The sequence below is a fragment of the Heterodontus francisci genome, chromosome 47 (assembly GCF_036365525.1).
Source record: "Heterodontus francisci isolate sHetFra1 chromosome 47, sHetFra1.hap1, whole genome shotgun sequence".
Lineage (NCBI taxonomy): Eukaryota > Metazoa > Chordata > Chondrichthyes > Heterodontiformes > Heterodontidae > Heterodontus > Heterodontus francisci.
In genome coordinates, this window is record NC_090417.1 from 19,708,173 (window position 1) to 19,769,120 (window position 60,948).

Here is a 60,948-nt window from a genome sequence, read left to right on the forward strand (position 1 = left end):
TAAGAAGTGACTCTTGTGATAGGTGTTGTGTTAGTTTTAATTTTCCAAAATTCCCTGGATTCAGGAAGGCTTAATTAGATTGGAAAATAGCGAATGTAACTCCTTCATTCAAAAAGGGAGATAAAAAGCAGGAAACTACAGGCCAGTTAGCTTCATATCTGTCTGAGGGAAAATGTTTGCAGCTATTATTTTAGACGTTATCGCAGGGCACTTCGAAAAATTCAAGATAATCAGGCAGAGTCAACGCTTCTGTGGCCACAAGCAAGACTCCAGGATGGTATGTTGCCTCCCTGGTGTTAGGGTCAAGGATGTCTCGGAGCAGCTGCAGAACCTTCTGAAGGGGGAGGTTGAACAGCCAGTGGTCGTGGTACATGTCGGTACCAACGACATAGTTAGAAAAAGGGATGAGATCGTGCAAGATGAATTTAAGGCGTTAGGAGCTACATTAAAAAGCAGGACCTCAAATGTAGTAAGCTCAGGATTATTTCCTGTGCCACATGTTAGTGAGTAGATGAATGCGTGGCTGGAGAAATGGTTCAGGAGGGAGGGATATAGATTCCTGGGACATTGAGACCGGTTCTGGGGAAAGTGGGCCCTGTACAAGGGGGACGGGTTGCACCTAGGCAGGACTGGAAGCAATGCCCTCGCGGGTGCATTTGGTCGTGCTGTTGGAAAGGATTTAAACTAGAATGGCAGGGGGATGAAAACCTGAGTGGGGAGACTGAGGAGGAGGAAACAAGGATACAAACGAAAGACAGGAAACAAAAAGGCAAAAGTGGAAGGCACAGAAATCAAGGGCAACAAACAAATAGGGCCATAGTGCGAAATAATACTAAGATGATCAAAGGATATGGAGGGAAAGCAGGAACAGGTTACTGAGTTGGATGATCAGCCATGATCATAATGAATGGTGGAGCAGGCTCGAAGGGCGAATGGCCTACTCCTGCTCCTATTTTCTGTGTTTCTATGTTTCTATGATTAAGAATGTTAAAAAGGCAAGCCTAAAGGTATTGTGTCTCAATGCGCGGAGTATTCACAATAAGGTAGGCAAATTAACGGCGCAAATAGTTGTAAATGGATGTGATATAGTTGCGATTACGGAGACATGGCTGCAGGGTGACCAAGGATGGGAACTGAACATCCAAGAGTATTCAATATTTAGGAAGGACAGGCAAAAAGGGAAAGGAGGTGGAGTAGTGTTGTTAGTAAAAGAGGAAATCAATACAATAGTGAGGAAAGATATTAGCTCAGAGAATCCTGATGTGGAATCTGTATGGGTGGAGCTATGAAACAACAAGGGGCAGAAAACGTTGGTGGGGGTTGTATATAGATCCCCAAACAGCAGTGGTGGTGTTGAGGATGGCATTAAACAGGAACTTAGAGACGCATGCAATGAGGGTAGAACTGTAATTATTGGTGACTTTCGTCGACATATAGATTGGGCAAACCAAGTTAGTAATAATACTGCTGAGGAGGAACTCCTGGAGTGCGTAAGTGATGGCTTTTTGGAGCAATATGTTGAGAAACCAACTAGAAAACAGGCCATCCTAAACTGGGTATTGTGTAATGAGAAAGGATTTGTTAACAATCTTGTTGTGCAGGGTCCCTTGGGGAAGAGCGACCATAACATGATAGAATTCATTCAGATGGAGAGTGAGAGAGTTGATTCCGAGACTAGGGTCCTGAGTCTAAATAAAGGAAACTATGAAGGTCTGAGGCGCGAGTTGGCGATGATAGATTGGGGAACGTTACTTAAAGGGTTGACAGTGGATAGGCAATGGCTGGCATTTAAAGAGCACATGGATGAATCACAACAATTGTTCATTCCTGTCTGGCACAAAGGAAAACAGGAAGGGTGGCTCAGCCGTGAATTACAAAAGAAATTCGGGATCGTATTAGATCCAAGGAGGAGAAATATAAAATGCCCAGAACAAGCAGCAAACTTGAGGATTGGGAGCAGTTTAGAATTCAGCAAAGGAGGACAAAGGGATTGATTAAGAAGGGGAAAATGGAGTATGAGAGTAAGCTTGAAGCGAACATAAAAACTGAACTGTAAAAGCTTCCATAAATATGTGAAGAGAAAAAGATGAGTGAAGACAAATGTGGGTCCCTTACAGTCAGAAACAACGGAATTTATAATGGGGAACAAAGAAATGGCAGACCAATTAAATACATACTTTGGTTCTGTCTTCACAAAAGAGGAAACAAATTACCTCCCAGAATTGTGGGCAACGTAGGGTCTAGTGAGAAGGAGGAACTGTATGAAATCAGTATTAGGAGGGAAATGGTGTTAGGGAAATTAATGGGATTGAAGGCTGATAAATCCCCAGGGCCTGATAATCTACATCCCAGAGTACTTCAGGAAGTGGCCCGAGAAATAGTAGATGCATTGCTGGTCATTTTTCAAAATTCTATCGACTCTGGAACAGTTCCAACGGATTGGAGGGTCGCTTAAATAACCCCACTATTTCAAAAAGGAGATAGAGAGAAAACAGGGAATTATAGACCGGTTAGCTTGACGTCGGTAGTGGGGAAAATTCTACAGTCCATTATAAAAGATGTAATAGCAGAGCACTTGGAAAACAATGACAGGATCGGACAAAGTCAACATGGATTTACGAAAGGGATATCATGCTTGACAAATCTACTGGAATGTTTTGAGGATGTAACTAGTAGAAATGATAAGGGAGAACCAGTGGATGTGGTGTATTTGGACTTTCAGAAGGCTTTCAATAAGGTCCCACAAAAGAGATTAACGTGCAAAATTAAAGCATATGGGATCGGGGGCATGGATAGAGAACTGGTTGGCAGACAGGAAACAAAGAGTAGGGATAAATGGGTCTTTTTCCGAGTGGCAGGCAGTGACTCGTGGGGTACCACAGGGATCGGTGCTAGGACCCCAGCTATTCACAATATATATTAGTGATATAGATGAGGGAATTAAATGTAATATATCCAAGTTTGCAGACGACACAAAACTGGGTGGGAGTGTGAGCTGTGAGGAGGATGCAGAGAAGTTCCAGTGTGATTTGGACAGGTTGAGTGAGTGGGCAAATACATGGCAGATGCAATATAATGTGGATAAATGTGAGGTTATCCACTTTGGTGACAAAAACAGAAAGGCAGATTATTATCTGAACGGCAATAAATTGGGAAAGTGGGGGGTACAGCAAGAGCTGGGTGTCCTTGTTGCACCAGTCGCTGAAAGTAAGCATGCAGGTGCAGCAGGCAGTTAAGAAGGCAAATGGGATGTTGGCCTTCATAGCGAGAGGATTCAAGTACAGGAGCAGGGATGTCTTACCGCAATTATACAGGGCCTTGGTGAGACCACATCTGGAGTATTGTGTGCAGTTTTGGTCTCCTTATCTAAGGAAGGATGTTCTTGCTATGGAGGGGGTGCAGCGAAGGTTCACCAGACTGATTCCTGGGATGGCAGGACTGATGTATGAAGAGAGATTGAGTCGATTAGGCTTGTATTTGCTAGAGTTTAGAAGAATGAGAGGGGATCTCATAGAAACCTACAAAATTCTAACAGGACTGGACAGACTAGATGCAGGAAGGATATTCCCGATGGCGGGGGAGTCCAGAACCAGGGGTCACAGTCTAAAAATGGAGGGTAAGCCATTTAGGACTGAGATCAGGAGAGATTTATTCACCCAGAGAGTGGTGAACCTGTGGAATTCTCCACCACAGAAAGCAGTTGAGGACAAATCATTAAATATATTCAAGAAGGAGTTAGATATAGTTCTTAGGGCTAATGGGATCAAGGGATATGGGGAGAAAGCGGGAACAGGGTACTGAGTTTGGATGATCAGCCATGATCGTATTGAATGGCGGTGCAGCCTCGGAGGGCCGAATGGCCTACTCCTGCTCCTACTTTTCTATGTTCTATGTTTCTAACATGGTTTTGTGAAAGGGAAATCATGTTTAACCAATTTATTGGAGTTCTCTGAAGAAGTAATGTTCTCTGGATCAAGGGGAACCCTTTCATTCCCTTGCTTATCAAGAATCTATCTCCCTCTGCCTTAAAAATATTCAAAGAATCTGCTTCAACCGCCTTTTGAGGAAGAGAATTCCAAAGACTCACGACCCTCTGAGAGAAACAATTTCTCATCATCACTGTCTTAAATGGACGACCTGTTGTTTTTAACTAGTGACCACTAGTTCTAGATTCTCCCACAAGGAGAAATATCCTTTCCACATCCACCCTCAGGCTCTTATATGTTGACATCAAATTGCCTCTTACTCTTCTGAACTCCAGCGTATGCATGCCCAGCCTGTCCAACCTTTACTCATAAGACAGTCTGCCCATTCCAGGTATTAGTCTAGTAAACCTTCTCTGAACTGCTTCCTTAAATAAGGAGACCAATACTGTACACAGTACTCCAGATGTGGTCTCAGCAATGCCCTGAAAAAATGAAGCATAACCTCCCTACTTTTGTATTCAATTCCCCTCGCAACAAACAATAATATTCTATTAGCTTTCCTAATTACTTGCTGTACCTGCATATTAACCTTTTGCGATTCATGCACTGGGACACTCAGATCCCTCTGCATCTCAGAGCTGTGCAATCTCTTACCATTTAGATAATATGCTTCTTTTTTATTCTTCTTGCCAAAATGGACAATTTCACACTTTCCCACATTATACTCCATTTGTCAGGTCTTTGCCCACTCACATAAACTATCTATATCCCTTTGTAGCTTCCTTATGTCCTCAACACAACTTACTTTCCTATCTATCTTTGTGCCATCAGCAAATTTTGCAACCATACCTTCGGTCCCTTCATCCAAATCATTTATATAAATTGTAAAAAGTTGAGGCCCCAGCACTGTTCCCTGTGGCACACCACTTGTTTCAACTTGCCAACGAGAAAATGACCCATTTATGCCTCCTCTCTGTTCCCTGTTCGCTAGTCAATCTTCTATCCATGCCAATATGTGAACCACAACACCATGAGCTTCTATTTTCCACAATAACCTTTGATGTAGCACCCTACCGAATACCTTCTGGAAATCTAAGTGCAGTATATCCACCGGTTCCCCTTTATCCACAATAACCTTTGATGTAGCACCCTACCGAATACCTTCTGGAAATCTAAGTACAGTATATCCACCCTTGTTATTGGGGGTAGGTGGGAATGTGGAGTCGAGGTTACAATCAGGTCAGCCATGATCTTATTGAATGGCGGAGCAGGCTTGAGGGGCCGAGTGGCCTACTCCTGCTCCTAATTCGTATGTTCGTATGCCAGCAACGTGTAGCTGAGTTGAATTTTAGAATGTATGGCTTGTAGTCCCAGGTTCATGTTAAATGTGCATGGAACCTTGGTCAGACCACACTTGACCACTGTGAACAGTTCGACCAACCACATGATCAAAAAGATATCTCAAGACACTGACGAAGATGCACAAGACTGATATCAGAACTGAGAGGTTATTAACAAGCAGCAAAGACTAAAGAGCCAGGGAATGTTTTCAAGAAAAGAGAAGGCAGAGGAGTGATCTGTCCAGGGAGGAGAGGGATCGGGCCAGGGAGCAGTCAGGGAACGGGGAAAAGGGGAAGTGAGGAGGGCAGGGAAGGGTAGGAGAGAGGAGGAGGAGGGGAAAGGGAGGAATCAGGAGAGGGAAGGGAAGGAGTGAGGAGGAGGATGAAGGGAAGGAGGAGGGGGAAGGGAAGGAGTGAGGAGGAGGAGGATGAAGGGAAGGAGTGAGGAGGAGGGGGAAGGGAAGGAGTGAGGAGGAGGAGGATGAAGGGAAGGAGTGAGGAGGAGGGGGAAGGGAAGGAGTGAGGAGGAGGAGGATGAAGGGAAGGAGTGAGGAGGATGAGGAAGGGAAGGAGTGAGGAGGAGGGGGAAGGGGAGGAGTGAGGAGGAGGGGGAAGGGGAGGAGATACCATGTGTAGTTCTCTCTTGCTCCAGAGTGGGGTTGAGCAGTTTCTGAATCACTTGGAGCCTTTTGCAGTGTCTTTGTAGAATAAACATGTTTATTGATGAATTCTTTGAATCAAATGCAACAATATGACAGGACCCATGAAATATCCTTATTGCCTCTGCAAACTCCAGTGGAGTGCGCCCCTCCTCCAGCCCTTCTCCCCAATCCATTTACAGTTGCTGCTGTTTGGCCCTGTGTGTTGAAGACTTCCCTCCTGCCAATGATTTCCTCCTTCCTCAACAGCAGCAACACCACTTGCTCCCTCAGCTGCATTCCCCTGGATCAAGCAGCTGTTTCACTGGGGCTGCACCTCCCTTTCTGAGGCTCTTTGACATCCGCTGACAAAAAAAAGGCCATTCATCTCCATTCCCGCATCGGCAAGCTCCTCCTGCATCCGCTGGAGAATTCTCATCTCCCCGCTGTTCCCTACAGGTTATTCCCCTGTGAAATGACAGCTTGTCCCATCCAGCCTAATGTGTCAGCCCTGTCCAACATTCTGACCGAGCAGCATTAACAGAGATCTATGCTCACCTCTCAAAGCCTTTACGTCTCAGCCTGCGGCCTGCGGCCTGCTCCTCTCTGGACTCTGAGGCACAGAAGATAAAGGGCTGTTGGGGCTGACAGAGGAGCTTTCATGGGATGGCTGCTCATTTCTGACTAGTCTTAGGTTCTCGTGAGAACGGAGTCACACAAGATAAAAGATCCCAAGGCACCAGCTGAAGAAGAGCAGGGGAGTTCTCCTGGGTCCAACATTTATTGCTTAATCAATATCACTAAAACAGATGATGTGGTCACTTATCACATTGCTCTTGGTGGGAGCTTGCTGTGCACAAGTTGGCTGTCACAATTCCTCCATTACAAGCAGTGATCAATCTTCCCAAGTGTTTCATTGGCTGTCGAGTCTTTCCTTCTTCTGTATAAAAGTCAGGGAAATCTTTGGCGGGAAATCTTTGGCAGGAAATCTCCTTGACAGGAGGTGCCAGACATTACCAGCCTCATCACTGACTTGTAAGGATGCAGCAGGGGCTTCCAATGCAGCCAGTGAGTGTGGGGGTCACACACCGTGTGACTGTTAGAACTGTTAGAAAGGAGAGCAGAACAAAGGCCTCCGACCCCCATCCTCGTGAGTCACCGTGCACCAGTCTCCCCAACACAGGACAATGAGAAGATGCATCTTTCTCTTCATTCCCTTATCGCACAGCTAATTGTCATCAGCCTCCCACATTGTTATCCTGAAGCTTCATTTCTGTTCACTGTAAAAAAAAAAACCCAAAACCCTTTCTCCAAAGTTCTGGGTTCTTTTAGCAGCTCCCGAGCCCCCAGCCCCTGACCCCATTCCGGGATCTTTGGTTTCGACATCTCCTTTTCAGCATTTGAATTCCGTGGATCTGTGCTTGTTTTTTTGATGTTACTGCTGATTCTGATGAGTGGAGCCTTTAAACTTGGCCACAAAACTCCCTCCTCTCCTGTGCTTCCCCTTCAGGCGATGGAGCAGGTCCCTCATTCTGTCCCAGTGAGGCCAACTGTCCTGAAACAAGGAATTTGACATTTGGAAAAGGAAATGACTTGCACTCAACTCAACACAGCTGGTCGATCAAAGTTAGTGATTCAGAACGAAGGGGTGGGAGAAATTGGGTTTCGTTAGCAATGACTACAACGGGACGATGTACTTGTTGAATCCAAAAGGAAAATCGCATGGTTTAGATAAAGAGAGTCTGATGAGTTTTCTCCGTATATGTTCTCAGGAGGCATTTGATTTCGCGTACAAGAGATTTATTCTGAACGTTAAGGCACATGATACTAAAGACAATACTTTCTGGAGGGATAGCTGAGGTCCAGAAGACAAAGAGGAAGGGGGAATGTGTACAAACTCAAGAGCGAGCCAACAGCTAAGACTGGAGGTTGTGAACTGACAGAGTAGGGGGAAGTTGCAGGAGAGGTGAGATTTAGAAATCCAAAGAGAATGGCCAAGCCATTGCAACAGTCTAGCGTTGTGGGGAAGGACAGGCAGAATGAGACAGGAAGGGAATTTCACAGAAATCCTACATCAGCAAATAAGGTCATTGAAGGGAATAGAAGCAAAAAATGACATTGAAGGTTCTGTATCCGAATGCACAAAAGTATCTGCAATAAGAAAGATGAATTAGTGGCACAAGTAGAGGTACCTGATTGAGATCTAATCGCCATCACAGACACATGGTTACAAGGTGATCAAGATTGGGAAATAAATATTCCAAGGTACACAATATTTCGGAATTGCAAAGGAGGAGGGGTAGCACTGATGGTCAAGGATGACGTAAAGACATTACTGAGAAAAAATCTGGCCTGAGAAGATCATGAAGCAGAATCAGTTTGGGTGGAAATAAGGACTAGCAAGAATCAGAAAACACTGGTGGCAGTAGTTATACCGTTGGACAGAGCATTAAACAAGAAACATTATTGGAGTTTGTAACAAAGGAAATGTAATAACTGGGGGGAGGGGGGACTTGTATCTTCGTGCAGACTGGACAATGAAATTGACAGGCATGGTCTCGAAGATGAGTTTGTCGAATGTTTTCAGGACAGTTTCTCGGAGCAATACGTTGTGGAGCCAACGAGGGATAAAGCTGTCTTAGATCTAGTATTGTGTCATGAAGTAGGGTACATAAGCTTTGTTGTAGTAAAAGATCCATTGGGAAACAGTGATCATAATACCACTGAATTCCATGTTCAGTTCGAAAGTGACATGCTCCAATCACAAACAAGAATATTAAACTTAAATGAAGCCAATTACCTAGGCATGAGGGGAGAACTGGCTAAGGTCAATTGGGTAAATAGACTTCAAGGTAAATGAACAGTGGGAAATCTTTTACAAACAAATCAAAATGTTCGACAAAAATATATTCCTTTGAAAAACAAAAACTCAACCAGAAAGACTCATCTGTGGTTCAATCAGGAAGTTAAGGATAGTATTTGTTTAAATAAAGAGGCTTTCAAGGTTGCAAAAACAAGTAGCAAGTCTGAGGATTGGGAGTGTTTGCGAAACCTGCAAAGGGCCACCAAAAAGTCGATAACAAAGAAAAAAATAGAATGAGAGCAAACTACGAGAGGCCTGCTACGGGCCTCGGCACCGGGAAGGCCCAGCCCCATATTGCCGGTGGCAGCGAGGGCTCATGATGGCACCCCCGCAAATCTGCGGCGGCTTCAAAATTTAAATATGCTAATTTATTTAAAGGACTGAATTGAATACTTACCCGCTCCCGGTGTGATATTCATGCCGGTGGCCGGGACTTCTGCGCCTTCACATCTCCGTCCAGAGATGTGATGCGGGACACCAGTGAGGAGGGGGAGCAGGTAAGCAGGTCAGTGCGGGAGTTGGAGGGGTTGAGGGGAGGGAAGATGGATCAAAGCAATCTGATTGCTGTAGGGAATGATGGGAAGGGCTTGAAGTTAAAAGTTCATAAACTTTGTGGGGGGGGAGACGGTCAGGCACGGAAGTTAAGTATTTGTGGGAGAGGGGGAGCGGGGCAAGGAATGAACAGCGTGGTCATTGGTGGGGTGGTTGGAGAGGGGCAAGAAACATTACTTTAAATTTTTTCAATAACATTTCAAATGCCAATAACTTGAATTATGTAAATGAAATTTAAGGTCTCGAAGCCCTTCAAAAATGGTGTCAGAGCCTGCGCAATGCTGCCTGACGTCATTGCCAGGGATAAACCACCTTCCCCCTCCCCACGTCATCAGAGTGGGGGTGGGGGGCAGTCCACCCCGGCCGTGTAAATGAGCCACTGCGTTTCATATCGTGGCGGCTCTGCAGAGTAAAGCCATGCACGAGGTCCACCATCTGTGACGCTCACCACCAAGATCGGCAGCGAGTGTGTAAAATGCAGCCCAGACAGTAATGTACCCAAGTTTGTCGATGATACAAAGTTCGGTGGAAAGGTAAACTGTGGGGAGGACGCAGAGAGGCTGCAAAGAGATATAGACAGGTTCAATGAGTGGGCAACAAGATGGCAGATGGAGTAGAATGTAGGGAAATGTGAAGTTATGCACTTTAGTCATAAGAATAGAAAAGCAGAATATTTTTTAAAAGGTGTGAAACTGGTCAGTGTCGATGTTCATAGAGAGTTGAGTGCGCTTGTACAAGTAACACAGAAGTTAACATGCAGCTCCGGCAAGCAATTCGGAAGGCAAATGGCATGTTGGTCTTTATTGCAAGGGGATTTGAGTACAGGAATAAACAAGTATTGCTACAATTGTACAGGGTTTTGCTGAGACTACATCTGGAATACTGTGTGTAGTTTTGGTCTCCACATTTAAGAAAGGATATACTTGCACTGGAGGCAGTGCAGCAAAGGTTTACTTAGATTAGCCCCTGGGATGAGCGGGTTGTCCTGTGGTGAGAGGCTGAGTAAATTGGGTCTGTATTCTCTGGAGTTTCGAAGAATGAGAGGTGATCTCATTGAAACATAGCAGATTCTAAATGGGCTGGATGGGGGAGACACAGAGATTATTTCCACTGGTCGGAGAATCTAAAACACGGGGGCACAGTCTCTGGATAAGGGGCCGATCATTTAGGACTGCGATGAGGAGAAATTACTTCCAAGGGTTGTGAATCTTTGGAATTCTCTACCTCACAGGGTTGTGGATGCTCCATTGTTGATGAGATTTAAGTCTGGGATAAACTGATTTTTGGTCTCTCAGGGAATCAAGGGATATGACAAGTGGGTGGGAAAGTGGAGCTAAACCCAAGATCAGTCATGATGCTTTTGAATGGTGGAGCAGGCTCAATGGGCCAGATGGTCAACTCCTGCTCCTATTTCTTGCGTTCTCGTGGGAAAGCGATATATTTGGTATTGATACGATCTGGGTAAGGGGAAGTCCGAGGGATCTGTTAGAACCTTTATTATTTTCCCTTTGTATAAAACATTTGGATCTAAGCACAGCATTAATATGTAGGATTGAGATACCAAATTGAGGGGCATGGTGTGGGAAACAGGGTTACTGGAGACTGGTGGACTGGGCAGAAAGGCAGCAGATGGAGTTCAATGCAGAGGGATGTGAAATAGTGCATCTGGGGAAAAAAACAGTGGAAGGGATTTTCTCCAGAAGGTGAGATTCTAACTGGGCAGAGGATGAGACAGAGAGAGAGTCAGAGAAAGAGATAGATAGATAGAGATAGAGTTAGCTGGATAGATAGAGAGAGAGAGAGCGAGCGAGTGAGCGCGTAAGGGATAGAAACATGGAATCTTTAAAAGGTGGGGGAGGAAGGGACAGTGTAGATAAGGAATTCTAGGTTTTAATACACATAAACTAGTCAGGGGTGTGGGAACCAGGAGCGAGTATTAGAGAGGAATACCAAGGTGCACAGAATACTGGGGAGATAGATAGCATGAGAGTAGTAAATAGTACGTTATTAGGCGGGGTCAGAGTAAGGGAGAAAGTAATAAAGTCTGAATCTGGGTTAATGTGCATGGATGTGAAATGCATGGAGTGTGGTTAATAAGATTGGTGAGTTACTGGCACAGATTGCCATGTGGAAATATGATGTTGTGGCGATAACAGAATCCTGGCTCAAAGAAGGGCAGGACTGGGTGTTAAATATTCCTGGATACAAAGTGTTCAGGAAAGATAGTAAAGGGAAAAAAGGGGATGGGGTGGCGGTATTGATTAAGGAGAGCATTGCAGTGCTGGAGAAAAAGGATATCCCAGAGGGGTTGAGGACAGAATCAATTTGGCTAGAGCTGAGGAACAAAAATGGTGCATAAAGTATCCTGGGCTTTATTAATAGGGGCATAGAGTACAAGAGCAAGGAAGTTATGTTGAACTTGTATAAGACACTAGTTCGGCCTCCGCTGGAGTATTGCGTCCAATTCTGGGCCCCGCACTTGAGGAAAGATGTGAGGGCATTGGAAAGAGTACAGAAAAGATTCATGAGAATGGTTCCAGTGATGAAGAACTTCAGTTATGAAGATAGATTGGAGAAGTTAGGACTATTTTCTTTGGAGAAGGGAAAGCTGAGAGGTAATTTGATGGAGGAATTCAAAATCATGAGGGGTCGAGACAGAGTACATAGAGAGAAACTGTTCCCACTCGTGAAAGGATCGAGAACGAGAGGGCACAGATTTAAACTATTTTGTAAGAGAAGCAAAAGCGATATGAGGAAAAACTCCTTCACGCAGCAAGTGGTTAAGGTCTGGAATGTGCTGCCTGAGAACGTGATGGAGGCAGGTTCAATTGAAGCATTCAAAAGGGAATTAGTTATATGAAAAGGAAGAATGTGCAGGATGATGGGGAGAAGGCAGGGGGAATGGAACTGAGGGGAGTTGCTCTTTCAGAGAGCCAGTGCAGACACGATGGGCCGAATGGCCTCCTTCTGCATTGTAACAATTCTGTGATTCTGTGGGGTTGAGGGCTGAATGTAAAAACCAGGAAATGATGGTGAACTGGGAAACGGTCTTGACTTGATCCCAGTTGCTGTATTGTAGCTTTACAGGTCACCCTGTTTTTGAGACATGCAAAGGGGACAGTGCAGATCCACAGGGTTGCGGGGCAGGGAGCCAAGTTACGAAGAAAGGTACAAGTCCTGGGGAATTTCTCACTGGAACACAGAAAGTGAAGTGGGAGATTTAAGTCGAGGGTTTCGAGATTAGGAAAGATTTAGAGAGGGCAATGGGGAAAATTGTTTCCTCTGGAGGAAGAAGCAGTGACAAAGTGACTGAGGAACAAAGGAGCAAGTTGAAAGGAATGTTTTCACACAAAGAGCTATTAGGACAGGGAATGTGTCACCACAAGTGGCTATTGAGGCAGACACTGGAACATGGGTTAAAATGGGGATTGGTATGTGAAAAGCGTGTATGTAAAGGGATACAGTGAAAAGGATGAGAATAGACAGCACCAGGTGGAGCAAGCACCAACACAGACATGATGGGCAGAATGGTCACAATGTGTGCTATCATTCTGGATACATTACCTTTGTAATTCGATCAGTGTCGGGCGGACATGTTTCTTCATGAATCCTGCTGGCCAGATCATCCTTAATCCCATAGTGACAGGAGTCACCTTCATCGAGGTTTAACATGCTGGCCCCTATGAAAGGAAGAACAATGATAACAGCAGGAGATCAGAGAGTGATCGGAGATAATACACCAGTTTTTAGAGTCTCTCAGCCTCAGTCCTGTGGACGTTCTGGAAACAACACGGGAGCAGGCTATTTTAGGCCCGGTAATGAGAGCATTAATAAGTGACCCATAGTAAAGGATCCTCAAGGCAAGAGTGATCATAAAATGATCAAATTTCACATTCAGTTTGAGGGTGAGAACGTTGGGTCTGAAACTAGTGTCTTAAACTTTTAAAAAAGGCAATTACAAGGGGTTGAAGACAGAGTTGGCTGAAGTGGACTGGGAAAATAAGTTTCAAGATGAGACAGTAGAGAAGCAGTGAGGGACATTTGAGGAGATACTTCATAACTCTCTCAGCCAAGATATATTCCATTTAGAAAGAAAGACTGTCTGAAAAGACTGAACTATCTGTGGCTCAGTCAGGAAATTAAGGATGGTATCAAATTGAAAGAAAAGGTGTGCAATGCTGTGAAGATTACTGGTAGGCCAGAAGATTGAGAACATTTCAGAAACCAGCAGAGGATGACTTAAAAAAAGGAGAAATTAGAGTATGAGAGTAAACTCGCAAGAAATATAAAAACAAATAGTGAAAGCTTCGACAAATATATAAAAAGGAAAAGAGTAGCTCAAGTAAATGTTGGTCCCTCAGAGGATGAGACTGGAGAATGAATAATGGGAAACAAGGAAATAGCAGAGACTTGGATCAGGTATTTTGTATCTGTTTTCACAGCAGAAGACACAAAAAGCATTGTAGTAATAGAAAATCAAGAGGCAAAGGGGAGGGAGGAACTTAAATCAATCACTATCACTAGAGAAAAAGTACAAGAAAAAGTAATGGGACTAAAGGCTGACATGTCCTCTGGATTGAATGCCTGCATCCTAGGATCGTAACAAAAGTGGCTGCAGAGATAGTGGATGTATTGGTTGTAATCTTCCAAAATTCCCTGGATTCTGGAAAGGTCCCATTGGATTGGAAAACCACAAATGTAACACCTCTATTCAAGAAAGGGGAAAGGCGACAGAAAGAAGGAAACTATAGGCCAGTTATCCTGACATCTGTCTTTGGAAAAATGTTAGAATTCATTATTAAGGAAGTGGTAGCAGGACATTGAGAAAATCATAATATAATCAGGCAGAGTCAACATGGTTTTATGAAAGGGATATTGTGCTTGAGAAATTTATTAGAGTTCTTTGAGGATGTAACAAGCAGGGTGGATAAAGGGGAACCAGTAGATGTAGTGTATTTGGATTTTCAAAAGGCATTCGATAAAGTGCCACATAAAAGGTTACCACATAAGATAACAGCTCATGATAGAAGATGGATCGAGGATTGGCAAACTGACAGGAAACAGAGTCGGAATAAATGGGGCATTTTCAGGTTGGCAAACCGTAACTAGTGGAGTGCCACAGGGATCAATGCTGGGACCTCAACTATTTACAATCTATATTAATGACTTGGATGAAGGGACTGAGTGTTTTGTAGCCAAATTTACTGATGATGCAAAGATAGGTAGGAAAACAATTTGTGAGGAGGGCACAAAGTGTCTGCAAAGAGATAGAGATACGTGAAGAGAGTGGAGAAAAATTTGTCAAATGGAGAGTAATGTGGGAAAATGTGAGGTTGTCCACTTTGGCTGGAAGAGTAGAAAAGCAGTATACTATTTAAGTGGAAAGGGACTGCAGAATGCTGCAGTACAGAGGGATCTGGGTGTCCTTGTACATGAATCACAAAAACTTAGCATGCAGGTACAGCAAGTAATTTGGAAGGCAAACAAAATGTTGGCCTTTATCGTAAGGGAGGTGGAATATAAAAGTAGGGAAGTCTTGCTACAGCTGTACAGGGCATTGGTGAGACCGCACCGAGTACTGCATACAGTTTTGGTCTCCTTTCTTAAGAACTAGATAATGAAGTCAGTGTGACTAAGGGGAAGAGCAGGCATGGAGCAGATGATGAATATAAAGGGACTGGTGGTCTGAGGTGCATTTGTTTTAATGCAAGAAGTGTAGTAGGTAAGGCAGATGAACTTAGGGCTTGGATTAGTACCTGGGAGTATGATGTTGTTGCTATTACTGAGACTTGGTTGAGGGAAGGGCATGATTGGCAACTAAATATCCCAGGATATCGATGCTTCAGGCGGGATAGAGAGGGAGGTAAAAGGGGTGGAGGAGTTGCATTACTGGTCAAAGAGGATATCACAGCTGTGCTGAAGGAGGGCACTATGGAGGACTCGAGCAGTGAGGCAATATGGACAGAACTCAGAAATAGGAAGGGTGCGGTAACAATGTTGGGGCTGTACTACAGGCCTCCCAACAGCGAGCGTGAGATAGAGGTACAAATATGTAAACAGATTATGGAAAGATGTAGGAGCAACAGGGTGGTGGTGATAGGAGATTTTAACTTTCCCAACATTGACTGGGATTCGCTTAGTGTTAGAGGTCCAGATGGAGCAGAATTTGTAAGGAGCATCCAGGAGGGTTTTCTAGAGCAGTATGTAAATAGTCCAACTCGGGAAGGGGCCATACTGGACCTGGTGTTGGGGAATGAGCCCGGCCAGGTTGTTGAAGTTTCAGTAGGGGACTACTTTGGGAATAGTGATCACAATTCCGTAAGCTTTAAAATACTCATGGACAAAGACGAGAGTGGTCCAAAAGGGAGAGTGCTAAATTGGGGGAAGGCCAACTATACCAAAATTCGGCAGGAGCTGGGAAATGTAGATTGGGAGCAGCTGTTTGAAGGTAAATCCACATGTGATATGTGGGAGGCTTTTAAAGAGAGGTTGATTAGCGTGCAGGAGAGACATGTTCCTGTGAAAATGAGGGATAGAAATGGCAAGATTAGGGAACCATGGATGACAGGTGAAATTGTGAGACTAGCTAAGAGGAAAAAGGAAGCATACATAAGGTCAAGGAGGCTGAAGAAAGACGAAGCTTTGAAAGAATATCGGGAATGTAGGACCAATCTGAAACGAGGAATTAAGAGGGCTAAAAGGGGTCATGAAATATCTTTAGCAAACAGGGTTAAGGAAAATCCCAAAGCCTTTTATTCATATATAAGGAGAAAGAGGGTAACTAGAGAAAGGATTGGCCCACTAAAGGACAAAGGAGGAATGTTATGCTTGGACTCAGAGAAAATGGGTGAGATTCTAAACGAGTACTTTGCATCGGTATTCACCGAGGAGAGGGACATGACGGATGTTGAGGTTAGGAACAGATGTTTGATTACTTTAGGTCAAGTCGGCATAAGGAGGGAGGAAGTGTTGGGTATTCTAAAGGGCATTAAGGTGGACAAGTCCCCAGGTCCGGATGGGATCTATCCCAGGTTACTGAGGGAAGCGAGAGAGGAAATAGCTGGGGCCTTAACAGATATCTTTGCAGCATCCTTAAACACGGGTGAGGTCCCGGAGGACTGGAGAATTGCTAATGTTGTCCCCTTGTTTAAGAAGGGTAGCAGGGATAATCCAGGTAATTATAGACCGGTGAGCCTGACGTCAGTGGTAGGGAAGCTGCTGGAGAAGATACTGAGGGATAGGATCTATTCCCATTTGGAAGAAAATGGGCTTATCAGTGATAGGCAACATGGTTTTGTGCAGGGAAGGTCATGTCTAACCAACTTAATAGAATTCTTTGAGGAAGTGACAAAGTTGATTGATGACGGAAGGGCTGTCGATGTCATATACATGGACTTCAGTAAGGCGTTTGATAAGGTTCCCCATGGCAGGCTGATGGAGAAAGTGAAGGCGCTTGGGGTCCAAGGTGTACTAGCTAGATGGATAAAGAACTGGCTGGGCAACAGGAGACAGAGAGTAGCAGTAGAAGGGAGTTTCTCAAAATGGAGACGTGTGACCAGTGGTGTTCCACAGGGATCCGTGCTGGGACCACTGTTGTTTGTGATATACATTAATGATTTGGAGGAAAGTATAGGTGGACTGATTAGCAAATTTGCAGACGACACTAAGATTGGTGGAGTAGCAGATAGTGAAGGGGACTGTCAGAGAATACAGCAGAATATAGATAGATTGGAGAGTTGGGCAGAGAAATGGCAGATGGAGTTCAATCAGGGCAAATGCGAGGTGATGCATTTTGGAAGATCCAATTCAAGAGTGAACTATACAGTAAATGGAAAAGTCCTGGGGAAAATTGATGTCCAGAGAGATTTGGGTGTTCAGGTCCACTGTTCCCTGAAGGTGGCAACGCAGGTAAATAGAGTGGTCAAGAAGGCATACGGCATGCTTTCCTTCATCGGACGGGGCATTGAGTACAAGAGTTGGCAGGTCATGTTACAGTTGTATAGGACTTTGGTTCGGCCACATTTGGAATACTGCGTGCAGTTCTGGTCGCCACATTATCAAAAGGATGTGGATGCTTTGGAGAGGGTGCAGAGGAGGTTCACCAGGATGTTGCCTGGTATGGAGGGCGCTAGCTATGAAGAGAGGTTGAGCAGATTAGGATTATTTTCATTAGAAAGACGGAGGTTGAGGGGGGACCTGATTGAGGTGTACAAAATCATGAGAGGTATAGACAGGGTGGACAGCAAGAAGCTTTTTCCCAGAGTGGGGGATTCAATTACAAGGGGACACGAGTTCAAAGTGAGAGGGGAAAAGTTTAGGGGGGATATGCGTGGAAAGTTCTTTACGCAGAGGGTGGTGGGCACCTGGAATGCATTGCCAGCGGAGGTGGTAGATGCGGGCACGATGGAGTCTTTTAAGATGTATCTAGACAGATACATGAATGGGCAGGAAGAAAAGAGATACAGAACCTTAGAAAATAGGCGACATGTTTAGAGAGAGGATCTGGATCGGCGCAGGCTTGGAGGGCCGAAGGGCCTGTTCCTGTGCTGTAATTATCTTTGTTCTTTGTTCTTTGAGGGATATACTTGCATTGGTAGCAGTTCAGAGGAGGTTCACTCGGCTGATTTCTGGGGTGAGGGGTTTGTTTGATGAGGAAAGATTGAGCAGGTTGGGCCTATATTGCAGTTCAGAAGAATGAGAGGTGATCTTATTGAAACATGTAAGATTCTGTCGGGGTTTGACAGGGTAGATGCTGAGAGGATACTTCCCCAAGAACTAGGGGACACAGTTTAAGAATAAGAGGTCTCCCTTTTAAGACAGAGATAAGGAGGAATTTTTCTCTCACAGGCTTGTTAATCTTTGGAATTCTCATCTCCAGAGAGCAGTGGAGGCTGGGTCATTGAATGTATTCAAATCTGAGTGCGACAGATTTTTTGATCTACAAGGTAGTCAAGGATTAGGTAGGAAACTGGAGTTAAGACCACAGTCAGATCAGCCGTGATCTTGTTCAGTGCAGAGCAGGCTCGAGGGGCTGAATGGTCTAGTCCTGCTCTCATTTCTTCTGTGATGTTCTGATGAATCCACTGGACAAGATGCAAGGTGATTGTTACTTACACCCACTCTTTAAACTCTCCCATGAATTCAGAGCACTTCAGAGGGCAGACAGGGCCTCAGTTTAATGTCTCAACCGAAAGACGGCACCACCGACAGTGCAGCATTCCCTCAGTGCATCCTCCTGAAGGAGCAGCGCACCCTTGGTACAGACCCCCATGCCCCCGAGGGAGCAGCACTCCCTCACTACTGCCCCTGTGACAGTGCAGCATTCCTGCAGTGTTGCACTGGCAGTGTCAGCCTGGATTATACGCTCAAGCCTCTGGAGTGGGACTTGAACCCACAACCTTCTAGCATGGAGTCAGCAACTGAGTGATGGCTGACACCTTCGAACATTCTGTAACATTTCTAACTTTAGCCCCACCCTCACCTCAGCCCCAATCCTCTCCATTCCAGTCCCCCCTCAATGTCAATACTCCCTACCTGCCATTCACCCCACTTCCCCCCCTCTTCCCATCACTACCCCCTCTTACCCTGCCTCTCCCCACCTCCCATTCCCCATGGGCCGATTTTCATCCCCAGATCCATATATTTTGAGAGATAATTCCCAGGTGTATCTGACACTGGAAAACTGATCCATTCAGCGAATTTGGTTCTATTAATATGCTGCACATCTCACCATTTGCCTCACACAAAATGACCGAATCGGATGCCCATCTCTTCTGTAAGGCGTCATGGCGATGGTGCCTGAAATGTGGCGGTGAGTGGGAAGAGGTTGTAGAATTGGGAATATGACGTAGGGAGTCCTTGTGCCCACACAGACGGGTCTGCGCAGCACTTTCCAGGAGCAGAGCTGCCGACCCACAGGAACAATAATATTGAAGAAGCTCCTAGAGCACAGAAAGAGTAGGCAACATAGGTACTTACACAATGCACTTACTTAACCTATTTACTAAACCTGTTCACCAGATTAACCTCATACTTTTATGAACTGTACCCGGTGTTGTCTCGAGCTAGTGTGAGGGCTCTGGACTCTCTCTTGTGTTTTTTTTATTCTTTCACGGGATGTGGGCATCACTGGCAAGGCCAGCATTTTTTGCCCATCCCTAACTGCCCTTGACAACTGAATGGCTTGCTGGGCCATTTCGGAGGGCAGTTTAGAATCAACTGTGCTGTGGGTCTGGAGTCACATGTCGGCCAGACCGGGTAAGCACAGCAGATTTCCTTCCCTAAAGGACATTCGTTCTGAATGAGTATTATTGGTATTGATGTCATGAGGTCTGCATGTTTATATGGGTGAAATATGTTTATCGATGAAGATTATGAGTAACACATCTCACTATCACCTCGATAATAAAAAGAAGGAATATCTCAGCCTGGAGGATAAGCAGAGAACTTGGAGAAGCTCAACACAAGCTCAGCAGAGGGATTCGGGAGCGGAGACAGGCCCAGTCCCTTCTCACATGGTCCTGAAGGGGCAGAGCACCGTGATCCTGGGCTGCTATTGGTGCAGGGAGTGAGGTGGTGGTGCCAGTGACTCTGGTGAGGCGGGCATGTTACCGGTCGCCGGGGAAAGTGCCAATGACCTTTCTCTCTTAGCTTCCTACTTGTTGCTTTTCTTTTCTCCTGAGCTGCTCCTCCATCTCGAGCTTCTCTTGTCTCAGCAGTGAGTTCATTTCCTGAAGATCAGCGATCCTGTCCAACAGGCGACAAACCTGCTGAAGATACTTCAGGCCTGGAGCTCTCGAACTTGATCTTGGTGCCTGAGACAAAGAACAACAAAACCATGCAGAAAGTCACAGGAGTTTCTGGAGCCTGTTGTGAGAGGGGTACACAAGGGGCACTGAGGTGATCTCTGATAGAGACTCCCGAGCAAGGGAGTGGCAGCAAATGAGTCCATACAAATTCCCAGACAAGGTTGTAGCTTCAGCTCAGCAGGTAGATACACAGCAACTAAACAACAAATAAAACTCACAGTAATACAGGATGACAGAAAACAAACATTGGCAGCATTCCACACAGGAAGCTCAGGAACAAAGTGAGGTTCTGTCAGCGACTGAACACTCCCAGTGACACACACACACACACACACACTTGCTCACACATACGTGCTCACACACACACATGTGCTGATCCATACAATATACATATTGTAGTTGTAGAAGTTATGTTACTGGACTAATCCAGAAAGCCAGATGGTGAAGGAAGGAACTGAACCCTAATCTTGACACACTTACAGCTCTTCTTTGCAGAGACTCATTATAAACATGCACCTCCAAACCCAACAACCATAGTTTCAGTCTGTTGCTTTCTATTTGGGAGCTCATGTGAATCCCCACCACCTGAATACAGTTAAACACTCAGTTTGATATACAGTTAACACTTACCCAGTCTGGCCTACATGTCACTCCAGACCCACAGCACACTGGATCCTAAACTGCCCTCCGAAATGGCCCAGCAAGTTCCTCAGTTGTATTTAAAAAGACAGCTCACTACCACCTTGTCGGGGCAACAAGTGAGGGGCAATAAATGCCAGCCTTGTCAGTGACAGCCGCATCCCAAGAATGAATAAAAACAGTGACACAAACACCCACAAAGTAGCTCGTGGGTGAAAGTGTTTACAGGATGAAGAGATTAGGATCACAAAGAGTTAATGCAGGATGCTGTGGGAGATACAAGGTCACAATTTGAATTCCTGAGATGTCTCATAGTTGAGGTAACGTCTCTGGATGCTGGCATCGGATAACATTCAGGAACATTCTGTTCCGGAGTGATAGGACATTGGGTTATTGCTCCCTGTGTGAGGAGATATGACTGACCATCAGATCAGGCCAGGCAGCTTCCAGCAGGGAATGACTCTGGACCATTGTTAGAGGGTGTTGCAGCATTGTTCTGTCCGACAGTGGGGTGTTCTCTCAACCATTACAGAAACAGATTATCTGGTCATTATCACATTGCTGCTTGTGGGATCTTGCTGTGCGGAAATTGGCTGCCACGCTTCCTACATTACAACTGTGACTATGCTTCAAAAAAACTCGACTTCATTGGCTGTCAAAAGCTTTGGGATATCCTGAGGTTGTGAAAGGCGCTACCGAAATGCAGGAAAGGTTCTCACTGCCTCGGTTCTGATGTGAGGGAATTTAAAGAGAGGGAGGATTGAAACTGCTTTTCGAAAACACATTCCCAGCCAAGCTGCTAAACATTCATACTGTCGCCCAGCACTGGACAGTCTCCCTCTCTGCAATGTACTGACCTAAGCTGGGACAACTGAAGTTGGTTTTGAAACTTCTCAGGCACTGGGACTGGGTTTAAAAGGTAGCCACTCACTGAAGCCACACACTGATATTTGGCACAGTCCATTCCTCAGATTTCTCTCATTTCGTGATGTGATGAGGGTTTCTGTCTTTACTACCATCTCAGGCAGTGAGTTTCAGAGCCTCACCACTCCCTTCAATTCCCTCGAAACCTCCCGACCCTAAATCTATGCCCTCTGCTTGTGGACCCCTCAACCGAGGGGAATAGGGCCTTCCAATCCACTCTACCTAGACCCCTCATAATTTTATACACCAATTAGGTATCCCCTCAGCCTCCTCTGTTCCAAAGAAAACAACCCGAGCCTACCCAATCTTTCTTCAGAAGAAATTCTTTAGTTCAGGCAACAGCTTCACAAATCTCCTCTGTACCCTCTCTCCTGCAGTCACATCTTTCCTTTAATGCAGTGACCAGAACAGCACACAGTACTCTAGCTGTAGCCTAACCAGGGTTTTATACAGTTCTAGAATAGCCTCCCAGCTCTTATATTCTATGCCTCGGCTAATAAAGGCAAGTATCCCATATGCATTCTTGAACACCTTATCTACCTGTCCTGCTACCTTCAGGGATCTGTGGGCTTTGTCACCTCCAGACGGCCTCCACTCCTCCCAACTGGCACCAGTAACCTACACTGACTCCCAGTCCATTTTAAACACGGCTGCCCCTGGCCTTTACCTCTGGGTGATTGTTCATGCTGTTGGAAATCGGGACCCTCCTCGGGGTGTAGCGAGACCCTCGCAGTGTCCCCTCACCGCAGCTGGTGAGCACGGGCTGGGACTGGGCCAGGGGCTTCAGTGACAGGAGTGACTGTCGGATGTCGAGTCTATCAGGCAATGCAGGCCCACCGTCCCAGGGCTGGATTGCCTCTCTCTGTTTCCGTGATAACGTCCTCTGGTGGGCCCGCTGCAGCTTCTGGTGTACCGGGGAGGGGGAGGGGAGGGGGTCCCTCTGAACCTCCACCTCTGACTGGTGCCGTGCCAATGGGGTCGCCATGCAAACCTGCCAGATTTGGCACAGGCTGACGGTGCGTGAGAGTCTTCGCTCTGAGCTCATGATGGAAGGGCAGCAGGCCTCAGTGTTCGAGACTTCCACTCCGGAATCTTCCGACTTGGACTTACTGATGGCCAGAGCCTGACCACTCATCCTGGACAGGCCACTTTCCACAGATCCGATGCTGGACTCCATCCTGGTGAGGACTGAGGTGCTGCTGTCGTCTCCGGGGAACGTCAACTCTGGAGAAGGAGAGAATCAGTGAGTGACACGGGTTTACAAAACTGCTGGAACTTGAATCCCTGCAGGGCAGCAAGAGAGAATTTCTCAAAGCCAGCAACTGAGAACCTATCATCAAACCAGCTTCTCACACTCACACAGTATTGCTCAACTCTCCTCCCAAATACAAACCACTCCCTCACACACAATTACTGCTTTTACACACCCAAGAGATTCCAAATAAACAGAACACAGGGGGAAAAAAACACACGACTCTTTTCCTTCAAGAGCTGAGAGTGTAAGCAGGGGAGGGAAGGAGAGGAGTGAGTGACAGAGAGAGAAAGAGACAAAGAGTGAGTGACAGAGAGAGAAAGAGAGAGAGAAAGAGACAAAGAGTGAGTGACAGAGAGGGAGAAAGAGAAAGACAGAGACAGAGAGTGACAGAGAGAGAATGACAGAGACAGAGAGAAAGAAAGAGAGAGACAGAGTGACAGAGAGAAAGAGAGAGAGAGACAGAGAGTGACAGAGAGAAACAGAGAGAGAGGAAGAGAGAGACAGAGAGTGACAGAGAGAGAATGACAGAGAGAGAGAGAAAGAGAGAGTCAGAGAGAGAGAGCGACAGAGTGACAGAGAGAGAATGACAGTGACAGAGAGAGAGAGAAACCGACCTGGGAAAGGAGGAGACAATGCAGAAATGTGAGAGGGAATGGGATGAGAAGCCAGTGATGGAGGGAACGGTTGAGGGAAAGAGTGTGAAGAGGGAAAGAGATGGAGCAAGGAGAGGTTGGACGAGAGAGAGACAGTTAGAGTAAAAGAGAGTGAGAGACAGATATGAAGAGACAGAAAGTGATAGAGACAGGCAAGAAAAGACAAAGTGACAAAGGAAGAAGAGAAAGATAAACAGAGGGAAAAGGGCAGAGAAAGATAGATACAGTCAGGGAACAGGTAGAGAGGTGAGAAAGATGAAAAAAAGATAAAGGTCATGATTGATGAAAACCTGAAATAAAAACCAAGAATGCTGGAACTGCACAGCAGGTCCATCGACGTGTGAATGATGAAAGGCTTGAAGGTGATCTGATGGCATCTAGACGTGAAGTGGGCCTGTATAACCTGCCATGGACAGTCGCCCCTCACTGTGTGGGTCTGCTCAGGCCCTTTCTCTCTCTCTCTCTCTCTCTCTCTCTCTCTCACCCCTCACTGTGTGGGTCTGCTCAGGCCCTTTCTCTCTCTCTCTCTCTCTCTCTCTATCTCTCTCACCCCTCGCTGAGTGGGTCTGCTCAGGCCCTTTCTCTCTCTCTCTCTCTCTCTCTCTCCATCTCTCTCTCACCCCTCGCTATGTGGGTCTGCTCAGGCCCTTTCTCTCTCTCTCTCTCTCTCTCTCTCTCTCCATCTCTCTCTCTCTCCATCTCTTTCTCACCCCTCGCTGTGTGGGTCTGCTCAGGCCCTTTCTCTCTCTCTCTCTCTCACCCCTCGCTGTGTGGGTCTGCTCAGCCCCTTTCTCTCTCTCTCTCTCTCTCCATCTCTCTCTCTCTCCATCTCTCTCTCACCCCTCGCTGTGTGGTTCTGCTCAGGCTGCTGTTCAGATCAGCTAGTTATTACGCCACATACGAAGGAGGAAGTAGAAGAGTTTACAACACCGAGAAGAAATGTGTGCAATGTGAAAGGTGTGAGACTGTCAATGGAGATGAATCACAGTTGACCTCAGCAAGCTGGATTGAGAAAAAGCATTCTTTTTCACATTGCAGGAAGACACTCATCACATAAACATCCAGTCAGAGGTACAACCTGACTGAACTGACTGATTCCTGGTGAATCTCCAGTTATCACACCCATCCTGCTCTCGCTACACCTGCTGACTAACCTGCTGAGTATTGACATCATTGTTGTTATTTCCTCTTTGTCAAGTTGTCTGTGGGACTGGAGATTATTCAGTCTTTGCAGCCAAACTGTCGTGGTGGTGTGGGAGGTACAGAAACGTCACCTCCCTCACAGTGCAGCTGCTGTGCCTCCTGGAACAGGCCACAGGCATAGAGAGCGGAGGGACAGGGAGATAGAGTGACTCAGAGATGGAGAGCAGAGATGGAGGAATAGAGTGACAGAGAGACAGAGAGAGAAAAAGCAGGATGGAGTGACAGAAAGAGAAAGAAGGGATGGAGGGATGGAGTGACAGCGAGAGAGGAAGCAGGGATAGAGGGATGGAGTGACAGTGAGAGGAAGCAGTGATCCTAATATTTTTCTCAGTTGGACCTCTCAGCTTTGCTGCTTTAATGATAATCTCCTCCTGCTACATCTGTATCGGAGTCTCTGTCCGATTCATGGACACCCCGTTCTGTAACAATCACCCTTACCGTAACCCCTAACTGCCAGGCCTTCTGAAACTTATCAAAATAGACCAGGAGTAGGGCCAGGGAGGAAAAACTGAGAGAGGAGGAGAGAGGAGGGTGGTGCCAAGGGGATGAGGGAGAAGAGGATTGGGGAGCTGATGGTGAGGAGGGAAAAGAGGAAGCAAGAGAGGAGGGAGAAGCTGAAGGGAAGGAGAAAAGAGAGGAACGAAGGGGGAGGGAGAATCTCACAAGAAATAGGAGCAGGAGTTGACCATCTGGCCCATCGAGCCTGTTCCACCATTCAAAAGCATCATGACTGATCTTGGGGTTAGCTCCACTTTCCCACCCACTTGTCATATCCCTTGATTCCCTGAGAGACCAAAAATCAGTTTATCCCAGACTTAAATCTCATCAACAATGGAGCATCCACAGCCCTGTGAGGTAGAGAATTCCAAAGATTCACAACCCTTGGAAGTAATTTCTCCTCATCGCAGTCCTAAATGATCGGCCCCTTATCCTGAGACTGTGCCCCCGTGTTTTAGATTCTCCGACCAGTGGAAATAATCTCTGTGTCTCCCCCATCCAGCCCATTTAGAATCTGCTATGTTTCAATGAGATCACCTCTCATTCTTCGAACCTCCAGAGAATACAGACCCAGCACATCAGTGTAAAAGATAAGGCTGAAGCATTTGCAACAATCTTCAGCCAGAAGTGCCGAGTTGATGATCCATCTCGGCCTCCTCCTGAAGTCCCCAGCATCACAGATGCCAGTCTTCAGCCAATCTGATTCACTCCGCGTGCTATCAAGAAACGACTGAAGGCACTGGAGACTACAAAGGCTATGGGCCCTGACAATATTCCGGCAATAGTACTGAAGACTTGTGCTCCAGAACTTGCTGCGCCCTTAGCCAAGCTGTTCCAGTACATCTACAACACAGGCATCTACCCGGCAATGTGGAAAATTGACCAGGTATGTCCTGTACACAAAAAGCAGGACAAGTCCAACCCGGCCAATTACCGCCCCATCAGTCTGCTCTCAATCATCAGTAAAGTGAAGAAGATGTTGTAGACAGTGCTATCAAGCAGCACTTGCTCAGCAATAACCTGCTCAGTGACACTCAGTTTGGGTTCTGCCAGGGCCACTCAGCTCCTGACCTCATTACAGCCTTGGTCCAAACATGGACAAAAGAGCTGAACTCAAGAGGTGAGGTGAGAGTGACTGCCCTTGACATCAAGGCAGTAGTTGACCGAGTATGGCATCAAGGAGCCCTCGCAAAACTGGAGTCAATGGAATCAGGGGGACAACTCTCTGCTGTTTGGAATCATAACTAACGCAAAGGAAGATGGTTGTGGTTGTTGGAGGTCAATCATCTGAGCACCAGGACATCACTGCAGGAGTTCCTCAGGGTAGTGTCCTCGGCCCAACCATCTTCAGCTGCTTCATCAATGACCTTCTCTCATCATAAGGTCAGAAGTGGGGATGTTCGCTGATGATTGCACAATGTTCAGCACCATTCGCGACTCCTCAGATACTGAAGCAGTCCATGTAGAAATGCAGCAAGACCTGGACAATATCCAGGCTTGGGCTGATAAGTGGCAAGTAACATTCACACCACACAAGTGCCAGGCAATGACCATCTCCAACAAGAGAGAATCTAACCATCTCCCCTTGACATTCAGTAGCATTACTATCGCTGAATCCCCCACTATCAACATCCTGGGGGTTACCATTGACCAGAAACTGAACTGGTCCAGCCATATAAATACCGTGGCTACAAGAGCAGGTCAGAGGCTAGGAATCCTGCGTCGAGTAACTCACCTCCTGTCTCCCCAAAGCCTGTCCACCATCGACAAGGCACAAGTCAGGAGTGTGATAGAATACTCTCCACTTGCCTGGATGGGTGCAGCTCCAACAACAGTGAAGAAGTTCGACACCGTCCAGGACAAAGCAGCCCATTGATTGGCACCCCATCAACAAACATTCACTCCCTCCACCACCGACACACAGTGGCAGCAGTGTGGACCAACTGCAAGATGCACTGCAGCAATGCATCAAGGCTTCTTAGACAGCACCTTCCAAACCCGTGACCTCTACCACCTAGAAGGACTAGGGCAGCAGCAGAACACCACCACCTACAAGTTCCCCTCCAAGTCACACACCATCCTAACATAAGAACTAGGAGCAGGAGTAGGCAATTCAGCCCCTCGAGCCTGCTCCGCCATTCAATACGATCATGGTTGATCTCATCTCGGCCTCAAGTCCACTTTCCTGCCCATTCTCCATAACCCTTCAACCCATTACTAATTAAAAATTTGTCTAGCTCCTCCTTAAATTTACTCAATGTCCCGGCACCCACCGCACTCTGGGGTAGTGAATTCCACAGACTCACGACCCTTTGAGAGAAGTAATTTCTCCTCATCTCTGTTTTAAATCTGCTACCCCTTATCCGAAAACTATGCCCTCTTGTTCTAGATTGCCCCACAAGAGGAAACATCCTCTCTACGTCTACTTTGTCAATCCCCTTAATCCTCTTATATACCTCAATTAGATCTCCTCTCATTCTTCTAAACTCTGGAGAGTAAAGGCCTAAGCTGTTCAATCTCTCTTCACAAGACAAACCCCCTCATCTCTGGAATCAATCTAGTGAACCTCCTCTGAACTGCCTCCAATGCAACTGCATCCCATCGCAAGTAAGGGGACCAAAACTGTACACAGTACTCCAGGTGCGGTCTCACCAATGCCTTGTACAGTTGCAGCAACACTTCCCTACTTTTACACTCTATTGCTTTAGCAATAAATGCCAAAATTCCATTTGCCTTCCTTATCACCTGCTACACCTGCATACTAGTTTTCTGCGATTCTGACTTGGAACTATATCGCCGTTCCTTCACCGTCACTGGGTCAAAAACCTAGAACTCCCTTCCTAACAGCACTGTGGGTGTACCTACCCCACATGGACTGCAGCAGTTCAAGAAGGCAGCTCACCACCACCTTCTCAAGGGCAATTAGGGATGGGTAATAAATGCTGGCCTTGTCAGCGACACCCACATCCCATGAATGAATAAAATTTATTCAGCCTCTGATCATAGGACAAGCCCCTCATCCCAGGGACTAATCTAGTAAACCTTCGCTGAACTGCCTCCAACACAAGTATATCTTTCCTTAAATATGGCAGCAAAAACTGCACACAGTATTCCAGATGTGGTCTCACCAAAACCCTGTACAATTGGAGTAAGATTTCTTTATTCCTGTACTCCAATCCCCTTGCAATAAAGACCAACATGCCATTTACCTTCCTAATTGCTTGTTGTACCTGCAGGTTAACTTTCTGTGTTACTTTTGCAAACACACCCAAGTCTCTCTGAGCATCAACACTTCGAAGTTTCACACCTTTTAAAAAATATTCTGCTTTTCTATTCTTACGACTAAAATGAATAACTTCACATTTCTTGATATTATACTCTATCTGCCATCTTGTTGCCCACTCATTTAACCTGTCTCTATCTCTTTGCAGCCTCTCTATATCCTCCCCACAGCTTACCTTTCCACCGAACTTTGTATCATCAGCAAATTTATACAAATTACTCTCTGTTTCTTCATCTAAGTCATTAATGCAGCTTGTAAATAGCTGAGACCCGAGCACTGATCCTTGCAGCACTCCACTATTTACTGAGGGAGGAGGAGCCGAGGGCAGGAGGAGAGATGAGGAGCTGAGGCAGAGGGGGGAAAAGAGGAGGGACGAGGAGGGAGGAGCAGCCGAGGCATGTGGGGGTGGGGGGGGTGGCGTGGGGGAGAGGAAGGAGGAGCTGTGGGGGGGGGGGGGGGGTGGTGGTTGCGTGAGAAGAGGAGGGAGGATCCGAGGTGGAAGGGGTTTAATTTTCCTTGGCACCTCTGGATCAGAAAGCTTGCAGTGAATCCTCTGCTCCTGGTCTCAGACCCTGGGAAACAGAGAGTTTCAGTACAGGCCCCATCTCTCCATCCTTCCCACATCACAGCAACTCTCTCTGCCCCCGTGTACAGAGCCCAGTGTCTCAGCAAGCAGCCTGAGCCCAACCAATAGACTGTTTCTCACCGAGACTCACCGACTGACAATTCAACAGAGGGGGATTTAAATGGTTGATCCGCCGGCTCCTGGATGAAGATCCATTCCCGGGAAACTCCTGTTCATTCTGGGAGAATTGGCAACGCCATCAATAACGCTGAGGTTGTTTGTCGCTCCCGAGTGAGATCATTACTGAAACATGACTTCTGGTTTTACATCAACACAAAGTGGAGACCTATTAAAAATGAGTTGCTGCTGAAACCCTCATCCATTCCTTTGTTTTGATCAGACAACACTCTCTAGCCAGACTCACACTCTCCGTAACATTCAACTCATCCAGACTTGCCCTGAATCCTGTTCATTTATCACTGCCTGTGCTCACTGACCAACATGAATTCCCTGTCCAGCAACACCGTCATTTTCAAATTCTCATCTTTGTTTTCAAATCCCTCCTTGGCCTCGCCCCTCCTTATCTCTGTAGTCTTCTTCAGCTGTGAAAACCCTCCGAGATATCTGTACTTCTCTAATTCAGGCCTCTTGAGCATCCTCAATTTAAACGACTCCACCATTGGCGACTATGCCTTCAGCTGTCTGGGCCCTAAGCTCTGGAATTCCCTCCCTAAACCTCTCCACCTCACTTTCCTCCTGCAAACCTACCTCTTTGATCATCTATCCCAATACCTCCTAATGCAGCTGGGTGTGCTCCTGTGTAGCAGTGTGGGATGAGCTCCAGGTTCGACATGTCTGGTTGCTGGTGGTTCTGTTAAAACAGGCTCCAATGCTCTTTCCCCTTTGTATCATCAGGGAGAGGTTGCAAAGAGATGAAGTAATGTTTTCCGAATGCCGAGGGTGGGGGGTCAGGTTAAAGGTCAGGAAACTGGGGTTAATTCAAACTGCCTCAGGTTGATAACACAGATTCAGTTTGCTGCAGTTCCCTCTGTTTACAGAGGAACCCAAAATATCAGCTGTAAATTCACCGTACACATGAAAAATGATCAAATTAAAGCAATGTTGTCCCAGGGTGAAGTAGCTCCAGCCCTCAGCTCACACTGCTTGCTCCCTCTCCAGGGACACTGGCTGTGGGATGGAGGAGGCCAGTCAGGCTGAACGTCCCCCTCAGTCGCTTGCTGCCTGGACCTGTTGATGGTTTAGGAACAGTCCCAACAGGAGGTCTCTGATCTTCCTGCTCCCTCCATACCGAGTCAGCAAAGATTGAGGATGAGGGGCTGCAGTCTCTCCCACTCCGTGTACACGTCAAACACAGAGTCCTCCAGGCAGCCCGGGAATTCCTGAATCTGTATAAAAACTGATGACACAGGATCATCCTGAACAACATCCTCCATCCCAGATCCCGCATTAAGCTCAACGGGATTTGAACCCACTCAGATGCTTTGTGTCTTAAACAAGGACCAGTGTCTTCAGTGCAGTTAGACACAAACAGAAACACGCAGGTACAGAGACACACACACACACACGCAGACCCACTCTCATACACAGACCAGACACAGTTAGATTTAGACACTATCACAATCACACACACATGCAGATACACTCAATTATCAGAGTTGTACCGCATACGAGTCAGCACCCCACACCCCCTTCCAAAGGAGCTGTCAGCTTCCCTGTTGCTCACTGCATTCCACTGACTGGCGGTTTGGACTGGGCTGTGATGCCCCACCTGGTGGAATAGCCTGACACCACTCACCCAGTGGGGGTGATGGCCCCAGTGAAAGTGGACTGTCGTCTAGTGAGGGGTGCGGGGAAAGACCAACTCAAACAGCCCAAGTGTTCACGTCCTCGGAGGTGGAGGGACATGTGTAGTGGAGAGTGGGGGTGTGTGAAGCACCCGGAGATTTCCGCAGTTCACCCTGAGCAGGGGCTGCACCATGACCCTACTGACCCCCAGTGTTAAAACCCCAGCAGCTCCCTGTACTTTCAGCCTGTGCCAGCAGAGGAGAATAGGGCTAGTGCACTGCAAAGGCACAAACTCTCGTTAAAGAGGGACTGGATGGTGTGCTGACCACACTCAGATATTACAATCAGGCTTGGACTGGGAGCAGACAATGGGCTTTGACAAGGTCATGTTGATTTGTTGAAGGATTTGGGTGCCCTTGTACACGACTAACAGAAAGTTAACATGCAGGTACAGTCAACAATGAGGAAGGCAAACAGCATTTGTCTTTAGTGCAAAGGGATTGGAGGATATGTTAAAGGCAGCTCTTACAACAACTATATAAAGTTTTGGTGCAATCAGGAGTACCATGTACAGTTGTAGTCTCCTTAGCTAAGGAAGGATTGACATGTTGTGGAAGGGGTGCAAACAAAGGCTCAATGGACTGATGGATAGAATGAGAGGATTGTCTGAAGGAGAGATTGAGACTCGGCCGATATTCTCTGGGGTTTACAGGAATGATTCCATTGAATTGTAGAAAATTCTTTGTGGGTTTGACAGGGGAGAGGGTGAGAAGCTGTTTCTCCTGGCATGACTGTTGAGAACTATGGGGTCAAAGGCTCAGGATAACGGGTCAGCAATTTCTAACTGAGATGAGGAGAAAGGAGTTGTGAATCTTTGGAATTCTCTACTCCAGATGGCTGTGGAAGCTGAGTCACTGAGAATATTCAAGTCTGAGAGTGATAGAATGTTGGACACTCAGGGAATTGAGAGATAGCGAGGGAAAGTGGTGTTAAAGTAGATCAACCAAGATCCTATTGAATGGTGGAGCAGGCTCAGGGAGGGCCGAATGGCCTATTCCTGCTCCTTAATCCTTCTAACACTCGCCCTCGGAATCTGTAGAGCTCAGTATCACTGTACTCACAAAGCAGCATGCTTATCCTCAGCGAGATCTGGTGGGATTATTTTACAGAATCAACCACACTCAAGGGTTGTGTGCAAGCCCCAGCTCATTTGCTGCACTCCTCACCTCAGTCCCTGCTAGTGGACTGCATTGCAATTGGACTGAATCAAAGCCTCTGTACCAGAATCCTCCCTTTATCATAAAAGCAAAATACTGCAGATGCTGGAAATCTGAAACAAAAACAAGAAATGCTGGATTCACTCAGCAGGTCTGGCAGCATCTGTGGAAAGAGAAGCAGAGTTAACGTTTCGGGTCAGTGACCCTTCTTCGGAACTGACAAATATTAGAAAAGTCACAGATTATAAACAAGTGAGGTGGGGGTTGGGCAAGAGATAACAAAGGAGAAGGTGCAGATTGGACCAGGCCACATAACTGACCAAAAGGTCACGGAGCAAAGGCAAACAATATGTTAATGGTGTGTTGAAAGACAAAGCATTAGTACAGATTAGGTGTGAATATACTGAATATTGAACATCAGCAAGTGCAAACCTGGTCCAATCTGCACCTTCTCCTTTGTTATCTCTTGCCCAACCCCCACCTCACTTGTTTATAATCTGTGACTTTTCTAATATTTGTCAGTTCCGAAGAAGTGTCCTCCCTTTATCAGTCAGCTTAGGAACAGCCTCGCAACAATAAGCTCAAGTCGGGGAAGTTTTAGCACCTGATCATAGCAAGGAGGAAGCTCCCAGCTGTAATTCAGTGAACCGCTCTGCCCTGGCTTTGACAGTCGAAGAAAAAAACCTTGAGCCCATTGTTTAGGCTGATAATCCCAATGAAATAGTGAAGGAGCTGTGCACTGGGGGTAGTGCCGTGTATCCGAAGAAACACAAAGCCATCATATGAATAGCATGAGAGGTCTCCCTACTGTCCTGAAGAATATTTATCCCTCAACCAACATCAATGAAACAGATGATCTAGTCATTACCACAGTGCAGTTTGTGGGATCTTGCTATGCAAAATCAGCTGCCCTGTTTCTTCCATTACGACAGTGGCTACATTTTGCAAAGTACTTCGGGATGTTGAGAGGATGTGAAAGGTGCCACAGAAATGCAAGTCTCACATTTCACTTAATGCTGAGAAAGTCCACATCCTGAGAGGAAAGAATTCTTTTGAAAAAAAAGAGGCTTTCTAAAACACTGAATATAAAGTGCCCCAAATAACCCAGGCGGAGAATTCAGGCAACACGCAGGCGTCTGCCTGTGGCGAGGTCAGAGAGCAGTGAATAATGCATAAACTATCATTCCTTTATTAAATCATCAGATATTTTACAAAGGGATTTGCTGTGTTCATTGCAGTTTCAGAGTCAGACGGGAAGGTCACTAGTGTCCAGGTCACAAGCCGCCATCAGCCACCTGGAAATGCTGCTGTGCATGCTTCTCACAGTACATCTTGTCCCTGAACCAGAAATGACCTCTCATCCCGAGGTTCAGGCCGCAGTCAGTGCAAACGTAGCAATTGTGGTGCCGGTAACAACCATCCCGAATCTTCACTGCCTCAGTCCTGTGGCATGACACAAACAACAGGAGTAAAACAGGAATCCAAAACTGCCAGAAGTCATCACTGAACACACGATCCATCAGTCATGACACAGCCGAGCTTCCATGAAAAACCCACCCATCGCACAACAAAACAGAGCAACACCCTCCCTGAAATGACGGTATTAAATCCACTTGATACAGGGCTCTGGAGAGAGCAGGGCAGTGGAACTAGTTTGGGATTGAGAGAGAGAGTTGTCCTTGGGTGATGTTATGCAAATAAATACAAGCCTGGATTGACTGGTTCAGGGTTCAGGCTCCCTGGGATAATGACTGATTACACATGAGCCTTCACTCTCCCTGCACCTTCCCCTCAGTCCTGCTCTTTACAGCTGGTCTGCTTAGAAAAAGAGGGATGAATTACAACTCAATCTATTAATGAGACAAATGGTTAGAAATGGCCCAGCCTTGAACCACAATCAACCAGATTACATCGAGTCGGGACCCTGAAAGGGAAAAAATAAATCAAAGCCATGACCCCCTCGACGTGTACGGCCAGTACTCACACGATGCTGCAGCCACATTCCTCACACACGTGGTACTTGGGGAGCTCGGGGAGTGGGGCCGAGGGAGAGAATCTCCCTGGGAACTGAACTGCAGCCCCTGGGGAAAGGAGAGCAGAGAGTCAGTCATTCAGGATCCATCTCCCCTTCCCCGCTCCACCCCATCCTCCCCTACACCATTCCAGCCCCACCCCCTCACCCTCCTGACATCCCCAACATCACCCCCTCCTGGTCTTCCCTATCCCTGTGACTTCTCCCTCTTCCCATTCCCCCACTCCTGGCCTCTCCTTCACCCCACCCTCCCATTCCCCTTGTGACCTCTCCTCTTCTCCATCCCCCACTCCCTCCACTGGCCTCTCCCTCAGCCTCCACTCACATCCCCAACTTCCTGTGACATCTGCCCTTGCCCCCACCCCTCCCACTTCCCCCCTCCCCTCTCCCCGACACCTCCAATATTTGCCCACCCCTGCCTCACCATCTTGGTCCGTTTCCAGGGCCTCTTGCAGCAGACGAAAGCGGGTGGATTGTCGGGGAGGCTCCTTTGCTGCACGGTTCTCCTGGATCATCTTATACACCTCGGAATCCTTGTCAATCCGATTCAAGGAGCGACGATCGGGGGCTCTGGGGATACAGAGGGAACGGCTCAATGTACAGTTGCTGAGCCCATAGATACACACAGAACCAGGGCTCCAAGAACATCTGCCAGAGTCAGCATGAGAGAGAGAGAGAGAGAGAGAGAGAGAGAGAGAGAGAGAGAGAGAGAGAAACTATTTTCACCAAAATCCACATCTTGCTATTTTTTTTTGTCCACGCCTGCCTCTTAGTAAAACATCCCAAAGTGCTACACAAGGCTGTTATTAAAATATCAAAGAGATACTCTACAGATGCCCAAGCATGGTCCCAGAGAGTGAGAGAGTGAGAGCGAGAGAGCCAGAGCAAATCAGAGGCACTGACAGAGAGCGAGGGGCACAGAGAGATTTAGGGAGAGAACTCCAGAGTTTTGGGCCATGGCAGCTGAAGGCATGGTCGCCAGTGGTGGAAAAACAGGAGAGGGAATGACCATGAGGACAAGGTTGATAGAAGGCAGTTTGCCCCATTCAGCCCAGGTCTGACTAATCTGTTCCAGCCTCTCTTCCAACAGCACTGCTGCCGTCGAGCCTTCACATGTCATTCCACCTCGTCCAATGACCCCTGACCTGACCATGCTGGTCCTACCCTTCTCTTTCATTCCCATTAGTAGGATCTTGCTCTGTGCAAATTTGCCACCGAGGTTGTCACCGTGACAACATGAACCAGACTTCCAAAGTACTGAATTGGCTGTGCAGTGCTTTCTGATGCCCAAACATGGGCAAAGGCACTACAGAAATGCAAGTCCTTCTTGTCCCTACAGTATGACAGCTTCAATACACATTGGCACTTACCCTTTGCTCAGAGCCATGGAGCTGGGAGAGTGCGATCCTTCACTGTGACCCCTCTCCTGTGAGGGGCTGGAGTCTGCTGTGCGGCTCACCCTGGGGACAGGGTGGGAACTGCAAATGGGGGAGAGGCTCCTTCGGCCTCTGCTCCCTGCCTGAAATCCCTGAAAAACAAACACACACTCAGAGGAGGGAGAGTCAGAGAGCAAACCCGAATCCAAAGTTACAGAAAAGGAGAAGGGAGGCCATTCAGCCCCTCACCAGGTCACTGGGAGCGGGGAGATCTCCCACCCTTTGGCTGAAAGGCAGACAGGCACAGGGGTCTGGAATGATCCCAAGTCTCCAATGACAGGGTAGAAATGCAGGTTTCTTCCTCCTCCCAATCACACCCAGTCACTCAGTCCCGCTCCTCCCTTCCAGCTGTTCTACCCAGCACAATGTCCCATCCACATGGACACTCACCTTTGGCACCACTTTTCCCGGATACGGACTTTCCTCCTCCTCCTCTTTGAGGCTCCACACAGGGGAAACAGACCTGGAAGGCAGCCAATGAGAGTTCATGTAACTGAAACTTGCAAACAAGAGTTACCGTGGCGAGGCTGAGAGGGTGGGTGTTGATGGTTTCGGGTCCATGCTGGGGTCCTCCTTTCAGACTGTGGGCAATGAGCAAACTAAAGGCCATGCCTCAATTGGCATCTTCAGAACAATGTTGGTAGATTTATCCTTCTCCATGAAGGGGAAACAGGGAAATTTGTTTAGTGCTGGGGAAGGGGTGGGGGAAAAGAAGAGAAGCTGAAAGGAAAGTGAGGCAGGAGGGCGAGGAATTTGCATACCCGCCCTAATAATGGCTTACCCGGTCCAAGTTGGGTAAACATGTCAACCATGTCACACACATTAATGACATGCACAGGTCTAAAAAGATATGTTACTCAAACTGCTTTCTTCAAACCAAGTCAAGTGAGAATGAAAGACGATAGTGATTCCGATTGATTTCTGCTTCTGTACAATTTTGTCTTTGGATAAATCTGATGAGTCATCTGAGCCTGCTGTACAAGCGTCGCTAAGTCGCAAAAGCAACCTCTGGTGCAACCCCATTGTTTAGATGGGATCATTGTCTATCTTCAGCACAGATACTGGTGCATAAATATTGGTCTAGTTTCCAGCAGTGCAGGCTTACTTAAAAGGGCCAAGTTTTTAGTTGTGTTGAGTTTTAGTATGCTTAGTGCTGCTCCTGGCATGCCTTCCTGCACTCTTCATTGAACCAGGGTTGATCCCCTGGCTTGATGGGAGGGGAGTATGCCGGGCAATGAGGTTACAGATTGTGGTTGAATACAATTCTGCTGCTGCTGATGGCCCACAGCACCTCATGGATGCCCAGTTTTGCATTGCTAGATCTGTTACACAATAGAGGGTATCCTCAATGTGAAGGCGGGACTTGATCTCCACAAGGACTGTGTGGTGGTCACTTCTACCAATATGGGCGGCACAGTGGTCAGCACCGCAGCCTCACAGCTCCAGCGACCCGGGTTCGATTCTGGGTACTGCCTGTGTGGAGTTTGCAAGTTCTCCCTGTGTCTGTGTGGGTTTTCTCCGGGTGCTCCGGTTTCCTCCCACACGCCAAAGACTTGCAGGTTGATAGGTAAATTGGCCATTATAAATTGCCCCGAGTATAGGTAGGTGGTAGGGAAATATAGGGACAGGTGGGGATGTGGTAGGAATATGGAATTCGCGTAGGATTAGTATAAATGGGTGGTTGATGGTCGGCACAGACTCGGTGGGCCGAAGGGCCTGTTTCAGTGCTGTATCTCTAAATAAATAAATACGGTCATGGACAGATGTATCTGCAGCAGGCAGATTGGTGAGGTCGAGGTCAAGTATGTTTTTCCCTCTTGTTGGTTCCCTCACCACCTGCCACATAACCAGTCTAGCAGATATGTCCTTTAGGACTCGGCCAGCTCGGTCAGTAGTGGTACTACTGAGCCACTCTTGGTGATGGACATTAAAATCCCCCACCCAGAGTACATTTTGTGCTCTCACCACCCTCAGTGCTTCCTCCAAGTGCTGTTCAACATGGAGGAGTACTGAGTCATCAGCTGAGGGAGGGCGGCAGGTGGTAATCAGTAGGAGGTTACCTTGTCCATGTTTGACCTGATGATGTCATGAGATTTAATGGGGTCCAGAGACGATGTTGAGGACTCCCAGGGCTACTCCCTCCCGACTGTATACCACTGTGCCACCACCTCTGCTGGGTCTGACCTGCCGGTGGGACAGGACATACCCGGGGATGGTGATGGCAGTGTCTGGGACATTGTCTGTAAGGTATGATTCCGTGAGTATGACTATGTCAAGCTCTTGCTTGACTAGTCTGTAGGACAGCTCTCCCAACTTTGACACAAGCCCCCAGATGTTTTCAAGGAAGACTGTGCAGGGTCGACGGGGCTGAGCTTGCCGTTGGCGTTTCTGGTGCCGAGGTCAATGCCGGGTGATCCGTCCGGTTTCATTCTTCATTGTCTTCTGAGCCGTCAGATAGAACTGAGTGGCTTGCTGGGCCATTTCAGAGGGCATGAGGAGTTAACCATTGATGTGGATCTGGAGTCACATGTTGGCCAGACCAGGTAAGGACAGCAGATTTCCTTCCCTGAAGGACATTAGTGAACCAGATGGGTTTTTACAACAATCGACAATGGTTTCATGGCCATCATTAGACTAGCTTTTTAATTCCAGATTTATTAATTAAATTCAAATTCCACCTTCTGCTGTGGTGGGATTCGAACCCATGTCCCCAGAGCAATACCCTGGGTCTCTGGGTTACTAGTCCAGTGACAATACCACGAGGCTACTGCCTCCCTAAAGGAAACAATCATACAAACTCCAGCACCCTGGATTCATCTCGTGCAGAAAAATACCTCAAAATGCTTCACAGAATCATCATCAAAGCAAATTTCACACGAGCCACATAAAGACATATTCAGACAGGTGGGAAAATACTTGGTCAGAAGTCAGAGAGGTGGAAAGACGGAGAGGTTTAAGGATGGAATTCCAGAGCTGAGGGCCCAAGCAGTTCCACCAATGGCAGAGCGATTAAAATCAGGGATTCTCAACAGGCAAAACTTGGAGGAGCACAGAGATCTTAGTCAGCTGTTTAACTAACACTTCTTCACAAGTGGAAGCAATACATTTCCAATTTATTGTTCAGTTTGAAGATCAGAATTTCTAAAATTCAGAGGGTGGGTGAGAAGAAATCGCAATGTTAAACTTTTGGAAGTGGGGAAGTTGAGGGAGGCAGGGAAAAGGAGTTGTTCCCCAGTTATCACAGGAGGGAGGAAACTTGTTATCCACACAAACACTTGCAGAGCTCATTCTTGACAATCCCTGTAACCCAGCCACAGCCCAAGGTAAAGGCCCCTCAACTCAGAAAAGCAATGATTGAGAGAGACAGAGAGACAGAGGGAGGTCACATCAAAACACAATTCCCCACCAGACAGCAACTTGGAGTCATGGCATCTGTCAGCCACTTTCTCCTTTACAATCAGCTTTGAGCAGCCATTGAGTCCAAAGAGAAGTTTTACTCACTTCCTGCCTGAGCTGGGAGAGATGGCTTTGGCTTCAGCTGCAGGTGAGAGGGGTCTTCCAGGAGTTAGGCTGAGACACCCTGGGCTGCTGTTTGTACTTGATAAGCTCTCCACAACATTCTGATTCTCATCCCTGAGCGGGTGAAGAACAGTCTGAAAGAAAAAAGATGGAAAAGCAAAGCTTTATCAGAAGTCCCGAAACAAGGCTGTGCACCCAGCCCCCCCAATGTGCACGTGTGCAGCGTATTTCACCACTGAAGGATATCTCAAAGTGCTTCAAAGCCAATGAAGTACATTTGAAGTGTCTTTGAGATTATAATGTAGGAACCAAGACAGTCCATTTGCACACAGCAAGCTCTCAGACAGTAATGTTTTCAGTGACCAGATCATCCACTTCAAAGAACGAAGAAAATTACAGCACAGGAACAGGCCCTTCGGCCCTCCAAGCCTACGCCGATCCAGATCCTCTATCTAAACAGGTCGCCTATTTTCTAAGGGTCTGTATCTCTTTGCTTCCTGCCCATTCATGTATCTGTCTAGATACATCTTAAAAGACGCTATCGTGCCCGCGTCTACCACCTCCGCTGGCAATGCGTTCCATGCACCCACCACCCTCTGCGTAAAGAACTTTCCACGCATATCCCCCCTAAACTTTTCAGTGGTGATGTTTGTGGTTAAATATTGGCCCCAGGACACTGAGGAGAACTCCCCTACTCTTGTTCAAATAGTGGCCGTGGGATCTTTTATATCTGTCCAAGAGGGCGGACAGAGCCTCGGTTTAACATCTCATTGAAAAGGGCTACGACAGAGCAGCACTCCCTCAGGCAGCCCTCCCATCGACAGAGCAGCACTCCCTCAGGCAGCCCTCCCATCGACAGAGCAGCACTCCCTCAGGCAGCCCTCCCATCGACAGAGCAGCACTCCCTCAGGCAGCCCTCCCATCGACAGAGCAGCACTCCCTCAGGCAGCCCTCCCATCGACAGAGCAGCACTCCCTCAGGCAACCCTCCCATCGACAGAGCAGCACTCCCTCAGGCAGCCCTCCCATCGACAGAGCAGCACTCCCTCAGGCAGCCCTCCCATCGACAGAGCAGCACTCCCTCAGGCAGCCCTCCCATCGACAGAGCAGCACTCCCTCAGGCAGCCCTCCCATCGACAGAGCAGCACTCCCTCAGGCAACCCTCCCATCGACAGAGCAGCACTCCCTCAGGCAGCCCTCCCATCGACAGAGCAGCACTCCCTCAGGCAGCCCTCCCATCGACAGAGCAGCACTCCCTCAGGCAGCCCTCCCATCGACAGAGCAGCACTCCCTCAGGCAGCCCTCCCATCGACAGAGCAGCACTCCCTCAGGCAGCCCTCCCATCGACAGAGCAGCACTCCCTCAGGCAGCCCTCCCACCGACAGAGCAGCACTCCCTCAGGCAGCCCTCCCACCGACAGAGCAGCACTCCCTCACTGCTGCGCTGACAGCGACAAGCTAGATTTGGTGCTCAAGTTTGTGACGTGGGACATGAATCTACAATTTTCCGATTGAGTAATGAGAGTCACCCAATGAGCCATTGAGTATCAGACTCCTGGGACAGAAGACTATGGAACAATCCCAATCCTGGAAACACCTCCCTCTCGCCATGAGGAAATCAATGGAAATGCAGTGAAGACACACAGGAGTGCTGCACCATCATAATTTACAAGGCTGATTCCCCAGGACCCACTGCATGATACAGACATTGGGAAGGACTTTCCTCGTTCCCACTCTGTCCAGTTAGCCCCAACGTGAACACATAGACACACAGAGGCAGCAAGAGCCATTGCAATCGTCTTGGAGCAGCTACTAATGCAACTATTCATGTGACACTTAGTGGAATATTCTGGAACGACTGAAGAGCTCAGTTAGGTGCTGGATTGGCTATTTGTATTTGGGGAAGGCAGAAACCATTTGGCCAAAGGTGGCTCGAGAGGCAATGCCCCTTGAACATTTAAGGCTGACACCAGAACTGAAGGCCAGGAAAGAAGCTGGACAAGAATAAGCAGCAGATCTGAATGCAGGGTGAGCAGAGGGTGGGATATATTTCCTGTCCTTCGGCTGAAGCTTCACCCATGGAGTGACTCCTGTCCTGGGCAGGTGGTTTCATGGCCCTCAGCATTAGCACTGTCCTCAAATCCAGATAATTTACCGCATGGGTTGAACAAGGTGAGTGGCTGGGGTTTATGCAAAATGCGATAATCTATGATGAGGGATGTGGTAGCAGGACACTTAGAAAATCATAGTATGATTGGGCAGAAACAACATGGATTGATAAAAAACTCTGACAAAGTTGTCAATTTTCTTTGAGGATGTAACTACTAAGATGGATAACGTGGAAGAATTCATTGAGGTTATTAGATAAAATTGGAACCCATGGGATTGGGAGTTATATAGTCGCATGGATTGACGGCTGGTTGATGGACAGAAAACAGAGTAGTATTAAACAAAGAACAAAGAACAGTACAGCACAGGAACAGGCCATTCGGCCCTCCAAGCCTGCGCCGATCTTGATGCCTGCCGAAACTAACACCTTCTGCACTTGCGGGGCCCATATCCCTCTATTCCCTTCCTATTCATATATTTGTCAAGATATCTCTTAAACGTCGCTATTGTATCTGCTTCCACCACCTCCCCCGGCAACAAGTTCCAGGCACTCACCACCCTCTGTGTAAAGAACTTGCCTCGCACATCCCCTCTAAACTTTGCCCCTCACACCTTAAACCTATGTCCCCTAGTAACTGACTCTTCCACCCTGGGAAAAAGCTTCTGACTATCCACTCTGTCCATGCCGCTCATAACTTTGTAAACCTCTATCATGTCGCCCCTCCACCTCCGTCGTTCCAGTGAAAACAATCCGAGTTTACCCAACCTCTCCTCATAGCTAATGCCCTCCAGACCAGGCAACATCCTGGTAAACCTCTTCTGTACCCTCTCCAAAGCCTCCACGTCCTTCTGGTAGTGTGGCGACCAGAATTGCACGCAATATTCTAAGTGTGGCCTAACTAAAGTTCTGTACAGCTGCAGCATGACTTGCCAATTTTTATACTCTATGCCCTGACCGATGAAGGCAAGCATGCCGTATGCCTTCTTGACTACCTTATCTACCTGCGTTGCCACTTTCAGTGACCTGTGAACCTGTACGCCCAGATCTCTCTACCTGTCAATACTCCTAAGGGTTCTGCCATTTACTGTATACTTCCCACCTGCATTAGACCTTCCAAAATGCATTACCTCACATTTGTCCAGATTAAACTCCATCTGCCATTTCTCCGCCCAAGTCTCCAACCGATCTATATCCTGCTGTATCCTCTGACAATCCTCATCACTGTCCGCAACTCCACCAACCTTTGTGTCATCCGCAAACTTACTAATCAGACCAGCTACATTTTCCTCCAAATCATTTATATATACTACAAGAGCAAATGTCCCAGCACTGATCCCTGCGGAACACCACTAGTCACATCCCTCCATTCAGAAAAACACCCATCCACTGTTACCCTCTGTCTACTATGACCGAGCCAGTTCTGTATCCATCTTGCCAGCTCACCTCTGATCCCATGTGACTTCACCTTTTGCACCTTGTCAAAGGCTTTACTAAAGTCCATATAGACAACATCCACCGCCCTTCCCTCATCAATCATCTTCGTCACTTCCTCAAAAAACTCAATCAAATTAGTAAGACACGACCTCCCCTTCACAAAACCATGCTGTCTCTCGCTAATAAGTTTGTATGTTTCTAAATGGGAGTAAATCCTGTCCCGAAGAATCCTCTCTAATAATTTCCCTACCACTGACGTAAGGTTCACCGGCCTATAATTTCCTGGATTATCCTTACCACCCTTCTTAAACAAAGGAACAACATTGGCTATTCTCCAGTCCTCTGGGACCTCACCTGTAGCCAATGAGGATGCAAAGATTTCTGTCAAGACCCCAGCAATTTCTTCCCTTGCCTCCCTCAGTATTCAGGGGTAGATCCCATCAGGCCCTGGGGACTTATCTACCTTAATGCTTTGCAAGACACCCAACACCACCTCCTTTTTGATAATGAGATGACTGAGACTATCTGCACTCCCTTCCCTAGGCTCATGGTCCACCAAGTCATTCTCCTTGGTGAATACTGATGCAAAGTACTCATTTAGCACCTCACCCATTTCCTCTGGCTCCACACATAGATTCCCATCTCTGTCTTGAGTGGGCCAACCCTTTCCCTGGTTACCCTCTTGCTCTTTATAGATGTATAAAAAGCCTTGGGATTTTCCTTAATCCTGTTTGCCAATGACTTTTCATGACCCCTTTTAGCCCTCCTAACTCCTTGCTTAGGTTCCTTCCTACTGTCTTTATATTCCTCAAGTGTTTCATCTGTTCCTAGCCTTCCAGCCCTTACAAATGCTTCCTTTTTCTTTTTGACAAGGCTCACAATATCCCGCGTTATCCAAGCTTCCTGAAACTTGCCAAACTTTGTCTTTCTTCCTCACAGGAACATGCTGGTCCTGGATTCTAATCAGCTGACGTTTGAAAGACTCCCACATGTCAGATGTTGATTTACCCTCAAACAGCCGCCCCCAATCTAAATTCTTCAGTTCCTGCCTAATATTGTTATAATTAGCCTTCCCCCAATTTAGCACCTTCACCCGAGGACTACTCCTATCCTTATCCACAAGTACCTTAAAACTTATGGAATTATGGTCACTGCTCCCGAAATGCTCCCCCACTGAAACTTCGACCACCTGGCTGGGCTCATTCCCCAATACCAGGTCCAGTACGGCCCCATTCCTAGTTGGACTATCTCCATATTGTGTCAAGAAGCCCTCCTGGATGCTCCTTACAAATCCTGCCCCATCCAAGCCCCTAGCACTAAGTGAGTCCCAGTCAATATAGGGGAAGTTAAAATCACCCACCACTACAACCCTGTTACCTTTACATCTTTCCAAAATATGTCTACATATCTGCTCCTCTACCTCCCGCTGGCTGTTGGGAGGCCTGTAGTAAACCCCCAACATCGTGACTGCACCCTTCCTATTCCTGAGCTCCACCCATATTTCCTCGCTGCATGACCTCTCTGAGGTGTCCTCCCGCAGTACAGCTGTGATATTCTCCTTAACAAGTAATGCAACTCCTCCACCCCTTTTACATCCCCCTCTATCCTGCCTGAAGCTTCTAAAGCCTGGAACATTTAGCTGCCACTCCTGCCCTTCCCTCAACCAAGTCCCTGTAATAGCAACAACATCATAGTTCCAAGTACTAATCCAAGCTCTAAGTTCATCTGCCTTACCTGTTATACTTCTCGCATTGAAACAAATGCACTTCAGACCACCAGTGCCGCTGTGCTCAGCAACATCTCCCTGCCTGCTCTTCCTCTTAGTCCTACTGGCCTTATTTACGATGTCCTCCTCATTTACTTCACTGGCTGTCCTACTGCTCTGGTTCCCACCCCCCTGCCACACTAGTTTAAACCCTCCCGCGTGACGCTAGCAAACCTCGCAGCCAGGATATTTGTGCCCCTCCAGTTTAGATGCAACCCGTCCTTCTTGTACAGGTCCCATCTGTCCCTGAAGAAATCCCAATGGTCCAGATATCTGAAACCCTCCCTTCTACACCAGCTGTTCAGCCACGTGTTTAGCTGCACTATCTTCCTATTTCTAGCCTCGTGGCACAGGGAGTAATCCAGAGATTACAACCCTAGAGGTCCTGTTTTATAACTTTCTACCTAACTCCCTAAACTCCCCATGCAGGACCTCATCACTCTTCCTGCCTATGTCATTGGTACTGATGTGTACCACAACCTCTGGCTGTTCACCCTCCCCCTTCAGAATGCCCTCTGTCCGTTCAGAGACATCCTCGGGTTGGCAGGCTGCATGAAGTGGAGTACTGCAAAAATCAGTACTTGGGCCTCAGCTATTTGCCAATGAGAATCATGACTTACATGAGGGGATTGACAGTAATGCATTTAAGTTTGGTGACAAGACAAATTTCGGTGGAAAAGTAAGTGGCGAAGAGGACACAAAGTGGCTACAAAGGGATAGAGACAGGTTACGTGAGTGGGTGAAAACACGGAAGCTGGAAGACAACATGGCAAAAAGTGGGAAGTTAATTACTTTGATAGCAGAAGTAGAAAAGCAGAATATTTTTTGAATGCCGAGAGACTGGGAAATGTTGGCATTCAGTGGGACCGGAGTGTCCTCGTACATGAATCGCAGTAAGTTAACATATAGGTACAGCAAGCAATTAGGAAGGCAAATGGTATTTGAGCTTCCGTTAGAAAGGGATTGGAGTATTAGAGTCAAGAAGTCTGACTCCAATTACACAGGACATTGGCAAAGCCCATCTGGAAGGCCTGCTTGCAGTTTTGGTCTCCTTACCCAAGGAAGGACAAAGCTGCCCTCGAGGGAGTGCAACAAAGGTTCAGTAGACTGGGTCCTGGGATGAGGATATTGTTCTATGAGGAGAGATTGAATAGACTAGGCCTATAGTCTCTGGAGTTTAGAATAATGAGAGGTGATCTCATTGAAACATATCAAATTCTTCAGGGGCTTGACAGGCTAGATGCTGAGAAAAGAGAGAATTTGCCCTGGCCGAGGAATGTAGAACACAGGGTCACGGTCTTCAAATAAGGAGTCAACCATTTTAGGACTGAGCGGAGGAGAAATTTCTTCCCTCCGAGGGTTGTGAATCTTTGGAACATACAACTAAAGGCAAATTCTGTGGATGCTGGAAATCTGAAAAAGAAACAGAAAATGCTGAAAATCCTCAGAAAATCTGAGGAGAGAGAAACAGAGTTCATGTAAGTCGATGACCTTTCATCAGAACTAGCCTGATTGGTTTCCATTCTCTAGCAGAGAGCTGTGGATGATATTCAAAGCACAGGTCGATAGATTGGTGGGTACGAAAGGAATGAAGAGATATGGGGATATGCGTGAAGGTGGAGTTGAGGTCGAAGATCAACAATGATCTTATTGAATGACAGAGCAGGTTCGAAGGGCCGAATGGCCTCCTCCTGCTCCTATTTCTGATGTTCTTATTGAAGGCTTCGGGTCAATTCCAGCTCAGTGCTGTCAGCAATGATGGATCAGCGTTAAACAACCCTGCCATGTGGATGCTGTTACAAAGAGACAATTTCACCTTGACCACAGCACAACTGATCTACCAGCAATGGCCAAGTGGGGCGAAGGCCAACCAGAAACATACACACTCCTCACCAGGTTACCAAGCGGCGAGGGGAAAGTGGCACCTGTACCACATTTAAACCACCTCTGTATCCTGCCCCCGAACAGCTTTCATCACCGCTTCTCTTTGGGTTAACGCTCCCACCAACACTGACCTGGAATCTCTGTGCAAGGAAAGTGTCTGTTGAAGATCCATCAAGCACTCTCAGGGAGCCTGGCTCCGGCCTGTAGGAAAGAAAGATCGAGAAGTCAGAACACCCCGAGTGGAAGAGTCGCTAGAACTGGGAGAATCCATCTATCCTTAAACAACCCCAGGTGGTGCACCTTGTGTACAGAATCCAGTAGTTTTAGGTCTTCAAGAAGGATGGTAGTTTAGTGAAATACTGGATTCATAATGTAGATAAACACATCTTCAAATCCAACTGCAGAAATCTCAGAATTTCATGGAGAGTTATAAAAATCGGAAAAATTGAAAAAAGAAATCAGGAAAAGGTGACCATGAAGTTGTTGTTTTGTTACGAAAACCCCAACTGGTTAACAAATGTCCCATCAGGAAGCACACCTTCCCCAGTCTGGGTCTACACTTGTCTCCAGTCCCACACCAAAGGGATTGACTCTGAACTGACCTGTAAATCCCAGCAAGTCACTCATTCCTATCAGATTGGGACAGTGTTTCAAGAAGGGCTCCCACCACCTCCGGACAAGTGGGATGGGCAGTAAATGCCAGCTTTGCCAATGACACCCACATCCTGACAATGAATAGAAACAGGATGAGTCAGTCAGCATGTCCTGCTGCAGGCTATTTCATGGTATTGTCACACTCTTTGCACCTGTCGTTCACAGATCATTTATCTCTTTCATTTTCCCGGATGGCGAGGGGAGGGGTGGGGGCAGCGGGCGAAAACAATGGCTCAGCCCCGCTTACACTTCCTACATTCACCAGGACTTCAGCGTCGTGTGGGGCAACAATGGATATTTGGAATCTGGTTGTGAGAGTAAAGCATCTGCTTTTCATGGGTTAGCTACATTACTGTGAAGGTTACAGGGGACAATTCTCTCTTTGACATGAATACCTGTGTAGTACTGAATGTACAGCAGGGGGAAGTACAGGACAGACACCAACTACTCTCTCACAGCCTGAGGCCTCAGCAAAAGGGACAGAAACGAGTTAGGCCAATAAGCAGCTAAAACAAACATGGCCTCATCCTGCTCAGGGTGTTGTGCTTACAGACACTGTTTACTCAAGTAACACAGAGCCCCACCTCATCAGGTTCACTGTCCACCCTGCAGAGCCTTCCTTCTCCTTCAGTTGCTCTGTCATCAAAAGCTCGATACCACAGCCGAGTGTCAGGTCCCCTGGGCCTCATCCTCAGCATCTGAATTTGTGAAGTGAAGCCCAGTTTCACTCCCCTCAACACCAAGTGTAGATTTCACCATTAAAGCAACATAAACAATTTTTAATTTGGACATTTTGTGCTGATTATGAATGCACTTCCTTTAAACGTGACAATGTAAACATTTCACATTAAAGTGACACTTTCTCCCTATCAGTGCTGCTCTGCATCCTTCCCTGTCCTCCCTGTGAATGGTGGGGTGGGGGCAAAGAGCCTGCTTTTGACGAATTTAGGGGTAGCCTTGGTCCTCACTGAAAGAGACAGAGAGACACAGAGAGAGACACAGAGAGAGAGACAGAGAGAGAGAGACAGAGAGAGAGAGACAGAGAGAGAGAGACAGAGAGAGAGAGACAGAGAGAGAGAGACAGAGAGAGAGAGACAGAGAGAGAGAGACAGAGAGAGAGAGACAGAGAGAGAGAGACAATGAGAATGAATAACGGTTGTCACAACATTGCTGCAGCAAAAATGAGACAAAGATTTGAACCCGATTCAAAGGCTTGAGAGTTGTGGAGAAGAGAAGACCAAGAGGGTCAGCAGAGATTGCCTCATTGACAGAAGTCTAGTGGTGTGTGCTTGGAAGAAGTGAGTCAAGAGAACAATGGCTTTGTTATGGATACTGGGAGATCCAACCTATCGTAACAGAGAGGAGTTTGGGACTTTAACTGCAAGGATACCTGTTTGCTGATCACACGAACGTACAAATATGCTGTGGGGTTTTCAACTGTGGCACAGTGGCGCAGTGGTTAGCACCGCAGCCTCACAGCTCCAGGGACCCGGGTTCAGTTCTGGGTACTGCCTGTGTGGAGTTTGCAAGTTCTCCCTGTGTCTGCGTGGGTTTTCTCCGGGTGCTCCGGTTTCCTCCCAGAGCCAAAGACCTACAGGTTGATAGGTAAATTTGCCATTATAAATTGCCCCTAGTATAGGTAGGTGGTAGGGAAATATAGGGACAGGTGGGGATGTGGTAGGAATATGGGATTAGTGTAGGATTAGTATAAATGGGTGGTTAATGGTCGGCACAGACTCGGTGGGCCGAAGGGCCTGTTTCAGTGCTGTATCTCTAAACTAAACAATAAGTGAATGGGAAATACCCACCTCTGTAATTCAGTTTATCAGCTACCGACTACATACTGTTTAGTTCATGTTGATTTTTAGTTTAGTCGCTATCGTCAAAGTCTTAACATGTAAAATCTTCTTGTGTAATTCTTCAATCAGTCTGGCAAGTACATGTCTCCTGTTTTAAAGTTAACGGTCTCAACTGAGATCTAAACACTTGGAATAAGTACTTTGTAAGTGTGTTCATGGTACAAGACACTGGAAGCATCCCAATAATAGCAGAAAATCCAGGGTCAAAGATGAAGGAAGAACTTCAAACAATCACTATCACTAAAGGAAGAAGTACTTGGAAAACTACTGGGACTAAAGACCGACAAGTCCCCTAGACTTGCATCCTCAGATCTTAAAAAGAGGTTGCTGCATTGGTTGAAATCTTCCAAAATTCCCCCGATTCTGCAAAGGTCCAGCAGATTGACAAACTGCAAGTTAAACACCCCTATTAAAGAAAGGAGAGAGACTGAAAGCAGGAAATTCTTGGCCAGTTAGCCTGACTCCTGTCATTGGGAAAATGCTCGAATATATAATTAAACAAGAAGTAGCAGGACGTTCTAGTAGAGTCATCATGGTTTTATGAAAGGGAAATCGTGTTTGACCAGTTTATTGGAGTTCTTTGAGGATGTAACAGGCAGGGTGGATAAAGGGGAAAACAGTAGATGTAGTGTATTTGGATTTCCAAAAGGCATTCGATAAGGTGCCACATAAAAGGTTACCATGCATGGTAAGAGCTCCTGGCGTTGGGGATAATATATTAGCAGGGCTAGTGGATTGGCAAACAAACAAAAAGAGTCGAGAGATAAACAAGTCTTTTTCAGGTTGGCAAACAGTGCTATGGGGATCAGTCCTGGGGCCTCAATTATTTACAATCTATATTAATGACTTGGATGAAGGGACTGAGTGTAATGTCGCCAAATTTACTGACGATATAAAGAAAGGTAGGAAAGCAAGTTGTGAGGAGGACACAACACTATGAGCTCTTATCTTGCGTCATAACCTCTTCTGTGGCACCTTATTGAATGCTTTTTGGAAATCCAAGTAAATTGGACAAAAATTAGGCAGATGGAGTATAATGCGGGAAAATGTGAGGTTGCCCACTTTGGTGGGCAGAATAGAAAAGCAAATTATTATTTTATTGGAGAGACTACAGAATGCTGTAGGACAGAAGGATCTGGGGTGTCCACATGTTTGTCTTCATACATGAATCACAAAAAGTTAGCACGCTGGTATAGCAAGTCATGAGGGAGGCAAATGGCAAGTTGGCCTTTATTGCAAGGGGGATGAAGTATAAAAAGTAGGAAGTCTTTCTACAACTGTCCAGGGCTTACCCCTCGACTACAGCATACAATTTTGGTCTTCATATTTAACAAGGAATATACTTGCACAGTTCAGAGAAGGTTCACTCGGCTGATTTCTGGGGTGAGGGGTTTGTCTCATGAGGACAGGTTGAGCCGATACTCATTGGAGTTTCGAGGAATGAGAGGTGATCCTGATTGAAACATCTAAGATTCTGAGGAGGCTTGATCAGAGTAGATGCTGAAAGGATGTTTCCCCTAGAATTAGGGGGCACAGTTTCAGAATAACAGGTCTCGCTTTGAAGAAGTTAAGACCACAATCAGATCAGCCATTATCTTATTCAGTGCAGAGCAGGCTCAAGGGCATATTTCAGCTGCTATTTCTTCTGTTCTGATAACCCCACTCTCAAGCCTCAGGAGCAAGACCCCTTGGGCACATTCTGGTACACCCCCCATACCATCTCACCCACACACCTTTCCACACCGAGGACAAGGTCTCCTTCACACATTCGGATCTTCTTCTGGGCCTCCATGTTGATCATGTTGCAGGTCTCAAATCCATTGATGCTGGTGATCAGGTCTCCAAGCTGCAGATCTACTAAATCCGCTTTGCTCCCATTGGTCACCTGCAAGACAACAGTGTAAGTCTGGACATGTGGACCCAAGACGACAGGCAACTTCCAACCCTTCCAATCTTAACTCAGAGAGGATCAGGCTCACCTCCAAGGCACAAAGTCCTGGCTTCAAATCCCTCTCCAGAGACTTCAACAAGGTTGTGCCGCACTGTTGGAGGGGCCGCATGAAGGGAACGCAGCAGTGAGGGAGTGCTGTGCTGTGCTGTCCTGCCAGTGGAATCCTTATTTATGTTCCTTACTGTATAATCAGTGGCAATTAGCTTCAGAATAACGTTAAAAGATTTATAGATACCCTGAATAACCTGAACTGTGGAGAGAGAGAGAGAATAAGAAAAAGAAGCCAATTTGTATCTCACGAATGAAGTCTCCCCTGGAACTGCTGGATTCAGACCAGGGAGATCCCAGTCTGTGAGAAGTTATCACCTATCAGGTGGGGCCCTGCATTACTCAGAAATGATAGCGGCTATTTAAAACGTAGAGTAAAAGGGCGGCACAGTGGTTAGCACTGCAGCCTCACAGCTCCAGCGACCCGGGTTCGATTCCGGGTACTGCCTGTGCGGAGTTTGCAAGTTCTCCCTGTGTCCGTGTGGGTTTTTGCCGGGTACTCCGGTTTCCTTCCACAGCCAAAGACTTGCAGGTTGATAGGTAAATTGGCTGTTGTAAATTGCCCCTCATGTGGGTAGGTGGTAGGGAATAGGGGATTAGTGTAGGGTTAGTATAAATGGGTGGTTGTTGGTCGGCACAGACTCGGTGGGCCGAAGGGCCTGTTTCAGTGCTGTATCTCTAAATAAATAAACCCAAGGCCTGGCTTGGGAGAGCATTAGCAGACACGTAGGCAGAGAAGGAGAACTTAGGACAGGTGACCAAAAGCTTGGTCAAAGAAGGGAGGAGTTAAGGAGCATATTAAAGAGAGAGCGAGAGAGAGAGAGGCAGTGAGGTTTTGGGAGGAAATTGTAGAGCTTTGGGCCCAGGCTGCCGATGATGATGAGCAAGAGGCGAGGATCGGGAACCCTGCTGAGATCTTGGAGGGTTGTAAGGCTGGAGGAAGTTACAGAAAGCGGGGTGAGGGTATGCAAGGATTTAAACAGGAGGATGATCATTTGAAACATTGAGGTGTTGCTGGACCGGGAGGTGGTCACACAGCTGCTTCCGACAATTCTCCAAGCACCTGTCCAGAACAGGAATTGTGCTGATAGAACAGAGCAGATTGTCTTGAATGGGATTGAAAATGAGGAAGTTCAGGTGTGTGGACATACTGGAGAAGTTGGTGTTGTTCTCCTTCGTGCAGAGAAAGTTAAGAGAGGTTTTTCAAATTATCAACAGTTCCAATAGTTTCTCCTGATTCACTGCAGTGGCTGAAGAATCAGTAAGCAGAGGACACAGATTGAAGATCATTGGGAAAGAAGGAACAGGGCGGTCGAACGGCTGGGAGAGGGGGCATGGGGAAATGAGAATTTCTTGTTTTTATACACACAAGTTAGGAAAATTTGGAACAGATTGCCTGAAAGGGCAGTGGAAGCAGAGTGAATAATCAATTTTAAAAGGGAACTGGATAAATATTTGAAGGGGAAATTTGCAGGGATATGGGGCAAGAACAGGGTAGTGGGACTGAGCTAGTTATGTATGATGGGCCAAAGGGCCTCCTTTTCTGCTCTTAGCTTCTGTAATTGAAGGTTTGGTGCCCCTGTTCAGTTCAAGAGAAAACAATCTCACACTCGGCTGTGGGTAAATAGAACTGAGTCACGTCTGCCATGATTTCTCAAACCAGGAACATCGGTGGGACATCAGCACAGGCATCGAGACCATTTCTCCCATGTTAATCCCAAAGATACACTGGGGGAATTGGGCAATGCCACGGGAAGTCTCCCATTCAGAGTCTGCAATCAACATCAAACTGGGGTAAGTTTAGAAATACGGGAGAGAGGCATTACACTTTCCTAACTAAAATCGTATAAAAGAGAATGGTGATTGCTGCACATCTGCATTTTCAGAAGGCATTCGATAAATTGTCACATCAGAGATTAGAAAATTGAAGATAAATGGTATTATAGGGAGAGGAGGCTGGAGGGAGGAGGGATGTGGGTTGATCGTCTGCCCTCAGGATCTCCAAGATGAGCTCATCTGTGGGGACACAACGAATGGGACAAAGAGATGAAATGGAGTTTGCTAACACTAAATTTAGCTGGCAGGCAGACGGGCAGAGAGTGCAATAGTTTGGGCAGAGAAAGGGTGGGTGGGGGGAAGGGAGGGGGAGAGAGAGACAGAGAGAGAGACAGAAAGAATGAATGGGTTTCTGTGTCACACACACACACACAGAACAAGGAAACAATGGTGAATTTGGACAGAGTCTTGTCAGAATACTGCAAATACTCTGGCCTCCCATTTGCATTGAAACAGATGTGGGGGAGGAAGGGGGGGGAAATCCAAATTGAGCAGCTGTTTAGAGAGGGGATAAAGTGACAGATTATTCCAACCGGGTGGAACACAGAATGGTGACATCACACACAACCAATTCTAGCACAATTACATGAAGAGATTTTATTTTCCAGATTTAAAAATAGATTAAGGGAGGGTGGAGCAAATTTCTAACCATAAAGGTGCTCAAGTGAAGACAGAGAGAGATACAAAGAGAAAGAGAGACATGGATAGAGAGAGAGAGAGAGAAAGAAAGAAAGAGAGGCACAGGGGGAGAGAGAGAGAGAGCCAGAGAGAGAGCGAGAGAGAGAGAGAGCGAGAGAGAGATCCCTTGGTGCTGCTGAGGATTCTACCTTTCATAGCAGGGAAATCATACTTGGCCAAGCTACAATCTGTGATCCCACAGCCCCCTGAAAATACATTCCTACCCTAGAAGGGGGTTTTAACAAGACAAGGAGTGGCGGGGTGGGGGGGGGGGGGTGCGGGTGGGGGCTGGAGAATGGGTTGCAGTAAAACTGGAGGCCGATACTGTACAAGGTTATGTTGGTCAGGTTTTTCTGCTTCTAGGCTCGTCATCTACAGGACCTGAGTTTAAACCCCACCAGGGCATGTTGTCAAATTCAAACCAAGTGACTGTGAACAAATAGGATTGTTGTGAAAACTGAACTCGTTCCCCATTGACCTCTGCCAATTTCAGGACTTCACATGACGTCAGTCCCACTCAGCATGACTGACACCTTGCTGATTCCCTCAGGGCTCCTCAGGATGGGCAATGAATGCAGTTTTGCCAGTTACACCCATTTTTCGGGAGTGAATTAAAAATAAACACTGGGAATCCAGGCTAGTCTCCAAACCGGCTAGTTTGATGCCCACTTCCCAAGAATGGACTCATCAGTTCATGGAACTAACGGTTGGATTCTGGGTACCAGGAATATGAGACCATCAGAAAGCAGAACTGGGGCAAGGTGCGGTCCTCAACGTTTAACAGCACTGTTTGCAACGCACCGTATCATCGCCCAGCCAATTCATTTGACCCAGGTCCTTTTTTGGCAGCATGCAGTATAGCTACCATCTAACTGATTCAATAAGGTCTCTCTTCTCCTGTAGCTGCTTTACAATTTTACCATTTAGTTTATATTGCCTCTCTTCCTTCTTCCCAACAAAATACAGCACTTCACACCTTTGTGTTAACTTGCATCCGCCCCTATCTGCCGATTTCACTGCTCCGTCTGTCCACATCTCTTTGAGCCCCTGTCCTTGTCCTCGAACAGTAATTCTGAGGGTCAATACAACAGTTCCCTCTTCACTCTGCTGCATTAAGTGGGAGACTGAGGAATCTGACTGCAGGGTACTCGTGTACTCACGGCAAAGAAACCTGCCATCTGACTCGGTCTGGGCTGATCTGTGACTCCAGTCCCACAGCACCTGCCCTTGGAAATGGGCTCAGCAAGTTGCATCAAGTCAAGTGGGGATGGGCAAAAAAATGAAGGCCTCGGCAGTGATGCCCACATCCCGAGAACGAACTCATCAGTTCATGGAAGAGTATCAGGCACTGTTGGTCTGATGACTGAGCTTTCCAATGGCCATCCTGCAACTGCAAAGCAGCAATGGGCCGAGGAGCTCGGCAGCTCAGGGGCGGGGAGCCTGATAGAACAACACAAAGAGAGAGAAGATTGGGGAACAGTCTGGGGGTCAGAGTAACTGCTTTGTCCACGTGTCAGTGACAAAGGAAGTAGAAAGTGTTAAATATCAATGCAATCAGGAAATTGCAGAGAATACACAGACAGGAAACAGGAAGGAGACTGATCATAACGAGAACATGACTGTGAGCAAACCCCATAAAACAGCCCATACTGAGCTGCACATCACTGCGGTAGCTGATCCAAACTCCAGCTCGACCCAGAACAAAAGCACAGGATGGGGATTCAGGCAGCACCTCAACCACCCGACTGCACGCCCCACCCCCACCAAGACCGAGTCACTGGGCCAAGACTGATGGAGGCAGGCTATTGCGCAGCACTCGCAGGTCACTTACAGCTAAAGAATGGGGACGAGACACTGACCTCCGTCCCTTCCCAACCTCCAAATACCCCCCACCCATCCTCACCAACAGTTCAACAGTAACTATTCAGTAAAGTGACGCAGGGTAACTGAATATTAAGAGGACGTGACGATGAACGCGGACAAGGTGTCAGCGAGAGTCCTGTCCGTGTCTCAGAAGCCTCTTCCAGGAAGACTATTACAGCCTTGGGAAATGGGGGCTGTGAAGAAGACTGGTCATCCACTCTAACAGAGAGAGGCTACCAATAAAAGGTGGTTCTGATTGATCAGCGACAGGGAGACAGACTGAGGAATCTCCCTGAGGAATGAAGGGGCCGGTAGAAGGAATATCACAGCACAAGTAACTGGAACATTATTTAACAGGATGGGGCAAGGTGGTCAAAGGCTGTCGCGAACGGATTCCTTTTTGACTTCATGTCTCCCAGGCTCCGAGTCTTGATCTCGTCTTTTTGGCAGTCTGTACCCGTATCCCCTTACCCTACAACTTCCAACAGTCAAATCTCCTTCATTCTAAAGAATGTCCTCTATTCCTCAATCAGCTCTCCTCTCATTCACCTCCTTTCCATTCCAGAGTCTGAGAATGTCGAATCTTTGAGAAAATCAAACACTACCTGAAAGCAGCAAATTCAATAGTAACTTTCAGACAGAACTGGATAAATACTTGAAAAGGAAAAATTTGCTGAGTTCTGGGCAAAGATGTGGCACTAATTGGATAGTTTTTTCACAGAGTGGGCACAGGGTACTATGATTCGAATAGCCTCTTTCTGTGCCATAACAACCTATGGCTCTCAGTTCTTCCTAAAGGCTCCCTTAGATTTTTGAATGATTCTCCATTTCAATGAGAAGCAGCAAAACCAGGGCACTGGACCTTCAGGTTGTGACTTCTTCCACAGCATTTAATGGAAGCTCAATGCAAATGGAGATCACTGGTCATTTCTCGACAGTCTCTCCCACACCACAGGTGACAAAGCCAAGTCTCCACTGGTCCACAAACAGTTTCTCAAATCCTTTACACTCCCTCCACTACTCTGCCAAGTCTCATAAACCCGGGGTTCGCTCGATAGATTTCAGCCACTCCAGGAATGTTGGACCGAATGGCTCCCATCATCTGACCCTCCTGAGAAAGGGAGGGACGGAGCCAGTGGACAAGGGTGGGGGGGGGGGGGGGGGGGAGCAGAAAAGAGAGATACTGATGCCTGCGGGCAAGGGCGGGGGGGGCAAAACTGGCAGGCAAGCGTGGGGTGGGGGGCAAAAAAACAGATTCCTCGCATGCCACAAAAGCTAAGAATTTCATTTAAATGTCAAAGGTGTCATAGCAGAAGGACGGAAGGAGTGTTAATGATGTGATGAAAGACAAAGCATTAGTAGAGAGAGTGTTAATGACAGCTGTGTCAGGAGCACTCTCTCCGCACGAATGTTTTCTCTTTCACCGCATCATTAACACTTCTTTTGTCTTTGTCCCATGACATCTTGATGAGTTAATCTCTTCTGCCCTCTGCCCGAGCACGCACCTTCTCTTTTGTCCCCTTCCCCCACTTCACTTGCTTAAAAAACCGATTACATTCCGAACCTTTGCCAGTTCTGATGGAAGGTCACAGACCTGAAACATTAACTCTGTTTCTCTCTCCACAGATGTTGCCAGACCTGCTGAGTATTTCTAGCACTTTCTGTTTTTATTTCAGATTTTCAGCATTCACAGTATTTTGCTTTGTTAGGAGAGGACCATCTCTAGTTATGTTCAATAGACACAGACATTTCACTTAACACAGGGAAAATAGACAAGAATCAACAACTTACGATGCCTCGCGTGTCCTCACCCAATTCAAAAACTTCCATTCACAGAAATACTTGGGCATAATGTGTCCAAAGCTGTCTGTACTCCATGTGATAGGAGTTACCAGTCACACTGCCAACCCCTACGCACATCAAGATGCTGAATCACCCCAGACACCCAAAGGCAGGAGTCTGACCATTCCCTCCCCACATACCAAACCAACACCTAACCCCTTATCCCCCTACCCCACCCACCTCCCTCCCCCACTCTAAACAAGAGGGGCCTGGACATCACCTTGAATCCCAACCAGGTTCCTGTCTCACCCCTCAACTTAGTCCCAACCAACACCCAGACCGATCAAAGAACAAAGAACACTACAGCACAGGAACAGGCCATTCGGCCCTCCAAGCCTGCACCGATCTTGATGCCTGTCGAAACTAGCGCCTTCTGCACGTCCGGGGCCCATATCCCTCTATTCCCATCCTATTCATGTATTTGTCAAGATGTCTCTTAAACGTCTCTATCATATCTGCTTCCACCACCTTCCCCGGCAGCAAGTTCCAGGCACTCACCACCCTCTGTGTAAAAAACTTGCCTCGCACATCCCCTCTAAACTTTGCCCCTCACACCTTAAACCTATGTCCCCCAGTAATTGACTCTTCCACCCTGGGAAAAAGCTTCTGACTATCCACTCTGTCCATGCCGCTCATAACTTTGTAAACCTCTATCATGTCGCCCCTCCACCTCCGTCGTTCCAGTGAAAACAATCCGAGTTTATCCAACCTCTCCTCATAGCTAATGCCCTCCAGACCAGGCAACATCCTGGTAAACCTCTTCTGTACCCTCTCCAAAGCCTCCACGTCCTTCTGGTAGTGTGGCGACCAGAATTGCACGCAATATTCTAAGTGTGGCCTAACTTAAGGTTCTGTACAGCTGCAGCATGACTTGCCAATTTTTATACTCTATGCCCCGACCGATGAAGGCAAGCATGCCGTATGCCTTCTTGACTACCTTATCCACCTGCGTTGCCACTTTCAGTGACCTGTGGACCTGTACGCCCAGATCTCTCTGCCTGTCAATACTCCGAAGGGTTCTGCCATTTACTGTATACTGCCCACCTGCATTAGACCTTCCAAAATGCATTACTGTTCACACTACAACCGACAGACAGACAGAGAGCGAGAAAGACAACCCTTTTGGAGCAAATGTGTCCCCACATCCTGCTCAACAGTCAGTGAATCTTCCACAAGTCTGAGCAACAGTATGCATTTTTCTACAAATCTCCCATCTCACACACCCAAGCTAAGTCTGTCTGGTCTCAGCCCACAAACATCCAAACAACTCGCAACCGAAGCAGCAGTAAGTGGCAACCTCCTCCTTACCGGCCCTTCCCAATGGGAGGTGAGGGCAGGTCAGTGGAGACAGTGCCAGTGCCAGCTCCAGCTCCAGCTCCAGCTCCGCTCTTCCCCTCACCTTAGACACTCCAATGGGTTTATTAAAGTCCCGGCCGCCGCTAATACGGAATCCCCAGGGTCCGGGACCCGACAGCCTCACATTCCGAGCCATCAGCCAAAGTGGCAGCACCGGCTCCTGCAGCGTCCGCCCCTTTTAAAACGGCCCCACCCGCCTCTTAAACACGTCCCGCCCGCTCTTACTGCTGTCATCAACTCCCTCCCTCCCTCCTTCCCTCAGACACTCTTCTGCTTAGCAAAATCCAAACACTGTCCCCACCTCCAGTCACTCACCAGCTCAGCACAGCAAGAAAACACACACTAAGTCCTGTTGGATCAAAGCTCTCAGCTGTGTCTCAGTGGCTGGCACTGCCCTGTCAGAGGGGCAGGACTGGACTGAAGGAGTGCTGCATGGTCGCAGGAGGCAGAGAATCAGCCATCTGGGCTCCCTGCTCCTCATAGCTAACCTTGCTGGAAAATGCTCAGCCATGCTGCTACACACGGTTGAATAGCCCTCCACTTCAGAGGATGATCTGTGTAAATTTTGCAAGGGGATGTGAACTCTGCAGCACTCGGTTGAGCTTGGGCTGACAAAGCAGCCTCTCTGGAAAGTTCCTGCTTCAGTCTCAGACACATTCATGTGACTGGGAGGAGTCAGATCCAAACACCTGAGCAGGGAGTTACTGCAGTATCTGTTACAGGTGCAGTGACTTTACCAACACAAAGCCCTGGAATGTTTCATGAATCACTTGAAAAACTGAAGCTCGGTCTCACGATGCCACTATTTGAACATTCTCATTCTGCTGTTCCATTACCTCTTCCCCTTCCCTATCTCTGTGATCTTCTACATCCAACTCTCACCCCCATCCCACGAGCTCTCAGTTCCTCTCTGTATCCCCTCCTCCCCTTTGCTCCACTCTTGGCAACTGTGCCTCCAGCAGCTTTGGCCACAAACTGGAACTCCCTCCCTAAAACTCTCCACCTCTCTCTCCTCCGTGCTGAAAACATAACTCTTTGACCAAGCTTTTGGTCGTCCCTCCCGACACCTCATTCTTTGCCTCAGCGTTCACTTGTTCTCTGATTCATCTGCTGCAAATTGCCTTTGCTGATTCTTCTGTGTTGAAGGCAGCAGCGTCAATACAAAGACTATGGTTGCCCCACTTCAGGTGCTCAGCTCCCAGGATCTCCTACTCGCCCCCGCCTCCCCAAACATCCCTCACTTTCTGCCCCACCCCCTCTCTGAGAGTCCTCTGTAACTTTGTGCTTCATTTGCTGGAACACAAATGCTGAGCTCAAATCCCACCACAGAAAGTTGGGAAATTAAATTCAAAAATCTGCTCAATTGTAAGCTGATCCCAGATAATATTGTCATTAAATCCCAACTGCTTTCCAAATCCACGTCAACTTTGCCAGCCCTGGGCTGCACATGGCTCCAGTCCCACACGAAGCGGCTGACTGCTTCCCGATGCCCTCAGGACAACTAGGGAAGGGCAATGAATGCAGCTTTGCCAGTTACACCCACATTCCGAGGGCCAATTAAAAATAAACACTGGTGAATTGGGCTTGTCTTGCAGCTAAAAACAGAAAATGCTGGAAATACTCAGCAGGTCAGGCAGCACATGTGCAGAAACAATGAATGTTTCAGGTTGCTGACCTTTCGTCAGAACTGAAAAGAACAGAAGAAAAAACCTGTGATCGGGTGGAAAGCAGGAGATATGAAATGGTAAAAGAGATGATGGTGCAAGGCAAAAGGAGGTGAAGAAACAAAAGATGGGAGCATAAAATAAAAGCAAAATACTGCGGATGCTGGAGTTCCGAAGAAGGGTCACTGACCCGAAACGTTAACTCTGCTTCTCTTTCCACAGATGCTGCCAGACCTGCTGAGTGATTCCAGCATTTCTTGTTTTTGAAACAAAAGATGGGCCCAGATGAGGTGTAAATGGAAACAACGCGATCATTACCAGCTCCTGCTCTCCAAAAAATGGGGGCAGAGTTTAGGATCTGAAATTGTTGAACACCATCTCGACTTCAGAACGTTGCACAGTCCTTAAATGTGTTGTTCCTGGAGGTTCTGTTGAGCTTCACTCAAACAGTGTAGGAGGCCGAGGACAGAGAGGTCAGAGTCGCACTGTGTCCGAGAATGATTGACAACCACTCCCCAGAAAAAGAGACAGAGAAGGCAAGGAAGAGAGGGAAGAGTCAGAGATGGATCGTGTGAAGTCGAAAGAAGGATGGAAATTGGGGCAAAGTTGATGGAATTTTCCAGTTTGGGTGAGAGCTGGAAATGACACCGATACACTCATGAATGTATCCAAGAAAGTGGTGAGGGAGGGAACCTCAGCCGGACTGGAACAAAGGATGTTCCACATATCCCATGAAAGGACAGGCATAGCTGGGACTCCCATAGGCTCTCATAGCAACACCGTAACCTCACACAACTCTGTCCCGAACTCAGCTCATCTGTTGCTGAAACTCCCATCCGTGTCTTTGTA

The 60,948-nt window shown here is 47.2% G+C and overlaps 2 protein-coding genes across 5 annotated transcripts; both read right to left on the reverse strand.

Moving 5' to 3' along the window:
• Positions 1-6,036: 6,036 nt before the first annotated feature.
• On the reverse strand, positions 6,037-29,827 carry LOC137357168 (uncharacterized). Its single transcript, XM_068023267.1, has 7 exons — positions 29,641-29,827; positions 29,299-29,376; positions 22,358-22,914; positions 19,978-20,133; positions 19,050-19,260; positions 12,884-12,999; positions 6,037-7,459 (listed from the first exon to the last, which is right to left on the reverse strand). The coding sequence occupies exons 1-7, from the start codon at positions 29,825-29,827 to the stop codon at positions 7,340-7,342; spliced, it is 1,425 nt and encodes a 474-aa protein (XP_067879368.1). The 3' UTR covers positions 6,037-7,339.
• Positions 29,828-33,343: 3,516 nt separating this feature from the next.
• On the reverse strand, positions 33,344-58,606 carry pdlim2 (PDZ and LIM domain 2 (mystique)). Of its 4 annotated transcripts, none has more exons than XM_068023218.1 (9): positions 58,479-58,606; positions 50,595-50,746; positions 46,480-46,549; positions 39,140-39,291; positions 36,029-36,101; positions 35,573-35,730; positions 34,627-34,772; positions 34,155-34,251; positions 33,344-33,613 (listed from the first exon to the last, which is right to left on the reverse strand). In XM_068023218.1, exons 1-9 carry the CDS (start codon positions 58,569-58,571, stop codon positions 33,445-33,447), a joined length of 1,110 nt encoding a protein of 369 aa, XP_067879319.1. In that variant the 5' UTR covers positions 58,572-58,606; the 3' UTR covers positions 33,344-33,444. The 4 variants fall into 4 exon arrangements, with proteins under 4 accessions (XP_067879319.1, XP_067879318.1, XP_067879320.1 ...); XM_068023217.1 differs by lacking the exon at positions 58,479-58,606 and adding an exon at positions 54,535-54,864; XM_068023219.1 differs by lacking the exon at positions 58,479-58,606 and adding an exon at positions 54,351-54,480.
• Positions 58,607-60,948: the final 2,342 nt, after the last annotated feature.

Excerpts from the sequence above, each read along its gene's own strand:
- LOC137357168 (XM_068023267.1), bottom strand. The coding sequence starts at position 29,827 with ATGGTGGAGTCGTTTAAATTGAGGATGCTCAAGAGGCCTGAATTAGAG. Across the intron at positions 22,915-29,298 it reads CTCTGTTGAATTGTCAGTCG|AGTTGACGTTCCCCGGAGAC; the intron begins GTGAGTCTCGGT and ends CTCCTTCTCCAG. Across the intron at positions 7,460-12,883 it reads ACACTGATCGAATTACAAAG|GACAGTTGGCCTCACTGGGA; the intron begins GTAATGTATCCA and ends TCCTTGTTTCAG.
- pdlim2 (XM_068023217.1), bottom strand. The coding sequence starts at position 54,681 with ATGTGGGCATCACTGCCGAGGCCTTCATTTTTTTGCCCATCCCCACTT. Across the intron at positions 39,292-46,479 it reads TCCTTGCACAGAGATTCCAG|ACTGTTCTTCACCCGCTCAG; the intron begins GTCAGTGTTGGT and ends TTTTTCTTTCAG. Across the intron at positions 33,614-34,154 it reads GAATGTGGCTGCAGCATCGT|GACTGAGGCAGTGAAGATTC; the intron begins GTGAGTACTGGC and ends GTCATGCCACAG.